This window comes from Oryza brachyantha, chromosome 10, assembly GCF_000231095.2.
Source record: "Oryza brachyantha chromosome 10, ObraRS2, whole genome shotgun sequence".
Lineage (NCBI taxonomy): Eukaryota > Viridiplantae > Streptophyta > Magnoliopsida > Poales > Poaceae > Oryza > Oryza brachyantha.
Window position 1 is genome coordinate 7,523,769 of NC_023172.2, and position 72,089 is coordinate 7,595,857.

Consider the following 72,089-nt stretch of genomic DNA (forward strand, 5'->3'; position numbering starts at 1 on the left):
CTGCCATTAGACTTAGGAGCATCAGAGCTAGCAGTACTTATTCTATTTGACAATTCCATTTCTGGTGCAATTCCATCCTCTTTGTGCAAAATACAGTCTCTACAGCTGTTGGATATCTCAGGAAACAAATTAACCGGGTCAATTCCTGATTGCATAGTCAATTCAAGCGCCAAGAACTCCACACAATTGAGGATTTCTAATTTAAGCCTAAGAAACAACAAACTATCAGGAAAATTTCCTTCATTTCTTCAGAAGTGCAAAAATCTTTTCTTTCTTGATCTTGCTCATAATCAATTTTCTGGGACACTACCGGCATGGATTGGGGAAGACTTGCCATTTTTGGTATTCTTACGGTTGCGGTCCAATTTGTTTTCTGGTCATATTCCAGTTGAGCTCACAAAACTAGTGGCTCTTCAGTATTTTGACGTTGCAGACAACAACCTATCAGGTGGCATACCAAAATCTATGGAGAGTTTTCATAGAATGAGGATCAAGCAGGATAACGAACAAAATTTTTCCATGGCTATTACTTTTGGCACAGGCCTTGAAGAGAATGAATTGAACAATTATATTGAGAATGTCACAGTAGTCACAAAAGGTCAGGAACGACTATATACGGGCGAAATTATATATATGGTGAATATTGATTTGTCCTGCAACCATCTTACTGGGGAGATTCCTGAAATGGTTAGCACTCTTGTTGCACTGACAAACCTAAACTTTTCATGGAACAGCTTGAGTGGAGAAATTCCTGAGAAAATTGGCTCATTGTCCCAATTGGAGTCCCTCGATCTGTCACACAACATGCTCTCTGGTATGATTCCCAATAGCATAACATCTCTTACCTACTTGAGCCACATGAACTTGTCCTACAACAATCTTTCTGGAAGAATACCAAAAGGAAATCAACTTGATGTTCTTGAAGACCCTGCCTCCATGTATATTGGGAACATAGGTCTTTGTGGGGATCCTCTACCAAATTGCTCTGTCAATGCTGACCCTGGAATTCGTCGAGATGATTTGGACAAGGTGTCCTTTCTGCTCGGCATGATCATTGGTTTTGTGGTTGGCCTCTTGCCAGTATTCTACTTGATGCTCTTCAGTAGTAGATGGAGAAATACTTACTTCGCCACTGTTGACGGCTTGTACGACAGAGTGTATGTTCAAGTAGCTGTAGCTTGCAGGAGGCTATGAACGGCAAGTTAGTTATGAATGGCCAGTATAAGTTAGTTATTTAATAGATCCTTGCAAAAAAAATTAGATAAGTACCCTGTCTGGCAATAAATATCTGGTGATTAGGATTGAAAATTGAACCACAGATTTTGTATAGGAATAAATTTATAAAATCTAGTAACTTTACAATATTACAATAATACTTTTGATAAATATACGCATATCATGTTTTAATTATTAAGCATTTGAGAAAAGATTGATGATGAAAGATTCAAAAGTATAAATGACTCTTAGTTTTGTGTGTAACAATATTATCCACCAGGTGCATTTTGATTTTGATAAAATACGACTAACTCTGCCCCAAAATACATGCATTCTAGGTTAAATAACAGTATGCGGTCAAAAGTGGAATGGTAGTTAAGGGTAGAATAGGAAAAAAATTTAAATTGAAGGTGATTGATGAGATAGCTAATACCCTCAGTAACAATCTTTTTTAAAAAATTATGAATTATAGTGACAAGTATTATGGGACGGATGAAGTAATGTTGGTGGCACTTGTTTATATAAACACTTAGGCCACGTTCGTTCCTCTGACCAGTAAGCCAAATTACCTTTTTTTTTCACGCTCACGTTTCCAAACTTGTTTTTTGCGAAAAAATTTTATAGGTAAATTGCTTTAAAAAATCATATTAATCTATATTTTAAAATTTTTATACCTAATAAATAATTAATCATATATGCCTAATGTGACGTTAACCCCACAGCAAACGCAATGCAAGAAGCTCGTTTTTGTGAATGCACCTAGTTTCTTTTTGACTTTAGAGCATTTCCGTTTAGGGAAATGCCACTTTTCTTCTTTTGGTTTCAAGGGCACGGGTTCTTGGGTCAAACCCCAGAGCCGACCTGCTGGGCAGTAGCAAGACAATAGACAATGTGTCATGTCGTAGCCCAAGTAGATATTTGTGTGTTTTTCCTTTTCTACAATTTGAATATTTCTACGTATATGTACAAAGCTTTTATATTTTATATATCTACATATAAAATTTATATCCCAAATGTTGTGTGCATAACGTTTATGCTTATAAATTCTCTTTTTATAAAGTTTCTACGTATTAAATTTTTGTCTACAAATTTTTAGTAGGGCAATAAGTTGCACACATGGGCTGAAAAACATGTGGGTTTGGCCCAAGCGAAATCGCGTAGGATTTGGAAAGCAGGCTGTGTCCGAGTTGGTTTATCCTGACGCAACTGGGCCTGAACTTATTTTGAGGATGCATCCACACAAACTGGGGCCGTGCGAGCTCATGTGCACTAGAAAGACCACCCATTGGCAAGGTCGTTCATGATCTGCTCTATAAAGCGTGGAAAGGAAACCAGCTCCTTGTTGCGATCTGATCTCCCACATAAGATTTTTTTTTAAAAAAATAACATTATTTTAATAAAAAATCGTAAAATTAAAAGCCATCCGTAAAAAATCGCAATTTTAGTGACCTGTCGAACTGCCGTAGTTCAATAGGCTCCCTATCGAACGGTGAGTGTGTTGGCCTTATCAAACAGGAGTTGTTCGACATGCCCTGGACAGGAGCCTATCGAACTGGTGGTGTTCGACGAGCCCTCCGCAGGCGCCTATTGAACACCGCCATCGTTCGACAGGGGTGGTGGGGGGCTTCTCGACCGTCAGCAGTTCGACAGGTCTCTCGGCACCAGGTGGTGGGCCCTAGGGTGGTTGTTTGATAGGATCCCCTGCCGAACAGCAGCAGTTCGATAGGGCCCAATCGAACACCCACCGTTCGACATGGTGCTAAAATTGTGATTTTCTACGGATGGCCTCTAATCTTGTGATTTTCTATTAAAATAATGATATTTCTCAAAAAATTCCCCACGTGATGCTGGAGTGGAGAGGAAGGGAGATTGAGAACATGTGAAGTGGAATGCGATCGCTGAGAGGTGGGCGGTCCTTGTGAGAGGAAATTTGGAGTGAGAACGAGCTTTTGTTTCTAGGTCATTCTTGTTTTTTTTTATTGAACTAGAGGATAAGTGTGTTGTGTGCTCCGCGTTCTGTGGCAACCGTCAAAAGATGGTAAAAAGACAGATGGTATTAAACATATCCATGGAGAGAAAAGAGACATTCTTGCATAGGTTGATTACTTTGGACAATAAGAACTGGAGTTTGTTTTACACGAATGCGCTGCAAACTAAGGTACGCATGGTAGATATGATATATGCGTTATTCTGCCAGGTTCCAGGGACCTGGGAGGTGAACTTGGCCCCTAGCCAAAGGCCGGGCGGCGGCCCTAGGTGGGGGAAACACGACCGAGGGGACCCTAGGCAGGAGGGCCACGGCCCGGGTGGAGGGCCCTGGCCCCAAGTGAGGGGACCCGGGCGGTGGAGTTGGCCCTACGTGGTGAACTTAGCCCCTGGGTGGGGGGACACGGGCGACGCGACCCGAGAGGGAGGCCTCGAGCGGGCAACCTAGGTGAGGGGACCTCGGGCAGGAGGAACCCAGCCCCCGCAACCCCCGGCCCCGCTCCTTCTTCTTACGCTCGCGGGCAGACCTGGGTGAAGGCTCCGCAAGGGGTGCACAGACCAGCGCGCATGTGTCTCTCCTTCTCTCTCCCGCTCGGCCTCGTCGACGACCAGTGGTGGCGGTTGGTAGTCCGTGCGCATCAGCGGCGGTGGCTGGCGGACTTTTCACGTGGCGTCGGCGACGATCAGCATTGGCAGGTAGAGGGCTTCCCACAAGTCGGCGAGTCGGTCGAGCAGCGAAGCACCGCAGGGGGTCGGCGAGCCAACGGCGCAACGCGGCAACCCGAGAGCGTGGCAGGACGGTAGGGCAGTGCAGCGACCCGACACGACGATGCGTCGGCCGACGTCCTCACCACCCCCTCGGTGATAGTGACTTAACAGTCAGTACTCCCTCCTCTCTGTTTGCACTATTTTTCGGAGTGTCAGGCCTCGTACGAGCCAAGGACCCACCGGTCATCGGGACCTGAGAAGAAATTAGCCCCGTTTTTGTTTTCGGGGCCAGAGTCGGGCCCGTCCAACTCGACCCTGACCCACCCCATGGTCAACTTTCACGCATAAAAATTTACACCAATTTTCGAACAATAGTATGTATTAAATCTCGGTCCAGGAATTAGCCCGAGTATACACAATGACAAATTAATACACAGTTCTCCGACTTAAAAACAAATAAAAACAATTGTCTATCGAATTTTTTTTCGAGTATTTGACTTCTAGATAATTTTTTATGTATGAGTACTATTGTTATGCTATTGTGAGTAAAGTTGGTTGAACTTGTACTCAAAATATGGTTTTTTTATTGTTGCATGTGTAGGTATGGCTTGAGGCCTCGGGAGAGTATTGCTAGTGATGGATCATAGTTGGCTAGGGAGTAGTTGACGTTCAGAGGTCACGAGATTATGCGGGAGGTTAGAGAATAATACATGTGGTGATGAAGTTTTTATATGGCATGCAAGGGGGATTGTCCGTCCATGTAATACGAAGTTGAATTTGGAAGGGAGTCCGGGTATGGCAAGAGTGATTGTGTTAGAAATCAAGGTATGTTGGATTCAGTTAAGAAAGGGTTTCACATGAAATTGGAAGTTCTAATTCGTGCCAGATACGTAAAATCTGCGTAGCCACGTTGAGGGTATAAATACATACCAAGGGGTATACCCCCAGTGTATTATTTTATGAGTATTAGATGAGAGAAAAAATTGGGGTTTAGCCTAGATTTCAATTTTATATTGAAATTTTTATGAGGAGTGTTGTAGGTACACTTTGTAAATACTGGTTGATCAATATAAGTCGAGACATTTCCGATCTATATCATTGAGTTTCATCAACCGGTGTTTTCCAGGATCTTGACAGTCTAGCCGGTGTCAGGTGTGTGGTCAGACCATCGGACAAGCGGTGTATAGTAAGCAGTCAGATCGGTCAAGCAACAATAGTTAGATTGGTGCAAGGGCATGGTCAGACCGGCGAGCCAGCGGGCAGTGCCAGATACGTAAGATCGGTCAAGCAACAATAGTTAGATCTCCGTCGAGTCTTCAATCTGGGGTAAATCTTTTAGCTTCACATAAGATTTAGATTTGGGATATGCCTATCATTCACTCCATTCTAGTAGGTTTATTAAACTATGTTTCAATCCTACAAGCTCAACGACATATTTACAAATAAAAAATAATTTATAAATAAAACTTTTATATAGGTGTTTTCAATGATCTAGAAACAAAGACTAAAAAAATAAAATATGACAAGAAACATTAACTTCAAAAAATTTAAATTTTGGCTTATAAGTGAATAAGAAAAGTGAAAAGATTTGGCTGATGTTTTTACCACATTAAAAATATTGTGGTAACTATCTCCATGAGACCATGATTCAAATTCTTGTGCAATGAGAACCGAGAAAGGTAAAGCAAACCGAGCAGCACTGCCCGATGGGGCTCACAGCAAGCTACGAAGCGAAGGAAAACTTTGGTACATCGGTTGATGCTGCGACTACGAGAGAGGTATAAAGGATCACCGAGAAACTTGGGTGAATACATGGGTTTCTTCATTGTTTAACCCACATTTGATCATTCATTTATTTTGAATGTATAATTACCATTTATTTTGTTGTGATTTGTATTATCATTATATGACATTAAGCATAACTTATATTGTTGTATTCTTACAAAAAATTTTAAATAAAATAAATATTCAAGCGTACGACGAAAAGTTAACGTGTCAGAAATTAAAAACCAGAGGGCGTATATATCAAAGCCAGTTTGCCCTCACAAATCACAAACATCTTCTGGTCCAAATATACCGGTAGAAATCTAACCGATATATTTGACCATATCACATGGTGCAACCGGTGGTCTAATGTTAAAATGGTCTGTGGCGCACATATGTTCATAGCAAACATTGTTTAGAAAGGCTATTGTAATTTTTCGAGTATTATTTAAAAGTTCAAGAACATTGTCTGTACAACATGCAGACCCCCTGGCCCAGAACCGAGTAATATTTTTCTCTTGCTCTCTACTCTCTAGGTTGCACTTTGGATATGGAGAGTATATATTAAAGATGGATATATATATATAGATATATATATATATATATGTAAAATTAGGTATGACTTGTGCTATATACACCCTAGCTAGCTAGCGGCATCCTCTAAAAGAATTTGTATATCTTCATCCTTTCATCTCGGCCAGTCCATCCAACTAAGACTGTGTTCTTTTATTAGATGGAGAAGAAAGATAAAAGATTATGTTATTTTTTATAGCTATTTTATAGTATAAAAAGTAGAAAAGTAGAATTAACAATAACAAAGTTGATAGTCTATTTTAGAAATTTGAGATGATCAAACTTCTATATAAAATCTTTTTTAAAATGTACCTTTAATAGTTTGAGAAGTGTGCACATAACAACGGGGAATAATCTGCCCCAAAGTATAGAAATCTAAAGTTGTGTTCTTTCTTGCTATAGATGGAAGATAGAAGAATAATTGTTGTGATAGCTATTTAATGTTATAAACAATACAATTAACTCTTACAACAGTTAAAATTTACTTTAGAAATATCTGATGATGAACTTTTATATCAAAAATATACTGTTTAGCAGTTTGGGAAGCGACGTATAAAAGCCGTGGGAAAATATGAGAAAAGAATGCATCCTAAGAGCCTCCTTGATAGAAAAAAAAATAAAGAATGAACTTTTAGCGGGTTTGGAGCATAGAGAAAAATTGTATAGCACTTTGGAACAAAACATTAATACTACGAATTCATTTGCAATCGAGTGTGAATGAGCTGCATCTGAATTAAGGGTGTAACAAGATCTTGCGGTTTTCCAGTGCGGTCATCCAGGCGATAGTTTCTTGTGTGTTCCAAAATCCTACAGAAATTTAATGAGAATGACCTTTTATTCATATGTTATTTCAAATTCGTGAGAAACCTTCAAACCTGAACAGAACCATTACATCCAACTACATGTCCACAGTCTAAGAAATAACGGGAGTATATCGCTTTGGACGCTCCACTCCACTCACAAGTCAAAGCCATGTACCTGCCACATATACCACGCGGCACTTCATTTCCACTTTTTCTCTTTCAGTAAGCATGACATGTGCAGTCAGGGGCCGCATCCGGGGGCTGGAGGGCGCCTGGCCTCCCCAAATGACAGCCCACCACGTACCCCCTCATCCAAAAACAAAAGGAGAATAATTACGTTGGTGCATTTTAATTTAATAATAAAATAATTATGTATATTGTCTATATAAGTTGGTGGCAAATATTTTAATTATGAAGTAAAACTCAACCATACGTATAATTTATCTATTTACTTTAATTTCAAATTTCAAAAATACTACTACGTCTATTCTAAAATATAACAATTTTATGTCTATGTATTTAGACAAATTGCTTAACTACATAGACAACTAAACTTTGCTATTTTTCAGACAAATGTAATAGTTAATAACTGAAAGATAGATAATTTTTTTCTTATTTTGTCTATGTCTAATTTGTGTATCTAATTATTTACCTAGACTTTAGTTTCGATAATATTATTACTGCTTATAATATGTATATTCCATATGTGGTATAGCTATTTATCTATTTCTTTTGTATTATCATGTGTTCTTTATTTACGTTACATTATGCATTACCTATAGAAAATCTTAAAATTATGGGCGTATTTGCAAGAGACTATAGCGCTAATCTCTCCGTGCGCACTTTTCTCGAACGGCTAAATAATGTGTTTTTGCTAAAAATGTTTATATGAAAATTGTTTAAAAAATCATATTAATCAATTTTTTAAGTTTACAATACCTAATACTTAATTAATTATATGCTAATGATTTATCTAGTTTTGCGTCGCTCATTAGACTCATTTGCATAGCAGCTGCGAACTAGCCCTATGTACATTTTACATCTTCTTTTAATAATTAGTCTCTCCATTTTTTTTATACGACGCTGTTGACTTTTAGGCATCCGTTTGACCATTCGTCTTAATCAAATATTTTATACAACATGCACTAAGTCATATTTAAAGTTACTAAATCGTAAATCAAATTATATCAAATTAATTAATAATTATATATTTTTTTAAATAAAACAAGTGATCAAACGTAAATATAAAATTCAACGGTATCGTATACAAAATGAGAGAGGACCAGTAAATATAACCCTCCTCGTATTAAGATCTGACTTCGCTCTTGTGTGCACAGTGCCGATTCTTGTCCAGAAGATAGCTAGAGAAAAACGATAGGCAGATCAGTGTACCAAAACGCAAAACATCGATACATGAGACAATCATTGGGGTGCTATTTTCGCTTCTGATTCGAGCAAATAATTTACAATGACATACTATAAAAACTTAAAAATATATAAAATTTTGTCTCGCTTTACATTAAAATATATAAAATTTTGTCTCGCTTTACATGTATATACAAGTTTTGAAATAATTTGAAAAATATATATGTGATGTGTCCCCATCACGCGGCACCGTTCCATGCTGCACCCCAACCTCGTGGCACCGAGCGGTGCTGCGTCCCTCACGAGGCACTGTTCCTGTGTACAGCCGTCAAATTTTTCTCATTGGTCATCAGACTCATCACGCTAGGCTATCCAATTATTTCTTAATTTGTCTATTGGTTCTTAAAAATAACTATAATACTACTATTTTAATTATAACTGTAAAGGTCGTCTGCAAAATACAGTTGTGAATTTAGTCCTAAAGGTCATCTGGTTCACATCGGTTTAGATATAGTCGTTTAGACGGTACTTATAACTCAATTAGTAATATTGTATTTTTAGATAAATTAATTAAGATAATTAAGTAGATAGACTAACGTGATAACCAATCATGCGACAGTTTAGTCCTGCGGAATGACCACGCAGGATCACGTGGTAGAGGCATAGTGCAATGGGCGGGGGCGCGGCATGACCCAGTGCCACACGACGGGACGCGGCACCACGTGGTGGGAGCATGGCATCGCACGGTGCCACGAACCTATTCCAAGGCACACACATATTTTTGAGATTTTTTACCATATATATACATGTAAAATAAGATAAAATATTATATATTTTCATATTTTTTAACATACTATAGCATTCTGCTTTTTACTCTCTCCGTTTTTATTATATAACTGTAAAATAAGATAAATATTATATATTTTCATATTTTTTACCATACAAAAGCATTCTGCCTTTCACTCTTCCTATTTTTACTATATAACTGTATTGACTATGTTTATGCATTGATCAACGTATATCGTATATGTTTTTCTATATTTTGTTAAACAAAAAATTAGATAAAACTATAAAGTCTTATATTGTAAAATAAAGAGAGTAAGATAATATCATTAATTTAAGACAAGTTTAACTATTTATCTCAATTCGAAAACTTGTGTAATTATCATTTATTGTTTTGGCTTTATTTATTATAAAGAATTTTAGCATAACATTATATTTGCACATTTTTTAAAAAAACTGATGAATGATCAACATGTAGCAAAAAATCAACTCAATCATCTCCTAAATACCCGCACAGATTGGAAGTATCATGGACCGGACGTAGGGATGGCAATGGGTAAATACCCATTGGGTATTGGTACCCCATACCCATACCCACCAGTAAAATTTTATACCATCAAAATACCCATACCCGTCACGGCTAGAAAAATTTCCCCATACCCATACCCGCTTGGGTAAACCTTACCCGTCGGGTCACCCATATATCCGTAACAGTTTAAACAATCTAAATTGCATAGTTTTCATATAGTATATTACACTAGATACGAGATACTTAAGATATTCATATAGTGTGGTGGAAAATGTATGGATGGTTTAAATACCTAGTATTTTGGTTAATTGGTCTAGGCTAATTTGATATTGGGCTATGATGTACATTTAAACTTGCAGGTATTTATTACCCATGGGTAAATAGGTATGAGGATCATAAGAACGTTTCCATACCCGTGTACCCATCGGATGAAGGTATTTTTTCGATTACATACCTACGGTAAATACATTTAGTTCATACTCGTACCCTAATAGAGTAAATACCATCGAATCTCAGGTCACGAGTCCCTATTGCCATCTCTAACCGGACGTTATGACGTTAAGCTACTGCACATGTTACCGTCCGTCCAATTTTACGATGACCGAGTAGACCTCTATACATGCTACAGTATCAAAATAGATTTTAGCCCTAGGGTTTAAATCCAACGGTTAAGAATAGACTGCATAAGTTACCGTAACACTGCCTACTATACATGATCCTAATCCATAGCGGCCGTAAGGAGATTATAGCGACCCAACCAACCCTTTTCCCAGTTCACTGCCATGCTACCCAGAAGCACAAGGTCTCCAGCAGCACGGAAGGCAGAATTCTATGCAGACAGTTTTCCAAACCCAGATCATAATACATTTACTGGTCATTATTTATTGCAATGGAACTCAGCTACATCACAAATGTGCAATTCACATTGTTGAAAAGTGTTTCGTGTGGCACCAGTTGCAAATTCGCCGATAGGTTTACTATTACATGGACCAGCAACAACACATTCATAAGCTAAAAACTCTATGGATACTTCTCAACCAAAAGCCTACAAATGTACACTTCCACAAATGGAGCTAACAGTGGTACGTATGGTGAAACTGCTCCAGATAAATTAGCAGGTGAATAACAGATTCAATGGACTTCAAGTATCAAGCCATATTCACCTCCACATTACTTCCGTATACCTGATATGCTTCTCAAACATCGCATTTCTGTTCGTGTCAATCTGTGGCCATGGGGGCCTGTCATTTGTTGGTGTGCACATCAAACTCTAATTAATGGTGTTCTTCGTCCTGTGTATGATTTGGCACCTCCCCTTGACTGTCAAGTGGCATGTACTGTGCCATGATAGCTCTGATCTCAGAGTCCATGTATGACTGAAAGAAACGGCACCAAGATTAATATTAGCATGCGTAAAGAGAGAAACATTGTGTTTGGGCAGATTTATAAAATTTCAGATAAATTGTTGGATTTTATAGCTGGTCGGTGAAAGTATAAGGTAAAATTTGATAGCTTATAGATTGGATAGAACTGGTAGAAAAATAGTTGTGGCAGCAGTTTGTACACGAAATATGAGACCAACTACAAGTCTGTGGCAACCCTTTAGTGACTACTGCAATTAGGATAACAGACTGACAGGCGAATGGAAATGAGTCAGAAGCGCACACAAATTGCCTCCATTTTACAGCATATGGTATAGTAATAAAATTATACAAAACCAAGATATATAGTTATTTGAGAAGGATAAAAGGTACCCCAATAAACCAAGCTGACAGATGATGAAAGCAACCACACACAACTGAGTAGCTATCATGAAACAAATGAGGAACTAATAATCAGGTAAGCATATGGTATGTAGAGTAATAATGGCTATCATCTTTTTTCCCCTCTCTTCACAAAAGACAAGTTTATTGGCTGACAGAACTCGACCAGTTTCAATCTATATATTCGAAATTCGAAAAGGTAAAAGAGATAATACCAATGCATGAAAACAGAAATGTATCACTAATGTACCACTAGGCTTTTCATCTAACCATGATCCAGGGAGTTTCTTATGACCCATGTGCAACCAAGGGATAATAAAATGCAACGGAGGAAAGGTGTTAGAATAGTTCACTTTAAAGTGGTTGAGAACACAAGTAATCAAAACATGATATAGTCACAACTACAAAAGTAACAAAAGAAATATATCTTTTCACTAACAATTCAGTTTTAGATCCATTATTACCAATGCTGATTAACAATGCAATAGCACATGTTTGGAAGCAAACTGATTAAAAATGTAACAATGTTTGCATCTGAATGAAATCCTAGTTTCATGTGTTACCACATAAACACAAAACTAAAGAGCTAGTATGATAAGGATAATACAGCACCATGGAAATCAAGGAACTTGAAAACAGCTAGTAAGAAATATATTACTTTCAGAATATCTAGTTAGTTCTAATCAATGAACCAACCATTAGACAGCAGAACAATTCATCACTTAACAATGAAAACTATGAGAATGGATATGATATTATTGGCCAGTTAGCTTACCCTTAGCCTGTATTTGTATACAACATAACTTCCTGCAGCCACGACTACCAAGACTATCAAGATTCCCCAGACTGCAGCCCACGCAGCTTTAGCCTGAACTGCTGTCTTACCTACAGAACAATCATCCAATTAAATATATTAAGTTAAATGAAATAGAAAAGATAGATGCAGAAAATATCACCAAAGATTTAGAAATTACTTATGCAAGTATCATGCTCTTTGATGTATAACAGGTCTCCACTGCAAGTACATTCATAGTCACCCCATGTATTTCTGCAGCTGCATTCTGGACACTGACAAGCTTTTCTCTGCTTGCACTCATCAATGTCTGGAAAAGCAAATGAAAATTAGTATTCACCACCAGAGCTACTGGTACAGTTTGCATTGCACAAAATTTATTCACATCGCTAACACAATAACAATGATTTATCGTAACATCTCTAAACAGTAAACACAATAAGCTTAATATATTGTATTATTCTTAAGATACCCTTGTCCTAGTTTTATGCATCAAAGTTGCAAAGGCAGTGCATTCTGCATTGCAACAGAGAATTCTTTTTCGATCAAAAAAATGTGCATTTGACCACACCACCACTTTTAGTGTGGTCGTTAATTGCTACAACATGGGTGTAGACATGGCAGCACTTGTATGGTAAGCAGCGGATTATCCCGGTGCTGAAACATTTTCCTGCAGTTAGCACTATAGTGGCATGGCTAAGATGTGGAAATAAGGTGTGACCGTGTGAGGTGGTTTATTTTTTTATATAAAAATGTTGGAAAAAATTCACAGGTAACAACGTAAAGGAGGAAACATATAGTTTTCATCAATCTGTAAGAGCACTGGTAAAACATCACTTGTTCAAAAACAGGTGTTGCAGAGTGCTTCTAGATTGTTTATCTTATAATGTTACTCGTGCCATCGAGGTAAGAACTTCCAACACCACAGATGTGTTTTCCTATTAGAATTCTAATAAGGGGGGAGCACTACTCATTGAGTACCTTCACATTTTTTAACACCATCCCCATGGAAACCAGCTGGACACTGGCATTTCCCATTTCCTGATTCCTGAAAAACAAATATTTAAGTAGGACGACTGATCAGTATTCAGGACAAGTTATAACATACACTGCTTAACAGGCCTAAGATACCTGGCAAGCAGAAAATGTTTTGCCATTGCGAGTTTCATGCCAACAACCACCATGATTTATCAAGCACTTTCCTGGTCCAGCAGCTGCAAACAAAATCATCTATGTAAGTTATCACCTACAGCAAACTTTTGAATTACATATTATGTTCAAAAAGTGATGCACAGCAGAAACAAATACATAGGACTATTAGTATCACAAGGAGAGCAAATTTATATTCATTTCAGATAAGTTCAAACCCAGAATCAACATTATAAATTGCAAGTTGCAATAATTTAGTTTTCAGTGCTTACTGGCTTCATTAAGCATCAGATAATAATAAGTACAAAATGATATTGACACTGCTGTATGTCTAGGCTTCTTCATACCAACTCCTAATAATGGACATCGTTATACAAATTTATTTGAACTGTCTGGATAAACTGAAGAAAATAAAACCAGCAAGTGTACTGAATAGTCAATACTCCTAACTGCAACCAGATGCAAGGGAAGCTAATTATTTCAATGCAATTTCTTGTGCATGTTGAAATTTGTAGATATAGCTGAGACAGGACTAATATTTCTGGGCCTATGGAAGGATACAAGCATGGGTACAGAAAGAATATTACGTTCACAGTTGCTGTAGCCATCGCCTTTAAACTGTACACCATTGAAAGTAGGGCATTCACACACTCTGCCACGGAACGTGTCCTGAACAATGTTAACAACATTGTGAGGAAATGAAGAAATTCTAAGACAGCAAATTTAAGTGAAACCATATCTCAACGTACCCTGCAAGCTGTTACATTAGCAGCTTTGTCTTGCCAGCAACCCCCGTTGTCATTCAGGCACTCATTAGTTTCTATTTCTGTGTTGAAACAACTCAAGTCTTAGTAGTCTGTATCTAACTAAATACAGCATATGGGAAAATGTAATTTATTGTATTACCATCACTAAGACAAACATTTGGCTCAGTAGTTTCCTCAAATCCAGCACAGATAGCTTTGAGGACAGCTTTCCTTTCAAGCTTACCTGTTAGTTTTCCGGGTTAAAATTAGCAAGAGCAAATGCATGTAGGTCGAAGCCTTAAAAGAAATCTTGTTGAACATCTACCTCGGTATTGACGGTTGTTCACAACAAGAGTAGGCAATATAGTAACATCTCCTCTCGAACCTTTCCCAATCTAAGCAACATTGTAGCTCATATTAGACACAAAAATATCAAAGCAGTATAAAGGGTGATATACATTCATTTATACTAGTTTTCAGTGCCTTGATTTACTGACAAACATCAACATCACAATAACCAACACATCACGAGGTTGATTCACCTGTGCATCCTGCTCCATTTTAAGCAAGGGGTGATCAGAATCAGCGTTTGGATCTCCCATGCATTTGTCTACCTTCTTTACATCAATACCTGTTTCAAGTGTAAAACAGTGTCAGCGCCACAGGTATATTGAATTAGTGTCGCCATTTTATAGAGATATCATGTGCCAGATGCCACACCATGCAATGGACTGTCAAAATAACCTACAGTAACTCAATGGTAACAAACAGGGACCAGCAAGCAGATGACCAGCACATTTCAAACATCCAATTTAAGTACATACAAGTAATCAACTAATCGGGCTTATCATTATCCAAAGAAAAGAACAAACCTAGTGATTTGATGACTGTTTCTGCACATTTCTTGTTATACTTTTTGTCCTTCATTGGGCATCTTATGTGAAAATCAGTCACATAATCCCACCAGATCCATGGTTTTTTGCTCTCATTTGCAACTTTAAATACACAAAGCTGTCTCAAATTCTCTACCACAACATCTTTTCCTTCGTAACCAGTGCTGAAATCCTGTTCTGGATCAGGTGCACAGTACCTTCCATGGTTTATACACTGGGACTTGCATTGCTTACTGACAACAAATGCTTGAGGACAGTACCAGGTGATATAATGAGGTGTGAACTGACTATAACCACCTTTCTCAAGTAGTTGAGCTGCTCCTTTAAATTCCTTGAGGAAATTCATCAACATATCACATTTAGGTCCGCATTCATCATTGCTGTTTGTCCACAACTCATATTCAACACGATCATCAGGGTGTGGAACAGCCTCCCTCCAGTCCAGATTCACATTTACCATTTCACCATCTTTAATAGACTTTTTCAATTGTTCACCGAATTTTTTATCAATTAGAGCAGAAGGAATGGTTATATTCTGTATATACTTTGCAGCCTCATCATCTTCCCGAGGTAAGTCCATAGTAATCAGTGGCTCATCCTTATCATCGACCACAAGGACCGCTGATGCACCAGCATTTTGTGCATTCCAAACCTTCTTAGCAAATAGGCAATCTGGCAAAGATAATGGGAAAACATTAGCATTTATGTCCCAGCTACGTGAGAAGCTACAACATACATGAAGGTTGCAATAAACCCGCATGGTGTCCAGTTTGGTTGTTACAATATAGAAAAGGAAGAGAAAAAACACAAGGGCCAACATCACTTGATCTCAAAAATGAACTGCAAGAGAAGAGGCATACAAATAGCAGGTAACAGAGCCTACCTCACCAATATTCTACAGAAAACTTGAAAATAAACTAATAGAGTGTGTTTTAAATAGAGAAAAGGATATGATCCATACAAAAGGAGAAAGCAGCAGTCAAATATGACAGGATTGGAGATAACAGCCAACTGAGCCAAGTACAACCTTTTGACCAATGAAGTAGGGCTGAAATGGAGCAGATAGTTTCCGTCCACTCCAGAAAAAAACGGATACGGAGGTAGCTCGGAGCGGATATTTCCCGGATAATTCGAATACGGATACGAATACGGATAATTTTCTTCAGATACAAATACAAATACGGTATGGCAGTTTCTGACGGATACGGATATTCCGACGGATATCCGAAGATTATAATGAGCGGATATCCGCGAACACCTGAAATCAGTTCAGCCCACTTGATTTCAGATCTAGCCCATCAACCTATTTACTACAAATTGCTTTTGTGTTATTAGGCTATCAATATTTGTTGAATTCATTATGTGCTATGTGGTAGACTTATGTCACTTATCTGTTACCCGTGAAATTAAATGTAACATGTTTAATCTATGATAAGGCCTAAAATGACATCTATCTCGATTAAGTTAGCTATATATATGTGGTGCTATTTGTCTTTATGAACGGTTTGAGTGGTTTGTATGTTCCGAGAAATATATATTTTCATATTCGTGTTCGACTACATCCGATCCTTATTCGTATCCGAGATAATTCATATTTGTTTCCATATCCGAGATATTCGTATATGTTTCCGTATCCGCCTAAAAATATGGAAACAAATACGGTGCGTGTGTTATCCGTCCGTATTCGCTCCGTTTTCAGCCCTACAATAAAGTGACCAAACAAAAAACAAGATATTAAAATACAAGGAATCGCCATGATCAGTTGCAACATCTGAAAATGGATGATGCCATCAGCCCATTGCCCATTTGATAACCATCAACAATGATCACAGATAACTACCAACCTATTCGTTTACCAAACAAATTAAAAGTAACACAATTCTAGCCAAGTGAATTCACACAAGCTTCTACGAGACAGAAATTCCAAATAATTCTCCGATAAAACCAGAAAGCATTTGTTGGTTCACATCTGCAGTGACTCTTACTACAGCTGTTCAGCAGTCAGTACATCCACCAATTTTATCGATAATAGAAAAAAAAAAGCACAAAAAAGAAACTGTTCAGAGCATTGCTTTACTTTTAAATGTGTGTATAGTATTCCAAAAAGAATATTCCTTCTTCACCAATTTACTAAAAATAGATAATCCCACATAATCCAAACAAATTAAACAAGCTACAATATAATAGAATGCTTCCAACAATTTCCCCAAACTGCTGACCTCCATAGCAGTGATAATTATTTTTATCACATCTGTGGCAGCGATTACCCCAAAGCCAATCACGCTTGGCAGTGTAGCCATGCTAAAAGAAACTGAATGTACTACTGATTATAGCACATGAGCCATCTCTATTCATTCCTTCACCCTGCCAACTAGGTGACTACTAGAATAAGTTAATACGCCACCTCTGCTTCACCACAAAAGTGTTGACTAAAACATAAACAAGGCAGCTCAAATCACCATTTCCCAACTTACAACCGCGCCAAATGCAAGAATAACCTACCAGCGCCAAATTCATCCATGAAACAGCGTAAACTCACGTTACACACGAAGCAGGAAAGGTATCAGGATCAGGAGGCAGACGCACTTCCGCAGTCAATGACTAGCAAGTTGGTGGCTGCAGTGGCACTTACCCGGTTTACCCCAGCAAGCAATTGTGAAATCCATTAATTTGATCAACAACCAAACACAAAAAAGTAACTGTTCACATAGTATTATTTAGGTTTAAATGTATCCGCAATATTTCAAAAGGGGACAAAACAATGCACTCCTTGTTCGCCAAACTACCTAAAAATAGATAATCCTATATTTACCAAACAAATTAAACAAGTAACGCTATAATAAAATGCTTCCACCAATTTCCCTCAAACAGCTGAAACCTCCAAAGTAGTGATAAGTTGTTTATCATATCTGTGCCAGCGCTTACCCTATAGCTAACTCGCTTGACGACAAAACCGTTCCAAAAGAAACTGAATCTACTACTGATTTATAGCACACAAAGACATATCCCCTTAGCCCTGACGACTAGACAACTGCTAGAATCAGCTAATATGCCACCTCTGCTTCACCACCGGCAAAACTGTTGAATAAACCCTACACAAGGCAGCTCGAATCGACATTTCCCATCTTACGAACGCGCCAAATGCTAGAACAACCTACCAACGCCAAATCCATCCACGAAATAGCGCGGATTCGCGGAGCGGGAAAGGGATCGGGATCGGGATCGAGATCGGGAGACGGCGGCACTCACTCCCGCGGTCGATGAGGAGGAAGTTGGGCAGCGCGCCGGGCTTGGCGCGGAAGTGGCGGTCCCCGTCGAAGGCGTCGCAGGCGTCGGCGTTTTCCTTGGGGTACACGACGGTGCCGGCCATGCTCCCGCCGTACTGCGGGACGCCGAAGTTGCCGATGGCGCTGTCGTGCCTCCCGCGCAGCGACGTCGGCGACGTCACCATCAGGCTGTTCTTCTCCACCACGAACCGCGCCTCCACCACCGCGGCGATGAGCGCCACAGCTGCCAGCAGCGGCAGCAGTACCCCCGCCCCCCGCATCGCGCCCAGCGAAGCGGCAGTGCTCGCTCGCTGCTCCGGCGGCGGCGCGGCGAGGGTTTAGATCGGAAGCGAAGCGAAGCAGAAGTGGAGAGATGGGAGCGGTTTATTTCTCTCTCCTCCCCCTCTCCCTAGCTCGAGTGGTGTTCGCGTGGAGCGCGAGCTACCTGGACCGGGTGTTGGAGACCTACCACACTGACAGGGTGGGGTCGTAGCGGTTTACGAGTGCAAGCGTGGTGAACCAGGTGTATGGAGAGATCGGACGAAGGGAGGAGAGAGTATCCGGATGAGAGAGGGAGGATGACACGTGGGTCCGCAGACCGTGGACCCACCTGTCAGTGTGGCTAGCCTAGCGTCCCGCGCCTCGTGGTCGCGTGTTCCGCGTGAGGAATTCGCGAGCCGTAGCCCGGTGGACTGCAGTGCCGGCTCGTTCCACTCGCGTGTGGACCGGGTGCAGGGAAGGCGGTGGCCGGTGGGCAGGCGTATCGTGGGGAGATCGTCGCTTGGGCCCACCGTCAGTGTGACGTACGGGTGATTCCGTGACGTGTACCGACCAATCGGACAACTTCTCGCGTGGCCGCTTGGTTTTGTTTGCAAAGCCGCATGGGGGATTTCACTTTTATATATACGCGTTACATTTGCAGGTGTTTCACAACAAAATTATATTTAACATTGAAATATGAAGGTTAAATCATAACTTTTATTTCCAGCATACCAACAAAAATAAGGTTTAAAATCACAGCATGGTAATTGCATTTTTTTTATTTTCTTTACCTTGGGCAGTTGTATAGCAGGCCAAACGGGCGACCCGGCCCAGCACAGCACGCCGACGGCACAGCCCACTAGAGCATGGCCCGTTAGGCACGGCTCCTCTAGCGAGTCGTGTCGTGCCGGCCCAGCCTAAGCACGGCCCAAGGAGGTGCTGGACCGTGACGGGCTAGCACGGCTACTGTAGCGGCACGTGGGCCAGTAGTCGGCCCAGTAGTACATCTGGCCCAAAAAATTAAAATTTGAGGTAAAAAGGAAAAAAAGGCAGAAAAAACAAAATATAAAGGAAAAAACGATAAATATAGGATAAATGTAAGGAAAATTTAGGAAATATATCATAAAATATATGGTACAAATAGGATAAACTGTGAAAAAAAATAAAAAAATGTGAGAAATATATGGGACAAATTAGAAAATCATACGAAAAATAAATGGGCTGGTGGGCCGTACCATGCCTAGGCCACGTCGTGACGGCATGCTACAGTAAATATGTCGTGTCGTGCCGGCCCATGGGCTGAGGTGTCGGCCCAAGCACGACACAGGATAACGAGCCGTGTCGGCACGGCCCACATGCTAGCGTGCCGTGCCGGGCATGGGCCAGCTATAGTATTGCCGTGCTCAGGCCGGCCTGGCCCATTTGGCCAGGTATAGGCAATTGTTGCGTTGGTATCTTTCTTGGGGATTTTTTTTTTGTTTTTCCTTTTCCATTGTGCACGTGCGTGCGTAGAAATAGCAATTGGATCTGTGGTCTGTGCCCCAATGGGTTTTGTACCTAGTGGGTGTGGGTATGAGTAGGTAGTTGCATCCATGTGTTTGCAAGTATGGAGCTCCGTGAAATTATAGATTGGATATAGGCTTTAGATTTAACCCGAGTATGCTCATTGGGCCTTGTCCTTTGGTTAACCGATCAGATCAGGCTAAGGTTGAACTGATTGGTATTCAATGATGTGGCTAACAAACCCCTTTAAAATGCATGGTATGTGACCGGTTTTGAATTTGGGGTGGATAGATCACCATCTGCGAAGAAAAAATTGTACTACTAGTGTCCAAACTCTTTACTTTAGGATTTTACAAAGTATAAGTTTTATGGTGCAGAGGAAGTGATCGGCAAGGAGGGAGATTGCTGCAATTAGCAGGTGTGTAACCAATTCCTGCAACAAGAGCCAAGATTTGAAAAGAACATAAAACTTTGGTTGCACGGTATTCAGGGGAGGTACTAGGCCTAGGCCTAGAGCAAGAGCTCGAGCCATAGGCCTATGTCCATAATATTTTTAAAATTATAAGAAATCACCTATATAATTTAAAAAATAGTTTAAGACTGTATTAACTTAGGCCTACTTTTGAATTTTTTTTCTGGATTTGTCCCTAACAGTATTTAAAATTGAATATCAAGAAGGTAATAACTATCCGTTGGACCTTCTGTTTGTTAGTTGACACTAAACTAACACTAGGATTATGATCGTACGATGATGATAATGTCCGATGATTTCCAGAACGGTGCCAACGATTGCTACATCGATAGTATAGTCAAGTTTTCATATGCTGAAATCAAAAGGTTACCTATAATTTAAACTATGCCGTAGAATTTCAGAGCTATGATGCTAATTGCTAACATTACATAGTGTGCAGGGGCAGATTATTCTTAATTGTGCTACCTTCTGACATTTACCTTTTAGTTTCAATATGATGTTAGCTTAGTATAAGTAGAGTTGATATTTTAGTTGGTAACTTTTCAGAGTGTGCAATAAGATGTATCATGCTAGCTACTAACTGATCGAGTCATTTCAGTTTCCATTATACAACATTTACTTTTTGTCCCTTTTCCCATCCACTTGCAGCTTATCTTAACCAGATTTTCCAATTTTACTACATGTTTTTCTTTGACACCACTAGAAAGGTCGTACGGATTTACCGTACATAATTATAGATTGGCAAGCTTAGTTTTTTTAGTGACTGTAATTATAAATGCATAATTCCAACTATTAGGTAGAATAATAGATATTAGCAAATTTATATTTTTTTTATAATTTCAGTAGGGTGAGAAAGTAAATGTAATGAAAATGTGTTTCATTTATTTAGCTATTTATATAAATGTGGAAAATGAGACACTAAAATTGAAATAGTAGTTTCCAAAGATTATTTCATGATTGGGTAGAAATATAGAAACGGTTTTGCAAAATAACCACGAGAAATTTTCTCTCTTGTTTTTTTAACTCCATTCACTGTCCCTTCTCTCTCTTTATCTCTTCCCTCTCTTGATATCTCTCTCTCCGGGCTGTCCAGCGGCCCATCACGGCAGCGGCGCTTCCCCTAAGCGACGGTCGCGCCCTCACGGCTGAGATCGGAGGTGGTCCGTCACCACGGCAGAGCCGGCGGAGGAGCTCAGGTGTAGTAGCTCGTCGCAGGTGGCAGAGCTCAGTGGTCACCTCGTCCCCGCGTCCCCGCGAAGATCTTGGGGCAGCGCTTTGGGGGCGGCGGACCTTGGCGGCGATGTGGGTAACCTTGGTGGCAGCGGGAGGGCCACGGTGGCAACGGTCGGGGGCGGCGACGACCGCATCCCCGCGGAGATCTCGGGGGGCGACACATCGGGGGCGCGGGCTGGGAAGGGGCGGCAGCGGCAGATCGAGGCTTGGGTAGTCCTCTCCTTGGGCCGGCTCCCGCCTTGCCTACCCCTTGATGAAGGGGGCGTGAGGTGGCTTCGTGGTTGAGCGTTGGAGTTGAGCTTGCCTCAATGGGGATTAGGAAACCGGCGAGTTTCGGAACCTCGGTGAAAAATTCCTTGTCTCTTTGTCTTCTTTACTTGTTGCATTTACATTTGTGCAATTTACATTTCTAGAGACATACTTGTGATCATTTCACCTTAGGCTTGCTAAACTAGAATTAAGAAGTATAATTTACTTTTCTAGTGATAATTGAGCCACTATCACCCTAGGGTTGCAAAACTTAACTTAGTTGCTTAGTTAGTTTTATCTTTCACCAAGCCTAGCAACTTAGGTTAGTTTTGATTAGGGGTAATTTAATTTCAAATCGCCTATTCACCCCCTCTAGTCGACATCTTAATCCTACATTATGGCAGGTGAAGAACCTAGAAAATGATGGTGATAGGAAGAGTTTTATACATGTTGAGGTCCTTGGCATAAGATAATATCCTACTATTATTTATAGATGAAATTATATCGTATATAGGATTATAAGTTCATCTCTTATAACCTAACAGTCCTTGGATAGGAGTTAGACTTCAATTTATATAGAGCATGGAAACCGAATCTCGTGATACTCAACTTAACATACTTAATGGGGTACTTGCTAAACAATCTTCCGAAGATATCAAGGATAGAAGTTTAGAGCATATCCAAGAGAATGCTAATACTTCACTCTCTAAAATTTTGTATTAGGTCTATTAAAAATAATGGATATAAAAATTACACCATTATCCAAAATAAACCAAAACTGAATAACTTGTATTTGGAACATATGTTTGCCCTAAATCTAGGATATGAGAAATTTGATTTTAGAAATGGATAAATATTGGGAATAGGCTTGTAACCTGTTGAAGATATATTTTCTAGCTTAATTCCCAAAATTTAGGTTTATGGATCAACTTTAAACACCTATTGGAGATGCTCTTACTTCCTTATCTCCAATCTCTTTCTTTATTGGATACATGAACATACCATCCCATTACAATACCAACCCATTCTTAATCTTAAATTTGGAGTTAACTTCAAGGTATTTTAATCATAGTTTATTTTTATTTTTGCTTTTAGATCGCTAAAATCATGTATATAATTTTTTTATTCACCAATTATTTTTTGTTTGCAAATATGTCAATTAGCCTTTTTTCAAGAAAAAACAAACGATGACCTACGATGGTCTAGGGTTAGGGGTTATGTGGATTTAATAGAATTAAAATTGCTACGTTTTCTAGTGAGTCAAATTAAAAATAGGTTTATAGAGAAATGTAGCACCAGTTTTAACCCAAAGCAAATATACTATGAAAATATTAAGAAAAGGGAGAATCTCTTGTATGTCTTTCGTGAAAAGTGAAGTATTTGTGCCCAAGATCTATATATTTCCTTCAGTAGGTGCACACATCTTGTATGGTAAATATACCATTGGACCAATGATGTCTTATAAGGTAAGATTGATTGGCGGAGTCAAGAGATGGAGATCTTGATTTAGCAGCGACTGCATGTCCTTTTTTTCGTGAAAGGTATGATCTCTTCACGAATCCCAGCATACCCCAGGTTAGGATGGGTAGGCTCACAACTTTACTTTTTCACTTTCACTTAGGCCCGAGCCAAGTCAGTGGGGGCACCCTATCAAGCTCCCCCTAAGAAAAATAACACATTGGGTTTATAGACCAGTTAGCAGACCCTGAGAAAAAAAAAGTTTAGTATGGGAACAAATTCTATAAGGGCTTGTTTAGTTTGTAAATTTTTTTAAAAAAACATCACATCAAATTTTTAAACACACATTTGAAGTATTAAACGTAGTCTAATTATACAACAAATTTCAGATTCCGCCTGGAGACCGCGAGTCGAATCTTTTGAGTCTAGTTAATCCGTTATTAACACATGTTAGTTACTGTAGCACTTATGGCTAATCACGTCCTAGTTAGGCTCAAAAGATTCGTCTCATGATTTTCCTCGTAACTGTGTAATTAGTTTTAATGCTCATGTATGTTTAATGTTTCATTTAGGTGTCTAAAGATTCGATGTGATGTTTTTAAAAAAAAATTTAGGAACTAAAATGACCTAAGAATTGGGATAAACTGCTAGTGCAGTACAACCAGTGCTACACTATACTAGGTCTTGCCAGTCAGAAGCGTGAAATGGTCAACTCCTTTTAAGTAGATTGGAAGAAAAGAAAACTTGGGTAGGAGCAAAACCTATACATCTATGCGGTGATGAGCACCATGAAAATGTAGGTGGTGTTTAGATTGAGAAAATTTTTTTAGAAGTATCACGTCAAATGTTTAACCGGATGTCGGAAGGGGTTTTTGAATACGAATGAAAAAACGAATTTCACGGCTAGCCTAGAAACCGCGAGACGAATCTTTTGAGCCTAATTAATCCGTTATTAGTACATGTTGGTTACTGTAGCACTTATGGCTAATCATGGACTACTTAGCCTCAAAAGATTCGTCTCGAGATTTCTTCCATAACTGTGCAATTAGTTTTTTTGGTTAATCTATATTTAATCCTTTATTTAGGTGTTTAAAATTTCGATGTGATGTTTTTGGAAAAAGAATTTGAGAACTAACAAGGCCGTAGATCCCACAGCCTATAAAGAGCCTATAAGCCTCTAATCCAACACCGCATTCTCCGATTTCAAAAAAAAAAAACACCGCTTTCTCCAAAAAGATTGAGGAACGAGAGGGAGTCAATTAAAATAAATCTTTCTAAGAGAGAAAATCTAAACAGTAACGTCAAATCACAAACTACAAGGATAAAGGTAGATGAATAGAAATTTGATCCCATTAAATTCTGCATGCTAAGGCCTTATTTAGTTCCAAAATTTTTTCCAAAAACATCACATTTGGATACCTAAATTAAACATTAAATATAAATGAACATTAAAACTAATACACAGTTACGGGAGAAATCGTGAGACGAATCTTTTGAGCCTAATTAGAACATGATTAACCATAAATGCTACAGTAACCAACATGTACTAATGACGGATTAATTAGACTTAAAAGATTCATCTCGCGGTTTCTAGGCGGAATCTGAAATTTGTTTTTCCATTATGTCCAAAAACCCCTTCGATATCCGGTCAAACGTTCGATGTGACCCCTTTAGTAAAAATTTTTGCCAACTAAACAAGCTAAAGTGGGTTGGAAAGCTTATATGCCTAATGTATGCGCAGGGTAGGTGGTTTATTCAACAGTACATGATGTCCCCTTATAACTTTTTGAAGTATTATTTCTCATACAATGGGGACTTTTTTCTTTTAGCAATCCTAACATTAGAAATAAAGTGTTTCGTGATTATACGCAGATTACAAATAGCTCAAAAAACCTTATTGCTATCAGGGGCATTAGATAACCATTTTTTATTTTTTAAATTTTTAATAAATAATTTTATTACTAAACTTCAGAGGAAAATATTTTCACCATATAAACCTTTTGGTCACAGCACCAACTTTGACGTGACAAGGTAACACTATCACACAAGTTTATTGTATATTTGTATGGCAGGCTTGCCACGCCATTATCGATGACGTGACAACATTGTCTTGCCACAGAAATAACACTGGTGTGGCAAGACTGACACGCCAACCAGTCTGCGTGGCAGCATTATCTTGTCACGCACCAACATTTTGTATATTTGTATGGCAGGCTTGCCACGCCATTGTCGATGATGTGGCAGCTGTGTCTTGCCACAGCACTAACACTGGTGTGGCAAGACTGACACGCCAACCAATCTGCGTGGCAGCATTATCTTGTCACGCACCAATATTGACGTGGCCAAAAGGTTCGCAGGGTAAAAATATTTATTAAAAATATTTAAAAAATAAAAAATCATAGATAACCCAAATGGTATAATAAGGAACTCGGAGTGGCCAAAATATATGTGAAATGCTATTTTTAGTGGCTGCTTGGATCCAGGGATTTTTTCCCTTATTACATCAGATGTTTGGATGTTAATTAGAAGTATTAAAGATAGACTGGTAACAAAACTAATTGCATAAATAAAGACTATTTCATTAGACAAATTTTTTAAGTCTAATTAGACCACGATTAGCAAATATTTACTGTAGCATCATGTTCACTAATCATGGACTAATTAGACTCAGTCATTCGTCTCGTAAAATAGTCCAGAGTATGAGGTGTGTTTTATTAATAGACTATATTTAATGTTTCTAATTATTGTCAAAATATTCAATATAACAGGAAATTAAAAAAAGTCAGGGAAAAACAATCAGGCCCTCAGCCTGTCCTCTAGTTTCATGCGAATCTGGTGATATCGGTCGTCAATTTTTGAAAAGACTGTAGCACCATATAACTCATTGAGTAGATCCTCAATTACAGGTACGAGGAATTTACGATGACTTGACTTTGCTTTCATTTCTTTTTGTTGGCTACTCCACTGATGTGCCTTAATGAAATCATAATCCTCATCTTCAGATAAGAGTGTAGAAGTGAGGAAGCCTTACTGAAATCCTAAACCTCATTTTCAGATAAGAGTGTAGAAGTGGGGGAAAGGCCTGCCCTCGATCACGGCTCAACAGATTTAATGAAACTAATTTAATGTTATCAAAATTGATATGCTGTTCTTCTATAAACTTATCAAAATAGGAGAATTTTAACTCAAAACAAACCTAAAAACATCATATAATACGATGGAACAGAGTGAGAACAGTCAGAATGGCCCAGCAAGCATGGTTAGCCATACCGCCTTGCATGCCTATACCATCGTCTTTTCGCTTATGCATATAAATCAAAATTTAAATTTTTAATCTTAAATTTAAAATTGATTTCAGGGTTTTTATCAAAATTTATATTTTAGGCTTTTAGATCACAAAAAATACGTATGTAAAAGTTTTATTCACATTGCAAATATACCATTTTGTTTTAAAATTAAAAAGCCAAACAATCAAACACCCCTAAGCCACGTTCGGCAAGAGACATAAGTTAACTTAATTCTCTCGTTTTTCGCACGTACACTTCCCGAACTACTAAATGGTGTATTTTTTTAAAAAATTTCTATACAAAAGTTGTTTTAAAACATCATATTAATCTATTTTATATTTTTTTTAATAATTAATAATTAATTAATCATATACTAATATATTACTATGTTTTCTGTACAGTCCTAGGTAAGTTAGCTTACCCACCCCATAAACAAACGCGGCCCTACTCTCCGACAACCGAGGAGACGTTTACACGAACTCGATCAAAGCATCCAACCAATGGATAATTCTCTCTTAGTGCAGTCTTCAAATCCAACCCAACACATGTTTGATTCAAATATTTTCTTTTTAAAACAAAGAAAACCTCAAAATAAACTGGACATAACATAAGCATGCAAGTTTCAAACGAAGTCTCCTTTTCTTCCATTACAGAATCATCCTGGCCGACAGCAAGATGCTGAGGACCCCAACCCCAGGACCTCAATGAACCATGCAGAGAAATTCTGCAACACTCAGTTAATCTGATTTGATCACTAACATATAGCGATCCTACAGCAACGCAGAGTCCTAACAGAGGACCTGGATGGGCAAAAAAGTGAGGCCTGATGCCATTGCAGGGTCATCAGGTGAGATCCAGATCTTCGGTTCACACAAGAACCTGCAAAACAGATTAGCATTTGTGAGATCAGTGCATACTATGACAAAGGGTCAGCAAAACAATGTCAAACTGGAGGATTGCAAATAAGCCAGCAAAGGCATGGAGCTCTTCCCCGTGAGAAAGGGGCAGTCTAACATTGGTTATTGCTTAAATGTTTAATTAAAGTGAGGATAGCAGGAGCAAGCACAAGTAGCTTCTGTAATGATCCCTACTCCCTAGTCCAAACTATCCATTCTAGTCATATAATAATTTGGTAATAACTAGAAACAATGCGCGGGCCGCGCTTACGTGCATATACATTTTGGCTCAAAAATATTGATTACACTGATTCCTTTGATATCTTATTACTTAAAGAGAACTTAATGTACTTTTTAATATCCATGTTTGTAATATATTCTCTCTGGTCAAAAATATTTGTCGTTTTAGAACAAAATTAGGTCAAAATTGTAAAATTCCGATAAGCAATTTTATATTAAAATAAATTTATAAAACCTAATGAAAGCATTTAAGGAATAATTGATGGTGGGAATTCTAGAAGTCATCAAATCTGGTCCTGAATGATAATTAATTTTGACCAGAGGGAGTATCTCCTCACCCCTATAAATAAATAAAATTAAATCCATATCTCCTAACAAAATAAAAATAATACAATATTTACAAAGCTTTTCAAATATATTTATTGAAATAATCCATTTAAAAACTTACAACAACCATACATATGTCTATGGAATATTAATTCTAATACTTAAAAAATCCATGCCTATGTCAATGGCAGAGTAAAATTTTCTACATTTTGTATACCTATGTCAATTAAATATTTTAAGGAAATATAGGAGAACTTTGCTGATTCCACAAAAAAATCCACATATTAAATAGTTACCTTATATATTGATAAGATTGCAAAATGCATTTCGAAGAGTTACAAAGTCATTTACACGTACTCTTTGCAAGCTCTAAAATCTTATATTTTGATCCTTGAACATGTAAATCTTACATTTAGATCCTCTGGTCTCTTCCACTCTTTAACCACATAAAATTATTTATTTATTACATATATATTAAAATAGAAAATTTTAATCAAAGATGAATTTTGGAAACCGTGTCATTGTTGAAAAGGATAAGTATTATAAGACTATAATACCTCACAAATGATTGTGTGATGGTGTCCGGAAGCTAGGTTGTGTACAAGTTAAATGAGTTGTGGTTGGTAAGAAACTAAATACTGTAGAAAAGATTTATATCTATATATGGATAAGTTTTGAGTATTAAAAAGCATTATGTTATAATGGTATATTTGGATTTTTGTTGGACGTTTTTAAAATTTGTAAGTGACCTATTTAGGTAAAAAGCATTCATATAAAATGGCATCTAAACTTCTTTAGTTTTTTTTTACTTTGAACATATATATATATATATATTATATATATATATATAAGTTTTATTCGTAAATTATTTTCTGTTTTGAAAATATATTGTTTGGTTTAATTTTCTTAAAGACCCCAAAGATCTATTACAAATATGTCACGGCGGCGGCAACGTCAGAGGGGTGACGACGGCGGGGCTCGGGCCGGGGCGACGTAGATCGGGGCACCACACGGCTTTGACACATGTAATTATAGATTGGCAAATTTAGTTTTTTTAGTGACTATAATTATGAAATGTACAATTCGCAGAATAATAATAACAACAAATTTATATATTTTTAAATTTCAGTGAGGTGAGAAAGTAAGAAAATGTGTTTTGTTTATTTAACTATTTATTGAAATGTGGAAAATGAGACATTAATAATAGTCTCCAAAGACTTTTTTTTGGGTAGAAATATAGAAATTGTTTTGCAAAATAATCTCTCTCATCGTCTCTCTGACCCCGAGCATCTCACGGTCCAAGTGTCCTCGAGTTATCAGAGCCGTTGGATACAGCTCATCTCACCAGCTGTAGTACTTCCCTCTCGATTCACAAAAATTCTGATGATGCCACGTGAAACAGAGCTTCAAGCGGTGCCGTGCCCTGTGAGCTCATCGGAGCCCTGCCGCCTCCATTGTGAGCTCCTCGCCTCCTCCACATTCCGCTGCCTCCCTGTGCCACCTCCGTCTGCTCCCACCAAGCAACGCCTAGCCCGGCCGAGGCGGGTAGCCCAACCTGTCTCTCTCACCCCGGCAACAGTGACCTTCTCTCTACCATCCCTTCTACCGGAGGCGGCGCTCCTTCCCATCCTCCTCAGGGAGCCAGCGGCCGATGGCGGCAACTGGCAGCGTTCTTTTCCCTCTCTGTCCCTCTCTCTTCCGGCTATCGGGCGGCAGTGGCGGGCGAGCCTCGGTGGCCGCCACGTCCCCGCGGAGATCTTGGCGGCGACGCGTCCCTCTCTCTTTCTCTTCCGGCTGTCGGGCGGCAGCGGCAGGCGGGCCTTGGCGGCGACAGGTCGAGAGCAGCAGCGGCCGCCGCGTCTCCGCGGAGATCTCGGCGTTTGCGCGTCAAGGGCGCTCACCGGGGCAGCGGTGGTGGATTGATCGACGGGGGCAGAGCTCCGGCCGAGACAAGCGGCAGAGATCGGGCGGCCGGGCCTCGGCGGGCGCCAGGTGACCTCGGTGGCGACGGGTCGGGGGCCGGCCACGGCAGATCTCAAGGGAAGCGGGCGAGCTTGGCGACGGCAGGCGCCAGGCGACTTCGGCGGTGATGGGTCGGGGGCTGCAGCGAGGTGGGCAGCGGCCGTGACGCGGAGGGCGGCGGAGCCGACAGCATGAAGACTCGGTGGCAGCAGCGGTGCAAAGGGGCGGCAGGCGACGACGGGGCGACCCGGCAGCGGCGGCCGGCGTCCTCGCGAGCACGACAAAGGAAAGAAGAGAGGCCAGCGCTCCATTTCCTGATCGCCCGGCCGTGCCATGTGGCACAATCATGGCCAATCAATCTTTGTACTAGATGTCACGAAACAAATGGGTCAAGTTGGATGAAAATGGGTGTTGCATACTAAGAGCATGGCTAATAATATAGCCAATAAGCTAGCTATAAGACTTCTTGTAGTCTTCTTATAGCCCACTCATATAATAGTTAGCTCTTTATCTTTAATGCAAGACCCACATGTCTGTCGAACATGCGGCTTCTCCTCTCTCTCCTCTCTTCTCTCTTCCACATTAGCATTTAGCTAGCTTATAGTGTCACACCCGGAGTTTCGTCCTAAGCCTAAGTCGTAAAAAGAAATCCGTAAATAACAATTGGCTTAATTAACTCAGGAAAAATCCCTCTAAAAGGATTAATTCACTTAAATCGAGGCTCGCAAATCGACTAACAGGATTTAAATTCAAATTGCAGAAGTATAAAATTTGGCCAAACAAATTAATTTAAAACTCGGCAAAAGTGGGGTTTTCCTTTTTCCCTCCTTTTTCCTTTCTTTTTCCCTTCCTTCTCAAATTGGGCGGAAGTCCAATTTTCCTCCCTCTCTCTTTTTCCTTTTTCTTTCTCTTTTTCTTTTCCTTCCCGGGCCGGCCCAGCCGAGCCGGCCCATCCTCCTCCTCGGCCGGCCCAGCCGACCGGCCTCCCTCCGCCCGCCACCGCGCGCTCCGCCTGGGCCGCCGCTCGGCCCAGCTAGCCGCTCGCCCGCGCCGCGAGTCCGCGTCGCCTCCCTCCTCTCTCCCGCGCCACTGACAGGTGGGGCCCACCCGTCAGTGACTGTTCCGCGCCCGCGCCCGCGACGCGCCGCGTCCGAGCCGAACTCCGCCGCCGCGCCGCAACCACCGCCGCCGCATCTGCCGCCGCCGGGACCGCGTCGTCGCCGACTCGGTCTCCAACCTCCGCCCGCCCTAGCCGGTCGCCGCCACCCTATAAATCCCGAGTCGCCGCGCGCCGTCGCTCGCTTTCCATCGTCGCTCGAGTCGCCGCCGCGCTGCCGCCGTTCGTCGCCACCGCGCAATCTCGTCGCCCGTCGCCGGTCGTCGCCGCTCTGTTGCGTCACCACCTCCGTCCCTCTGTCGTCGACTTGTTGCCGCTCTCGCCGTCACCAGGGAGCCTCCTCGGCGCCGCGCGTTCCCTTGTCGCCCGGCCGCCGCCGCGTCTCGCCCGTCGCTGCCGCCGATCGATCTCCACCGCCACCACCGATCTCCCGCACCCGCCCGCGTCGCCACCTTCGCCTCGGTCTCGCCGACCCGTCCGCGCCCTCGCCGTCGCCGGTGAGCCACCGCACCCTCCTCCCCTCTTTCTCCCCCTTTCCGGCCGACCGCCGCCGAGTCGCGTGCCGTCGCCGGACGAGGCCGAAGCCCGCCGCTCCCGTCGGCCACCGTGGTCGTCGTCGCCTCCGCGTCGCCGACGTCTGGCCGCCGTCTCTTGCGCCCGCGCGTGCCGCGCTGCCGCCGCTCGCCAGCCGCCGTCTCTTGCGCCCGTGCGTCGCCGCCCCGGCCGTCGTTGCCGTCGCGCCGTCACCGCTCGCCGGTCGTCGCCGTCGCCGTCGCCGTGCGCCGCCGCCGCCGCGTCGCCCGCCGCTCCCGCCGGTCGCCGCCGTCCGCCGAGCCGCGCGTTCGGTCCCCAGCTCTCTGTTCCCTCTCGCTGACGAGTGGGTCCCACTCGTCAGTCACTCCCCGCGCCCGCTCTCTCTCTCTCCTCCCGGGTCCCGCATGTCAGTCTCTCCCTTCCCCCTCTCTCTCACCGACAGGTGGTCCCCACCTGTCAGCCGTCAGCTTCCTCTCTCCTCGCTGACGTCAGCAGCCCCATTAATTGCGCAATAATTGATTTAGGACTTTTCTGTTTAGTTAAAAAACCGAGAAAACTTCTAAAATTCATAAGTAATTCATCTAGTCTCCGTTTAGGTCCATTCAAATTTCATTAAATTCATAAAATTATCAAGAATCCATTAAAAATAGTTTCTTTTGCTGTTTCAGTAGAGTTTGTGCCTGTTTTATTTATTTTTGTGCTTTGTCGCTTAGATTCGGACCCCGCCGAAGAGCCGGTTTACTTCGAGATCGTCGCCGAAGTTGCCCAAGGGCCAGAGCAAGGCAAGTGACACTCATCCTTGAACATATTGAACCCATTATTGCAAATTCCCCGCTTTATTATTTCAAATATGCATTGTTTTAATTAAAGTACTTACTTTATGCTATTTTCGGGTAAACCTTATTATTATGCCGTTGTTTATCCAACTTTGTTCATTGCTGGACCAGGGGTAACTTGATTAGAGTCAGGCCTAGGTTAATGCTTAGCCATGCTTAGAACAAGTAGCTCATGGGATCACATTTAATTGTGCTTAGTTCTGAATAGCCGAGATAATGATTCACTACCCGGTTCGGGTTAATGTCAACTAAAATATTGATAATGGTGGGCTGTGGGTGCATGGTTTTGAGAGTCGCACCCATGGCGATTAAGGACCGGTTCACGGGAAACCCTGGAAGTCGATAAGTGCTAACCACATGCCGAAATGGGTAAGGTGGGATTTGGAGCATGACTTCGAACTATTTGACGTACCCAGGCAAGGGTAGGCGTGATGGAGTATGGACGGGCAATCGTGGTGTAACGAAAGCTTCTCCTGCTTCCGGATCTACCGAGGCGCAAGAGGGGACTGCCCGACTTGGTGTAAAGGAGGGGGTGAAACCTGAAGTGTGGTACGATTAAATAGGGAGGGTTGTGTAACGGGTCCTATCACGGTCTCCTTTCCGGTATGCCGTGGTGGTATGTCGGCGCACGTTCAAGTGTAGTGGAGTCGTGTCTTGTGGGTACAGTAGTACACCTCTGATCAGAGTATAAACTATTCGAATAGCCGTGCCCACGGTTACGGGCGAACTCCCAGCTTCACTGTGATTAGTGAACCCTAATAACTTGAGTAAAATCTGTTGTCACTTGGGACTACTGCAGCGTGGGGTAACGTTGAGTAGTGGTTGGGCCTGTTGCAACGTGGTGTAACGTTGGACAGTGTTGTGGTATTTTACAACTGCTTATTTTATTTATGCTTTACTGTATTTAAATTACCTTTATTTCTTTCAGTCTCTGTTATTTATTTAAATTGCTGCTTTGTCGCAACTAACCCGAGCCTGTCCTTGTTAATCCCATTGCATCATTTGTTTCCCCCTTGTCCGTGTTACTTGTTGAGTACGGTGGTTTGTACTCAGCCTTGCTTACCTTTCCCAACCCAGAGCTAGAAGCAGAGTCCGATGGAGGTGCCTCTCAGGAGTGAGCTGTTCCGCCGTCGAAGTGTTGCCTGTGGACTGGAGCCGTACCCGCTGGAGCTAGTCTGCCCCTTTGTTTTTCTTTCCGCTGCATTTCCGCTAGAATAAGTGTAATTTTTGCAGTTGTTTATAAGAACGATGGTTATGTAATCAACATTGTCTTTTTGTGTACCCTGGCTGGTCCTGGACAGGGATTCAATACACAATTAAGTTCAGAAATTCGTGTGAGTAATTTCTGGGCGTGACAAGTTGGTATCAGAGCCTCCTTTGACCGTAGGATCAGCCCAATGGAAACCCTAAGAGCCCTCTGCTTTTCATGTTTGTGCATAGTTTGCGAAAGTGGGAGTGTTTTTCAAAAGCGTGAGTGATTTAAAAAGACAAAACCCCTTTTGTTGAAAAGCGTGAGTAAATCGATTTACGGGTAAAACTTTATTTACTTTTTTTTTCTTTTATGATTTATTTATCTTGAAATAAAATTTTGCATCTATTGATTCCAAATCCCTGTGCTCTTTAGATGGCTGACCACCCCTTGTACCATCGTGGAAACGGAATGGCTGGATTCGTGGCAGAGTTGGCAAGAGTCTCATTCACCGCAGGATACCCCTATGAGCCGGAGTACACCACGATCCATCCTCTTGAAGGCGAGTTTCCCCACCGAGTAAGATTGGAGCTACATGGAATCCCCGGTTTCCTCCCTAACTTGGAAGCAGAAGGAGCTGGAGGTTCGCATGAGCATGCCTGCCAGGAAGCTGCCTACAGTCTGATGACAACGCTCAGGGCCAGGCATGACCTGACGTTTCGGCATTCGGCTTATCGGTATCACCCTGGTCGTGGATCCAATTCCATGGTCAGTAGGTTTCGGTCTGCCCGAAGTGAGCAAGACCCTACCTTCGGTAGGATGTGCACGGTGCTGCAGGGCCTCGACCAGATGCATCACGACCTCCACGAAGCGTCCAAGGCTCTAAACGACGCCAAGCTCACTCAGATCGCTCGTCTGCAAGATGAGGTCGACCGCTTGAAGAAGGAGAATGCCAGGCTCAAAGGACTCCCAGAGCCCGAAGGTGCAAGGTGTCGCACGACGGCAAGGAAGCGAACCCGTGGACCGCCCAGAGTTCAGTCCTACCCCGGTGCCCCGGATGGATCAGGACCCCTGATGCAGATAGTGCCAACCTCTCCGACCCCAGTGCCCGAGGAAGGTGTCTCCCCGTTCAACGCAACAAGGAACCGCAACAGGGTCGTCACGGTCTCGAGCAGCAGCGAGTCCGCTTCTGGTGAAGATGAAGATGGCCTCCCCAGCAACTCAAGAAGCCGCTCTGAAGACGAGGAAGAAGATCCGTCCCCTGTCGTCGATCGTCGCTCTCCTTCCGTGCCCTAGACGCCGCCCTTAGCTTCGTTTTAGTCGTTGTGTGCTAGTTTTGGTGTGTTAGGTTTGCTTCGCTTGGGGCTAGTGGTGAACCATAGCAGTAGTGGGGTTATGGTTGTGCCGCCAGGAGTTGTGTGGTTTTTAAGTGTGTTTCTTAAGCAAGACAATTACAGTTCACTAATTAAATAAAGCCCCTGTTTGCTTAGTCGTTTCTTTTTCTTCTTTCTCTTTCTGTCCTCCCGCCCCGCAGATGGTGAACACCCGCCACGGCAACCGCGACACCGACCAGTCCAGCACCGGAGGACCGCCCCCGCCGCCCCCGCCGCCCCCACCAGAGAACCCGTCGCTTGCCCAGGTTCTTGCTAACCAGACGCAGATGCTCTCTTGGATGATGCAGCAGATGCAACAGCAACAGCAGCAACACCAACAACTGCTACAACAGCTTCTAAATCAAAGTCAGAATAACCAGCAACAGCAGGGACCACCCCCAGTGCAGTCCAAGTTGCCGGAGTTCCTCCGCGTCCGTCCCCCAACTTTCTCAAGCACCACCAACCCCATGGAGGCAAGTGATTGGCTCCATGCTATCGAGAAGAAGCTCAACTTATTGCAGTGCACTGACCAAGAGAAGGTTTCCTTCGCCGCACATCAACTGATGGGTCCCGCCTCCGCTTGGTGGGATAATTTCCTGGCTACCCGCACTGCTACCACAGAAGTGACTTGGGCGGAGTTCTGTCTTAACTTCCGCAAGGCCCATATCCCTGACGGGATAGTCACCCAGAAGAAGCGTGAGTTCCGCGCTCTGCAGCAAGGTACCAAGACAGTGACAGAGTACCTTCATGAGTTCAATCGCCTAGCGCGATACGCTCCCGAGGATGTCCGCACCGACGCCGAAAGGCAAGAAAAGTTCCTCGGAGGCTTGGATGATGAACTGAAGAAGCAGTTGCTTTCGGGCGACTATGCTGATTTTGAGAAACTAGTGGACAAGGCCATCCGTCAAGAGGACCAGCACCTCCAGATGGACAAGAAGAGGAAGGCTTCGCAGTTCAGGTCTAACCAGCCGCCTCCTCAGAAGCCCCGATTCCACACCGGTCCCTATCCTCAGAATCAACAACACGGGCAATCAACCTTCATTGTCCGCCAACATCGTCCTTACAACCCCAACAACTTCTCCAGTGCTTCGTCCCAGCGTGCTCCACCTCAACGCGCTCTTCCTGCCCTAGCTCCCCGGCAACAGAATGCTCCTCCACCGACAGCTCAACCTCCTCCAGCCAGGAAGGATGCGGGTGCAAAGCCTGGGGTGTGCTACAACTGTGGCGACCCAGGTCACTTTGCTGACAAGTGCCCGAAGCCGAAGCGCAGTGGGCAAAGGTTTGTGCAAGCTCGCGTGAATCACGTCACCGCCGAAGAAGCACAGGCTGCGCCAGAAGTAATACTGGGTACGTTTCCTGTCAACTCCGTACCTGCTACAATACTTTTTGATTCTGGTGCTACACACTCTTTTATTTCAAGGAAGTTTGTGGGAATGCTTGGGTTAAAAAGGGAAAAGTTAAGAGATCCGATGCGGGTTAACACTCCAGGGCATAGTATGTTTTCGGACCTTTATAGCCCTGTTGTGCCCATAGAAATCCAAGGGACACCCTTTCTAGCCAATCTCATCCTTCTCGAATCTAAAGACCTAGATGTCATTTTGGGAATGGACTGGCTTACCAAGCATCAAGGAGTGATTGATTGTGCCAAGCGTACAGTCACCTTGACCAGTGAAGAAGGTAAAGTGGTGACTTATCAGTCGCTGGAGTCAGTGTCAACCAGGACTTGTTTGAATCAGATGGAAGCCGAAGAGCAGCCCTCGGAAAAAGACAAAGACCCAAAGAAGTTGGAAGACATACCAGTGGTTTGTGAGTATCCGGAGGTGTTTCCAGATGATCTCACAACGATGCCGCCAGAAAGAGAGATCGAGTTCCGTATCGACTTGGTACCCGGAACCGCACCGATCTATAAGAGACCCTACAGGATGGCCGCCAATGAGATGGCAGAAGTGAAGAAGCAAGTGGATGAACAGCTTCAGAAAGGTTACATCCGCCCGAGTACCTCGCCTTGGGGTGCCCCGGTTATTTTTGTTGAGAAGAAGGACAAAACTAAGAGAATGTGTGTGGACTATCGTGCTTTGAACGATGTCACTATCAAGAATAAGTATCCTCTGCCAAGGATTGATGACCTATTTGATCAGTTGAAGGGAGCCAGAGTTTTCTCCAAGATCGATTTGAGATCAGGGTATCACCAGTTGAGAATTCGGGAAGAAGATATCCCTAAGACGGCATTCATTACTCGCTATGGCTTGTATGAGTGTACGGTAATGTCGTTTGGACTTACCAATGCCCCGGCATTCTTCATGAATCTCATGAATAAGGTGTTCATGGAATACCTGGATAAGTTTGTGGTTGTCTTCATCGACGACATTCTTGTCTACTCCAAGTCAGAAGAAGAGCACGAGCAACATTTGCGGATTGTGCTAGAAAAGCTAAGGGAACACCAGTTGTACGCCAAGTTCAGCAAGTGTGATTTTTGGCTGCATGAAGTGAAGTTCCTTGGCCATGTGATCAATGCCCAAGGTGTAGCCGTAGACCCCAGTAATGTGGAGTCAGTGATCAAGTGGACCCCGCCTAAGACGGTTTCCCAAATCAGGAGTTTCTTAGGACTTGCGGGCTATTACCGCCGGTTCATTGAGAATTTCTCAAAGATAGCCAAGCCAATGACACAGTTGTTGAAAAAGGAAGAGAAGTTCAAGTGGTCAAGAGAGTGCGATAGGAGTTTTGAAGAGCTCAAGCAAAGGTTGGTTTCGGCACCCGTGTTGGTTTTGCCGGATCAAACGAAGGACTTCCAGGTTTACTGTGACGCATCCAGATCAGGACTGGGATGTGTGCTAATGCAAGAAGGAAAGGTGGTTGCTTACGCCTCTCGTCAGTTGAGACCACATGAGGGTAACTACCCGACTCACGACTTGGAATTAGCAGCTGTGGTGCATGCCCTAAAGATTTGGCGACACTACTTGATCGGTAACAAGTGTGAAGTGTATACGGATCATAAGAGTTTAAAGTATATCTTTACACAACCGGATTTGAATCTCCGTCAGCGAAGATGGTTGGAATTGATCAAGGATTATGATCTAAGTATCCACTACCATCCAGGCAAAGCGAATGTAGTTGCAGATGCCTTGAGCCGGAAGAATTACCGCAACGCTGCGATGTCAACAGAAGTTTGTGAGCAGTTGCAACAGGAGTTTGAACGACTAAATTTGGGTTTAGTCGACGAAGGTTTTGTGGCAGCCCTAGAAGCGCAGCCCACTTTGGTGGATCAAGTACGCCAATCCCAAGCAAATGATCCGGAGATAGCCGAACTAAAGAAAAATATGCGAGTTGGTAAGGCTCGAGATTTTTCAGAAGATGAACATGGAACAATCTGGATGGGAAACAGGTTGTGCGTACCAGATAACAAGGAGTTGAAGGAGTTGATACTCCAAGAAGCTCATCAAACCCAGTACTCTATTCACCCCGGGAGTACTAAGATGTATCAGGACCTCAAAGAAAAGTTTTGGTGGGTTAGTATGAAGAGAGAGATTGCAGAATACGTCGCCTTGTGCGATGTTTGTCAACGAGTCAAAGCAGAACACCAAAGGCCAGCAGGACTATTGCAACCTCTCCAGATTCCAGAATGGAAATGGGAAGAAATCGGGATGGATTTCATCACTGGTTTACCAAGGACTGCTGCTGGTCATGACTCGATTTGGGTAATTGTTGATCGATTGACAAAGGTCGCTCATTTCATACCAGTTCACACTACCTACTCAGGGAAAAGATTAGCCGAGATTTACTTGGCTAGGATCATGTGTCTACATGGAGTACCGAAGAAGATCGTTTCTGACCGTGGGAGTCAGTTTACTTCAAAGTTTTGGCAGAAGCTACAGGAAGAATTGGGAACCCGACTGAACTTCAGTACGGCTTATCATCCCCAGACAGATGGTCAGACAGAGAGGGTAAATCAGATTCTTGAAGATATGCTCAGAGCTTGCGCTCTCGACTTTGGTGGAACTTGGGATAAGAATCTACCGTATGCAGAGTTCTCATACAACAACAGTTATCAAGCCAGTCTGCAGATGGCACCTTTTGAAGCATTGTATGGGCGAAAGTGTCGTACACCCCTCTTCTGGGATCAAACAGGAGAACGTCAAGTTTTTGGGACTGAAGTTTTAAGCCAAGCGGAAGAAAAGGTCAGAATAATCCGTGAAAGGTTGAAAACGGCCCAAACCAGACAGAAGAGTTATGCGGATAATCGTCGAAGGGACTTAGCCTTCGAAGCAGGAGACTATGTGTACCTCCGCGTCACACCTTTGCGAGGAGCGCACCGGTTTCAGACCAAAGGAAAATTGGCACCACGTTTCGTGGGACCATACCGGATAGTGGAACGCAGGGGAGAGGTTGCGTATCAGTTGGAACTCCCCGCTAACATGGCCGGAATCCATGACGTGTTCCATGTGTCGCAGCTCAAGAAGTGTCTCCGTGTGCCTGAGGAACAGGCCAACTCCGAGCACATCGATCTGCAGGAAGATCTAACTTATGTGGAGAAGCCAGCACGGATTCTAGAAACCAGTGAAAGGAAAACTCGGAACCGTGTGATCAGATTCTGCAGGGTTCAGTGGAGTCACCACTCAGAAGAAGAAGCAACATGGGAAAGAGAAGATGAGCTCAAGGCCGCCCATCCGCACCTCTTCGCCAGTGCCTCCGAATCTCGGGGTCGAGATTCCGTTTAAGGGGGGTAGGTTTGTCACACCCGGAGTTTCGTCCTAAGCCTAAGTCGTAAAAAGAAATCCGTAAATAACAATTGGCTTAATTAACTCAGGAAAAATCCCTCTAAAAGGATTAATTCACTTAAATCGAGGCTCGCAAATCGACTAACAGGATTTAAATTCAAATTGCAGAAGTATAAAATTTGGCCAAACAAATTAATTTAAAACTCGGCAAAAGTGGGGTTTTCCTTTTTCCCTCCTTTTTCCTTTCTTTTTCCCTTCCTTCTCAAATTGGGCGGAAGTCCAATTTTCCTCCCTCTCTCTTTTTCCTTTTTCTTTCTCTTTTTCTTTTCCTTCCCGGGCCGGCCCAGCCGAGCCGGCCCATCCTCCTCCTCGGCCGGCCCAGCCGACCGGCCTCCCTCCGCCCGCCACCGCGCGCTCCGCCTGGGCCGCCGCTCGGCCCAGCTAGCCGCTCGCCCGCGCCGCGAGTCCGCGTCGCCTCCCTCCTCTCTCCCGCGCCACTGACAGGTGGGGCCCACCCGTCAGTGACTGTTCCGCGCCCGCGCCCGCGACGCGCCGCGTCCGAGCCGAACTCCGCCGCCGCGCCGCAACCACCGCCGCCGCATCTGCCGCCGCCGGGACCGCGTCGTCGCCGACTCGGTCTCCAACCTCCGCCCGCCCTAGCCGGTCGCCGCCACCCTATAAATCCCGAGTCGCCGCGCGCCGTCGCTCGCTTTCCATCGTCGCTCGAGTCGCCGCCGCGCTGCCGCCGTTCGTCGCCACCGCGCAATCTCGTCGCCCGTCGCCGGTCGTCGCCGCTCTGTTGCGTCACCACCTCCGTCCCTCTGTCGTCGACTTGTTGCCGCTCTCGCCGTCACCAGGGAGCCTCCTCGGCGCCGCGCGTTCCCTCGTCGCCCGGCCGCCGCCGCGTCTCGCCCGTCGCTGCCGCCGATCGATCTCCACCGCCACCACCGATCTCCCGCACCCGCCCGCGTCGCCACCTTCGCCTCGGTCTCGCCGACCCGTCCGCGCCCTCGCCGTCGCCGGTGAGCCACCGCACCCTCCTCCCCTCTTTCTCCCCCTTTCCGGCCGACCGCCGCCGAGTCGCGTGCCGTCGCCGGACGAGGCCGAAGCCCGCCGCTCCCGTCGGCCACCGTGGTCGTCGTCGCCTCCGCGTCGCCGACGTCTGGCCGCCGTCTCTTGCGCCCGCGCGTGCCGCGCTGCCGCCGCTCGCCAGCCGCCGTCTCTTGCGCCCGTGCGTCGCCGCCCCGGCCGTCGTTGCCGTCGCGCCGTCACCGCTCGCCGGTCGTCGCCGTCGCCGTCGCCGTGCGCCGCCGCCGCCGCGTCGCCCGCCGCTCCCGCCGGTCGCCGCCGTCCGCCGAGCCGCGCGTTCGGTCCCCAGCTCTCTGTTCCCTCTCGCTGACGAGTGGGTCCCACTCGTCAGTCACTCCCCGCGCCCGCTCTCTCTCTCTCCTCCCGGGTCCCGCATGTCAGTCTCTCCCTTCCCCCTCTCTCTCACCGACAGGTGGTCCCCACCTGTCAGCCGTCAGCTTCCTCTCTCCTCGCTGACGTCAGCAGCCCCATTAATTGCGCAATAATTGATTTAGGACTTTTCTGTTTAGTTAAAAAACCGAGAAAACTTCTAAAATTCATAAGTAATTCATCTAGTCTCCGTTTAGGTCCATTCAAATTTCATTAAATTCATAAAATTATCAAGAATCCATTAAAAATAGTTTCTTTTGCTGTTTCAGTAGAGTTTGTGCCTGTTTTATTTATTTTTGTGCTTTGTCGCTTAGATTCGGACCCCGCCGAAGAGCCGGTTTACTTCGAGATCGTCGCCGAAGTTGCCCAAGGGCCAGAGCAAGGCAAGTGACACTCATCCTTGAACATATTGAACCCATTATTGCAAATTCCCCGCTTTATTATTTCAAATATGCATTGTTTTAATTAAAGTACTTACTTTATGCTATTTTCGGGTAAACCTTATTATTATGCCGTTGTTTATCCAACTTTGTTCATTGCTGGACCAGGGGTAACTTGATTAGAGTCAGGCCTAGGTTAATGCTTAGCCATGCTTAGAACAAGTAGCTCATGGGATCACATTTAATTGTGCTTAGTTCTGAATAGCCGAGATAATGATTCACTACCCGGTTCGGGTTAATGTCAACTAAAATATTGATAATGGTGGGCTGTGGGTGCATGGTTTTGAGAGTCGCACCCATGGCGATTAAGGACCGGTTCACGGGAAACCCTGGAAGTCGATAAGTGCTAACCACATGCCGAAATGGGTAAGGTGGGATTTGGAGCATGACTTCGAACTATTTGACGTACCCAGGCAAGGGTAGGCGTGATGGAGTATGGACGGGCAATCGTGGTGTAACGAAAGCTTCTCCTGCTTCCGGATCTACCGAGGCGCAAGAGGGGACTGCCCGACTTGGTGTAAAGGAGGGGGTGAAACCTGAAGTGTGGTACGATTAAATAGGGAGGGTTGTGTAACGGGTCCTATCACGGTCTCCTTTCCGGTATGCCGTGGTGGTATGTCGGCGCACGTTCAAGTGTAGTGGAGTCGTGTCTTGTGGGTACAGTAGTACACCTCTGATCAGAGTATAAACTATTCGAATAGCCGTGCCCACGGTTACGGGCGAACTCCCAGCTTCACTGTGATTAGTGAACCCTAATAACTTGAGTAAAATCTGTTGTCACTTGGGACTACTGCAGCGTGGGGTAACGTTGAGTAGTGGTTGGGCCTGTTGCAACGTGGTGTAACGTTGGACAGTGTTGTGGTATTTTACAACTGCTTATTTTATTTATGCTTTACTGTATTTAAATTACCTTTATTTCTTTCAGTCTCTGTTATTTATTTAAATTGCTGCTTTGTCGCAACTAACCCGAGCCTGTCCTTGTTAATCCCATTGCATCATTTGTTTCCCCCTTGTCCGTGTTACTTGTTGAGTACGGTGGTTTGTACTCAGCCTTGCTTACCTTTCCCAACCCAGAGCTAGAAGCAGAGTCCGATGGAGGTGCCTCTCAGGAGTGAGCTGTTCCGCCGTCGAAGTGTTGCCTGTGGACTGGAGCCGTACCCGCTGGAGCTAGTCTGCCCCTTTGTTTTTCTTTCCGCTGCATTTCCGCTAGAATAAGTGTAATTTTTTCAGTTGTTTATAAGAACGATGGTTATGTAATCAACATTGTCTTTTTGTGTACCCTGGCTGGTCCTGGACAGGGATTCAATACACAATTAAGTTCAGAAATTCGTGTGAGTAATTTCTGGGCGTGACAAGTTGGTATCAGAGCCTCCTTTGACCGTAGGATCAGCCCAATGGAAACCCTAAGAGCCCTCTGCTTTTCATGTTTGTGCATAGTTTGCGAAAGTGGGAGTGTTTTTCAAAAGCGTGAGTGATTTAAAAAGACAAAACCCCTTTTGTTGAAAAGCGTGAGTAAATCGATTTACGGGTAAAACTTTATTTACTTTTTTTTTCTTTTATGATTTATTTATCTTGAAATAAAATTTTGCATCTATTGATTCCAAATCCCTGTGCTCTTTAGATGGCTGACCACCCCTTGTACCATCGTGGAAACGGAATGGCTGGATTCGTGGCAGAGTTGGCAAGAGTCTCATTCACCGCAGGATACCCCTATGAGCCGGAGTACACCACGATCCATCCTCTTGAAGGCGAGTTTCCCCACCGAGTAAGATTGGAGCTACATGGAATCCCCGGTTTCCTCCCTAACTTGGAAGCAGAAGGAGCTGGAGGTTCGCATGAGCATGCCTGCCAGGAAGCTGCCTACAGTCTGATGACAACGCTCAGGGCCAGGCATGACCTGACGTTTCGGCATTCGGCTTATCGGTATCACCCTGGTCGTGGATCCAATTCCATGGTCAGTAGGTTTCGGTCTGCCCGAAGTGAGCAAGACCCTACCTTCGGTAGGATGTGCACGGTGCTGCAGGGCCTCGACCAGATGCATCACGACCTCCACGAAGCGTCCAAGGCTCTAAACGACGCCAAGCTCACTCAGATCGCTCGTCTGCAAGATGAGGTCGACCGCTTGAAGAAGGAGAATGCCAGGCTCAAAGGACTCCCAGAGCCCGAAGGTGCAAGGTGTCGCACGACGGCAAGGAAGCGAACCCGTGGACCGCCCAGAGTTCAGTCCTACCCCGGTGCCCCGGATGGATCAGGACCCCTGATGCAGATAGTGCCAACCTCTCCGACCCCAGTGCCCGAGGAAGGTGTCTCCCCGTTCAACGCAACAAGGAACCGCAACAGGGTCGTCACGGTCTCGAGCAGCAGCGAGTCCGCTTCTGGTGAAGATGAAGATGGCCTCCCCAGCAACTCAAGAAGCCGCTCTGAAGACGAGGAAGAAGATCCGTCCCCTGTCGTCGATCGTCGCTCTCCTTCCGTGCCCTAGACGCCGCCCTTAGCTTCGTTTTAGTCGTTGTGTGCTAGTTTTGGTGTGTTAGGTTTGCTTCGCTTGGGGCTAGTGGTGAACCATAGCAGTAGTGGGGTTATGGTTGTGCCGCCAGGAGTTGTGTGGTTTTTAAGTGTGTTTCTTAAGCAAGACAATTACAGTTCACTAATTAAATAAAGCCCCTGTTTGCTTAGTCGTTTCTTTTTCTTCTTTCTCTTTCTGTCCTCCCGCCCCGCAGATGGTGAACACCCGCCACGGCAACCGCGACACCGACCAGTCCAGCACCGGAGGACCGCCCCCGCCGCCCCCGCCGCCCCCACCAGAGAACCCGTCGCTTGCCCAGGTTCTTGCTAACCAGACGCAGATGCTCTCTTGGATGATGCAGCAGATGCAACAGCAACAGCAGCAACACCAACAACTGCTACAACAGCTTCTAAATCAAAGTCAGAATAACCAGCAACAGCAGGGACCACCCCCAGTGCAGTCCAAGTTGCCGGAGTTCCTCCGCGTCCGTCCCCCAACTTTCTCAAGCACCACCAACCCCATGGAGGCAAGTGATTGGCTCCATGCTATCGAGAAGAAGCTCAACTTATTGCAGTGCACTGACCAAGAGAAGGTTTCCTTCGCCGCACATCAACTGATGGGTCCCGCCTCCGCTTGGTGGGATAATTTCCTGGCTACCCGCACTGCTACCACAGAAGTGACTTGGGCGGAGTTCTGTCTTAACTTCCGCAAGGCCCATATCCCTGACGGGATAGTCACCCAGAAGAAGCGTGAGTTCCGCGCTCTGCAGCAAGGTACCAAGACAGTGACAGAGTACCTTCATGAGTTCAATCGCCTAGCGCGATACGCTCCCGAGGATGTCCGCACCGACGCCGAAAGGCAAGAAAAGTTCCTCGGAGGCTTGGATGATGAACTGAAGAAGCAGTTGCTTTCGGGCGACTATGCTGATTTTGAGAAACTAGTGGACAAGGCCATCCGTCAAGAGGACCAGCACCTCCAGATGGACAAGAAGAGGAAGGCTTCGCAGTTCAGGTCTAACCAGCCGCCTCCTCAGAAGCCCCGATTCCACACCGGTCCCTATCCTCAGAATCAACAACACGGGCAATCAACCTTCATTGTCCGCCAACATCGTCCTTACAACCCCAACAACTTCTCCAGTGCTTCGTCCCAGCGTGCTCCACCTCAACGCGCTCTTCCTGCCCTAGCTCCCCGGCAACAGAATGCTCCTCCACCGACAGCTCAACCTCCTCCAGCCAGGAAGGATGCGGGTGCAAAGCCTGGGGTGTGCTACAACTGTGGCGACCCAGGTCACTTTGCTGACAAGTGCCCGAAGCCGAAGCGCAGTGGGCAAAGGTTTGTGCAAGCTCGCGTGAATCACGTCACCGCCGAAGAAGCACAGGCTGCGCCAGAAGTAATACTGGGTACGTTTCCTGTCAACTCCGTACCTGCTACAATACTTTTTGATTCTGGTGCTACACACTCTTTTATTTCAAGGAAGTTTGTGGGAATGCTTGGGTTAAAAAGGGAAAAGTTAAGAGATCCGATGCGGGTTAACACTCCAGGGCATAGTATGTTTTCGGACCTTTATAGCCCTGTTGTGCCCATAGAAATCCAAGGGACACCCTTTCTAGCCAATCTCATCCTTCTCGAATCTAAAGACCTAGATGTCATTTTGGGAATGGACTGGCTTACCAAGCATCAAGGAGTGATTGATTGTGCCAAGCGTACAGTCACCTTGACCAGTGAAGAAGGTAAAGTGGTGACTTATCAGTCGCTGGAGTCAGTGTCAACCAGGACTTGTTTGAATCAGATGGAAGCCGAAGAGCAGCCCTCGGAAAAAGACAAAGACCCAAAGAAGTTGGAAGACATACCAGTGGTTTGTGAGTATCCGGAGGTGTTTCCAGATGATCTCACAACGATGCCGCCAGAAAGAGAGATCGAGTTCCGTATCGACTTGGTACCCGGAACCGCACCGATCTATAAGAGACCCTACAGGATGGCCGCCAATGAGATGGCAGAAGTGAAGAAGCAAGTGGATGAACAGCTTCAGAAAGGTTACATCCGCCCGAGTACCTCGCCTTGGGGTGCCCCGGTTATTTTTGTTGAGAAGAAGGACAAAACTAAGAGAATGTGTGTGGACTATCGTGCTTTGAACGATGTCACTATCAAGAATAAGTATCCTCTGCCAAGGATTGATGACCTATTTGATCAGTTGAAGGGAGCCAGAGTTTTCTCCAAGATCGATTTGAGATCAGGGTATCACCAGTTGAGAATTCGGGAAGAAGATATCCCTAAGACGGCATTCATTACTCGCTATGGCTTGTATGAGTGTACGGTAATGTCGTTTGGACTTACCAATGCCCCGGCATTCTTCATGAATCTCATGAATAAGGTGTTCATGGAATACCTGGATAAGTTTGTGGTTGTCTTCATCGACGACATTCTTGTCTACTCCAAGTCAGAAGAAGAGCACGAGCAACATTTGCGGATTGTGCTAGAAAAGCTAAGGGAACACCAGTTGTACGCCAAGTTCAGCAAGTGTGATTTTTGGCTGCATGAAGTGAAGTTCCTTGGCCATGTGATCAATGCCCAAGGTGTAGCCGTAGACCCCAGTAATGTGGAGTCAGTGATCAAGTGGACCCCGCCTAAGACGGTTTCCCAAATCAGGAGTTTCTTAGGACTTGCGGGCTATTACCGCCGGTTCATTGAGAATTTCTCAAAGATAGCCAAGCCAATGACACAGTTGTTGAAAAAGGAAGAGAAGTTCAAGTGGTCAAGAGAGTGCGATAGGAGTTTTGAAGAGCTCAAGCAAAGGTTGGTTTCGGCACCCGTGTTGGTTTTGCCGGATCAAACGAAGGACTTCCAGGTTTACTGTGACGCATCCAGATCAGGACTGGGATGTGTGCTAATGCAAGAAGGAAAGGTGGTTGCTTACGCCTCTCGTCAGTTGAGACCACATGAGGGTAACTACCCGACTCACGACTTGGAATTAGCAGCTGTGGTGCATGCCCTAAAGATTTGGCGACACTACTTGATCGGTAACAAGTGTGAAGTGTATACGGATCATAAGAGTTTAAAGTATATCTTTACACAACCGGATTTGAATCTCCGTCAGCGAAGATGGTTGGAATTGATCAAGGATTATGATCTAAGTATCCACTACCATCCAGGCAAAGCGAATGTAGTTGCAGATGCCTTGAGCCGGAAGAATTACCGCAACGCTGCGATGTCAACAGAAGTTTGTGAGCAGTTGCAACAGGAGTTTGAACGACTAAATTTGGGTTTAGTCGACGAAGGTTTTGTGGCAGCCCTAGAAGCGCAGCCCACTTTGGTGGATCAAGTACGCCAATCCCAAGCAAATGATCCGGAGATAGCCGAACTAAAGAAAAATATGCGAGTTGGTAAGGCTCGAGATTTTTCAGAAGATGAACATGGAACAATCTGGATGGGAAACAGGTTGTGCGTACCAGATAACAAGGAGTTGAAGGAGTTGATACTCCAAGAAGCTCATCAAACCCAGTACTCTATTCACCCCGGGAGTACTAAGATGTATCAGGACCTCAAAGAAAAGTTTTGGTGGGTTAGTATGAAGAGAGAGATTGCAGAATACGTCGCCTTGTGCGATGTTTGTCAACGAGTCAAAGCAGAACACCAAAGGCCAGCAGGACTATTGCAACCTCTCCAGATTCCAGAATGGAAATGGGAAGAAATCGGGATGGATTTCATCACTGGTTTACCAAGGACTGCTGCTGGTCATGACTCGATTTGGGTAATTGTTGATCGATTGACAAAGGTCGCTCATTTCATACCAGTTCACACTACCTACTCAGGGAAAAGATTAGCCGAGATTTACTTGGCTAGGATCATGTGTCTACATGGAGTACCGAAGAAGATCGTTTCTGACCGTGGGAGTCAGTTTACTTCAAAGTTTTGGCAGAAGCTACAGGAAGAATTGGGAACCCGACTGAACTTCAGTACGGCTTATCATCCCCAGACAGATGGTCAGACAGAGAGGGTAAATCAGATTCTTGAAGATATGCTCAGAGCTTGCGCTCTCGACTTTGGTGGAACTTGGGATAAGAATCTACCGTATGCAGAGTTCTCATACAACAACAGTTATCAAGCCAGTCTGCAGATGGCACCTTTTGAAGCATTGTATGGGCGAAAGTGTCGTACACCCCTCTTCTGGGATCAAACAGGAGAACGTCAAGTTTTTGGGACTGAAGTTTTAAGCCAAGCGGAAGAAAAGGTCAGAATAATCCGTGAAAGGTTGAAAACGGCCCAAACCAGACAGAAGAGTTATGCGGATAATCGTCGAAGGGACTTAGCCTTCGAAGCAGGAGACTATGTGTACCTCCGCGTCACACCTTTGCGAGGAGCGCACCGGTTTCAGACCAAAGGAAAATTGGCACCACGTTTCGTGGGACCATACCGGATAGTGGAACGCAGGGGAGAGGTTGCGTATCAGTTGGAACTCCCCGCTAACATGGCCGGAATCCATGACGTGTTCCATGTGTCGCAGCTCAAGAAGTGTCTCCGTGTGCCTGAGGAACAGGCCAACTCCGAGCACATCGATCTGCAGGAAGATCTAACTTATGTGGAGAAGCCAGCACGGATTCTAGAAACCAGTGAAAGGAAAACTCGGAACCGTGTGATCAGATTCTGCAGGGTTCAGTGGAGTCACCACTCAGAAGAAGAAGCAACATGGGAAAGAGAAGATGAGCTCAAGGCCGCCCATCCGCACCTCTTCGCCAGTTCCTCCGAATCTCGGGGTCGAGATTCCGTTTAAGGGGGGTAGGTTTGTCACACCCGGAGTTTCGTCCTAAGCCTAAGTCGTAAAAAGAAATCCGTAAATAACAATTGGCTTAATTAACTCAGGAAAAATCCCTCTAAAAGGATTAATTCACTTAAATCGAGGCTCGCAAATCGACTAACAGGATTTAAATTCAAATTGCAGAAGTATAAAATTTGGCCAAACAAATTAATTTAAAACTCGGCAAAAGTGGGGTTTTCCTTTTTCCCTCCTTTTTCCTTTCTTTTTCCCTTCCTTCTCAAATTGGGCGGAAGTCCAATTTTCCTCCCTCTCTCTTTTTCCTTTTTCTTTCTCTTTTTCTTTTCCTTCCCGGGCCGGCCCAGCCGAGCCGGCCCATCCTCCTCCTCGGCCGGCCCAGCCGACCGGCCTCCCTCCGCCCGCCACCGCGCGCTCCGCCTGGGCCGCCGCTCGGCCCAGCTAGCCGCTCGCCCGCGCCGCGAGTCCGCGTCGCCTCCCTCCTCTCTCCCGCGCCACTGACAGGTGGGGCCCACCCGTCAGTGACTGTTCCGCGCCCGCGCCCGCGACGCGCCGCGTCCGAGCCGAACTCCGCCGCCGCGCCGCAACCACCGCCGCCGCATCTGCCGCCGCCGGGACCGCGTCGTCGCCGACTCGGTCTCCAACCTCCGCCCGCCCTAGCCGGTCGCCGCCACCCTATAAATCCCGAGTCGCCGCGCGCCGTCGCTCGCTTTCCATCGTCGCTCGAGTCGCCGCCGCGCTGCCGCCGTTCGTCGCCACCGCGCAATCTCGTCGCCCGTCGCCGGTCGTCGCCGCTCTGTTGCGTCACCACCTCCGTCCCTCTGTCGTCGACTTGTTGCCGCTCTCGCCGTCACCAGGGAGCCTCCTCGGCGCCGCGCGTTCCCTCGTCGCCCGGCCGCCGCCGCGTCTCGCCCGTCGCTGCCGCCGATCGATCTCCACCGCCACCACCGATCTCCCGCACCCGCCCGCGTCGCCACCTTCGCCTCGGTCTCGCCGACCCGTCCGCGCCCTCGCCGTCGCCGGTGAGCCACCGCACCCTCCTCCCCTCTTTCTCCCCCTTTCCGGCCGACCGCCGCCGAGTCGCGTGCCGTCGCCGGACGAGGCCGAAGCCCGCCGCTCCCGTCGGCCACCGTGGTCGTCGTCGCCTCCGCGTCGCCGACGTCTGGCCGCCGTCTCTTGCGCCCGCGCGTGCCGCGCTGCCGCCGCTCGCCAGCCGCCGTCTCTTGCGCCCGTGCGTCGCCGCCCCGGCCGTCGTTGCCGTCGCGCCGTCACCGCTCGCCGGTCGTCGCCGTCGCCGTCGCCGTGCGCCGCCGCCGCCGCGTCGCCCGCCGCTCCCGCCGGTCGCCGCCGTCCGCCGAGCCGCGCGTTCGGTCCCCAGCTCTCTGTTCCCTCTCGCTGACGAGTGGGTCCCACTCGTCAGTCACTCCCCGCGCCCGCTCTCTCTCTCTCCTCCCGGGTCCCGCATGTCAGTCTCTCCCTTCCCCCTCTCTCTCACCGACAGGTGGTCCCCACCTGTCAGCCGTCAGCTTCCTCTCTCCTCGCTGACGTCAGCAGCCCCATTAATTGCGCAATAATTGATTTAGGACTTTTCTGTTTAGTTAAAAAACCGAGAAAACTTCTAAAATTCATAAGTAATTCATCTAGTCTCCGTTTAGGTCCATTCAAATTTCATTAAATTCATAAAATTATCAAGAATCCATTAAAAATAGTTTCTTTTGCTGTTTCAGTAGAGTTTGTGCCTGTTTTATTTATTTTTGTGCTTTGTCGCTTAGATTCGGACCCCGCCGAAGAGCCGGTTTACTTCGAGATCGTCGCCGAAGTTGCCCAAGGGCCAGAGCAAGGCAAGTGACACTCATCCTTGAACATATTGAACCCATTATTGCAAATTCCCCGCTTTATTATTTCAAATATGCATTGTTTTAATTAAAGTACTTACTTTATGCTATTTTCGGGTAAACCTTATTATTATGCCGTTGTTTATCCAACTTTGTTCATTGCTGGACCAGGGGTAACTTGATTAGAGTCAGGCCTAGGTTAATGCTTAGCCATGCTTAGAACAAGTAGCTCATGGGATCACATTTAATTGTGCTTAGTTCTGAATAGCCGAGATAATGATTCACTACCCGGTTCGGGTTAATGTCAACTAAAATATTGATAATGGTGGGCTGTGGGTGCATGGTTTTGAGAGTCGCACCCATGGCGATTAAGGACCGGTTCACGGGAAACCCTGGAAGTCGATAAGTGCTAACCACATGCCGAAATGGGTAAGGTGGGATTTGGAGCATGACTTCGAACTATTTGACGTACCCAGGCAAGGGTAGGCGTGATGGAGTATGGACGGGCAATCGTGGTGTAACGAAAGCTTCTCCTGCTTCCGGATCTACCGAGGCGCAAGAGGGGACTGCCCGACTTGGTGTAAAGGAGGGGGTGAAACCTGAAGTGTGGTACGATTAAATAGGGAGGGTTGTGTAACGGGTCCTATCACGGTCTCCTTTCCGGTATGCCGTGGTGGTATGTCGGCGCACGTTCAAGTGTAGTGGAGTCGTGTCTTGTGGGTACAGTAGTACACCTCTGATCAGAGTATAAACTATTCGAATAGCCGTGCCCACGGTTACGGGCGAACTCCCAGCTTCACTGTGATTAGTGAACCCTAATAACTTGAGTAAAATCTGTTGTCACTTGGGACTACTGCAGCGTGGGGTAACGTTGAGTAGTGGTTGGGCCTGTTGCAACGTGGTGTAACGTTGGACAGTGTTGTGGTATTTTACAACTGCTTATTTTATTTATGCTTTACTGTATTTAAATTACCTTTATTTCTTTCAGTCTCTGTTATTTATTTAAATTGCTGCTTTGTCGCAACTAACCCGAGCCTGTCCTTGTTAATCCCATTGCATCATTTGTTTCCCCCTTGTCCGTGTTACTTGTTGAGTACGGTGGTTTGTACTCAGCCTTGCTTACCTTTCCCAACCCAGAGCTAGAAGCAGAGTCCGATGGAGGTGCCTCTCAGGAGTGAGCTGTTCCGCCGTCGAAGTGTTGCCTGTGGACTGGAGCCGTACCCGCTGGAGCTAGTCTGCCCCTTTGTTTTTCTTTCCGCTGCATTTCCGCTAGAATAAGTGTAATTTTTTCAGTTGTTTATAAGAACGATGGTTATGTAATCAACATTGTCTTTTTGTGTACCCTGGCTGGTCCTGGACAGGGATTCAATACACAATTAAGTTCAGAAATTCGTGTGAGTAATTTCTGGGCGTGACATATAGTCTGCTATTATACTTGCTCTAAGATGATGTTTAGTTTGCAAAAAAGATTTGCAAAAACATCACATCAAGTTTTCGAATAAATATTTGAAGTATTATACGTAGTCTAATTACAAAACAAATTTCAGATTCCGGCTGGAAACCGCGAGACGAATTTTTTGAGCCTAATTAATCCGTCATTAGCACATATTGGTTACTGTAGCACTTATGGCTAATCACTTTTCTAATTAGGCTCAAAAGATTCGTCTTAAGATTTCTTTCGTAACTGTGCAATTAGTTTTTTGGTTTATCTATGTTTAATACTTTATTTAGGTGTCTAAAGATTTGATGTGATGTTTTTGTAAAAAAATTTGGGAACTAAACAAGGCCTAAAAAGAGAATTTCGCACCAAGATATTTGGATTTGATTTCATCATTCATGGTGATCAGATTATTTTCCTTATCTCACATTTTTACAGAAGTAACCAGATTAGGAACATTATTTGATCAGAAGGTTTGTGTGCAATTGATATGGTAGATGGTGCAGGTAAGAAATGAAAAAGAAACCATCAAAGGGCGGTGTAGAACAACAGAAAGATTAAATGCCAGTACTCAGATACATATGGCGAGCCGAGCCAATTGTGTTATAACAACAAAATTACATAGTAATTTGATAATGGAAGCTGGTAACCAGCACAACATAAATTTTGTAAAAAAAAATTAAGCCCTTAACCGTGCTGGCTATCAAGCATCCAAAGATAAGTAAAATATTTTAAGGAACTGAAGATAGCGTAACAGATTGTTCTTGAGTTATTCAGTTCCAGAGCTACATACTATTGGATGGATTCGGCCCCTCCCCAAGTGAGCCGTAGTGAAATACTACTAAACACCAAGTACTATTTACTCAAAGTTGCATTATAAGAGAAAATGTTCAATCAGAGTATTAAGACCACTTCATTAGAATAATACTGACCACAACAGAAGATCCAATTTCAGCCTTTTTCAACTCAACATGAAGCGACATTGCAGATAACCTGCACATACAAAAGATCACGTTAGAGGTATGTGCTTTAATGATGAAACTCCTGAAATGAAAAACAGTGTAATTTAGTGATGAAACTGAGCACAGATCAAAGTGCTCTACCAACAGAGTCAATATGTGCTAAACAACATATGTGTAAAAGAAGACAGGTTACTAATGCTACTGCATATTTATTATGTACTCCCTAGACAAAACTTGACCCTGAATTAGAACTTCCACAACGCAAAATGTCGCAAAATAATGTACCGCTAATCTTATCATGCTTCAAGCAGGCTATTCAGTTGGATAGTAAAAATCAGCAACACAGCCAGATTAACCACATTGAGCTATCAGACAATATGCACAGTCAATAAAAAAAAAACACCACAAGTCATCACCCTGCAGAAGAACTGAATACAAAATGTAAACATAGCCAGTTAACCAATGAACATTCATCCCAAAACACAGCTTAATGAAGCCATACTTGGGTCAGAATTGATGAGCACAGCAGCACCACCGAAGCCGCAGCTCCCACCAATTCGCTTCATCTTCTGCCAATAGCTGTTGAACGCATACGACGCATGCGCCGCAATGGTGTCCGGGTAGAAGCAGCTTCCCCCGGCCGAGACCTCCTGGCAGTCCACTCCGTCCTGGCTGCACGCGTAGTCCATCGCCTCCTGCAACCTGTCCAAGGGCACGGTCGGCTTCGCCACGCACCACAGCCCGCCACCGCCATTGCCTCCCTCGCCGGACAACGGTGGCGGCGACATTGCCGCCACCGCCGGTGGAGCCGCCAAGCACGGTGCCGGCATTACAGACGGCGCCATGCCGCCAGCCGCGTCGGGCGGGGTCGCCGGCATCGCCATGGGTGGTGGGCTTGCTGGCGCAGGCGCAACCACCGGCGTGCTCGGCGGCGCAGCGCCTGCGGGTGGAACCGATGGGACAACTTCCGGAGGCGAGTTGGGCGCGAAGGACAACGGCACGCCGGGCGGCGGCGGACTCGTCACCGACGGCGGCGGCAGGTGGTGCATGCCGTACAGCCTCCTCTTCAGCGCCCCTCCCTCCTCCACGCACGAGGCAGAGGAAGCGTCGATCTTGATGTCCCCGACGAGGCCCCAGCGCACGAGGGCGTGGTGCAGGTTCTTGGCGGCGCGCGCGACGCGGAGCTGCTCTTGGCCATAGCCGCCGCAGGAGACGCCACGGCCGACGGCGATGGCGGTGATGTGGTTGGAGGGGTAGCGCGCCAGGACATGCGCCCTGAGCCACGACTCCGCCCCAAGAACCGAGGAGGCCACCATGGCGAGCTCCGCTTGAGCGACCGATACACGCGCACCTGCCGGAGATGGCCGCTCATGGAGGCGAGCCACCCCATGTGCTTCTTGACCTGAAACTGTGCAAGAATCATAGAGAAATGGATCAGTTCATCCGCGAAGAAAAAATCTGGAAGAGAAACGCAATGGAAGATGTGGCGCAAGCAAGGCCAAAATAATTGGAGAAATTTGCTGAAACGAAGTGAGCAAAATCTGAAAGTTTCGAACTTTTCGGTGCTAAAGAAACAGAAAAGAGCTGCTGTAACCACGAAAAAATATGAGACAAGAAAAGAAAACAGTACAACACCAGTTACATAATCAAAGTATTATCTCCAGGCAATATTGTGTAAAAAAAAACCAAATAATGGTCCCAACCACTGGCATTAGTACAACATTGTTCGTAGAGGAAACAACCAACCAATCATGAGAAAATCAACAGAACTGGCTCTCAACTAGACCAACATTACGTACATCAACAAAAGATGAAAGAAAAAAAGCAAGAACTTCATGGTATTTCTGGATGGAAACAAGAAGCCTATTCCACGAGCAAACCAACGGGATCACCAAGAAACGTTCTTGGCAGAAACCATTACCAGCAAGACCCAAGGAAGGGAGCAAGAGAGAGTTGGAGACGAGGAGGAGCAGCGCCAAGAACTCCATCGCCCGGTCGCCCCTCACTCTCACTCTCCCTCTCCCTCTCCCTCTCTCTCTCTCTTCTCAAGTCACCACGCTGCAAATGCAACAAGTAAAAAGCTCAGCTCAGCGACAGCTGCAGCAGCAGAGGCAGAGGCAGAGGCAGAGCAGCGGCTTCAAGTTCGTGGATGAGGTGACCAGACACTGGACGGCCACAACAGCTCACACGCGAGAGAGGGTTGGTTTCTGGGTTCTTTTGCAGGGTCAAAGCAAAAAGAAGAAGGCTGGGAATGCCATTAATGGCGGTAGGATTCTTTTGAGATGCCTCCTCTCCTATGCGGTTGTGCTTCGGTGTAGTAGGACTGCTCTCGGGAGTTGTGTGTGTGAGCATGGCAGGAGACAGGTATGGGTGTAGCGCGTGTACTCTACTGCGGTACGGGTAGAGTATTTGTGCAAAACTGAAAAGTTTTGTTTCTTTTCAGACGCTGATTTGAATTTTGGTGTGGTCGTGCACAGTTCACCTTGCACAGCACCACGCAAAAATTCGGTACAGTATTTGCGCCTTGATCATCGTCAATGTAAATTTTATCGGCACAATAACACATGTTATTAAAAAAGTTTTAAACTAAGATAAAACATTTATCCTAGGTTACGTGTAAGATATAAACTGTCTAGGTAACAGTATATACAAGGTTTCATCTTCATAAAACTTATTTTATTTCTCTTCATTAATATTTTGTCATATCATCAAAGCCTACGCAACTCCCATTGAGATTGTCGTAACACCATGTTTATTTCTCATAAACTTTTTCTAAAAACATTTTGTACACCTAAATAAAGCATTAAATATACATGAACAATAAAACTAATTAACAGTTATAGTAACCAATATGTACTAGTGATAGATTAATTAGACTCAAAAAATCCGTCTCGCTGTTTTCAGGCGGAATTTGAAATTTATTTTGTAATTAAACTACGTTTGATACTTTACATCTATGACCGTACGTATTGATGGGACATCTCTTCTAAAAATTTTTTCCAACTCAACGTTGGCTTAGTTTAGTTGGCAAAAAGGTCACGTCGAACATTTAACCGGATGTCGAAAAGGGTTTTCGAACATGAATGAAAAAACGAATTTCAGATTTCACCTGAAAACCGCGAGACGAATCTTTTGAGTCTAATTAATCCGGCATTAACACATATTGGTTACTGTATCACTTATGGCTAATCACGTACTAATTAGGCTCCAAAGATTCGTCTCACGATTTACCCGTAATTGTGTAATTAGTTTTAATGTTCATACATATTTAATGCTTATTTAAGTGTCCAAAAATTTGATGTGATGTTTTCGAGAAAAATTTTTGGAACTAAACAGGGCCTTAGTTCAAAGATTTAAATTTTTAACCTTAAATTTAAAGGTTAATTAGATTCATGTCATTATAAATTTGTCACTTTTGAAATATGTTATTACTATTTAACTAATTATGAGGATGTCATTATAATTTTAGAACTATTTCAGATATGTCATTTTTGAACCAAATTACCCTTTGCACATAACAAGGATGCAGTGAACAGCAGGGGGTAATATGGTCCATTTTTTTAAAAAAATACATCGAAAGTATATGGAGTGGTATCTTTTGAATAATTCTAAAATTATAATGACATCCTAACAATTAGTCGAATAGTAATGACATATTTTAAAACTAGCAAATTTATAATGGCATGATCTAATTAACCCTAAATTTAGGGCCTATTCGTTTTGAAGGAAAAACAATGGATCCAATTTCTAAGTATTGAATTCCTTTGAAAACCATTCGTTTGTAGGAAGGAACCATAGGAAAATAAAAGGAAATTTTCCTTCCTATAAGATATTAAGAGAAAACATAGAAAAATTTTCATCCACTCAAACCTCTTGAAAAAATTTCTGTGGATTGTTGTTGCCATACATCTCTATTCCTTCGCTTCTCCTATTCCTTTGGATTAAAATTCCTCCGAACCGAATAAGCCCTTAATGTAGATTTGTAAATTATTTTTTATCATAGTTTATTTCTAAGAGTTGATTTTTAGATCGGTAATAATACATATATAAATTTTTATTATAAATATATCATTTGGTTTTTTCTAAATAAGTCAAGGGATAATTCCTTGTATACCCCTGAAACTTTTGCTAATATCTTCAATACCCTTGAATTTTGCTTACTTCTTGTATACTCCCAAAATTTGATTTTAATCCCTTCCATGTCCCTCCCGTCAGTTGACCTTTAGTTAGTTTCTATAAAATTAACCATTTTACCCATTGGATGAACATAGAGATTTATGAATCACATCATTAAAAATGTAAAAATTTATCGCAGGAGACTATTAATAGTGAAGAGTTTGTTAAGCGATACATTATTTATGACAAATTTATTTTTAGATAACATAATAAAAACTATTTATTTATTTTATTTTTTAGAAGTCATGAAAATGAGGAGCATTCATATAAATATAGGACTACCAATGCCCACGATATTTTTTTAAGAGTGCTCACAATAAAAAAATCTATTATCCTATTAACTTATTGTATTGTTTTATTTTTAAAATTTTCGTCAAAATTTTACACTAATTATTTAGTCCGATTAGTTATATAAAATAAACATACTATGCACTTGTTGACGTCAAAATGTGAACGTTGAAGTATCACACACGAAGGCCTGTGAGTCGATCTTAGACAGTTTCAGTGCAGAACCTAAATTCTTAGAAGGTGCGCGGGCGTGCCAGTCGGTTTGATCCTGCAACTAACAAGATAAACAGTAAAACAAGCCGATCGGCTATCGAGCCAGTAGGTAACAACAAATCCTGCCGATCGGATATTGATGTAGCACCACTTAGCCGATAGACCGAGCAATCGGCTGTAAAAAGCTTGGACCGGCTAGAAACTTGATAGAAATAGACTAGAATCAAATATTAGACCAACGTAATCCACCAAGTTACTTATTAATCTTAGTCGATCGGACGAGCTCCTATAATGAAATCGAACCAAACATACATAAATCAGAATTAACCAAAACAACATGATATAATTACAGGAAACATGAACATCGGTAAGGCTAATAAATGAACCTACGAATTACTTGGAATAAACAATGAATCATGTGCTGCGATCGGCTAAACCCAACTTGCATGTAATTCTCATAAGCCGATGCAACATAAATAACTACCGATCTAACTAAATCAAGTTGATTGGTATAAAAATAACATAGTAAAACAATCGACTACTCTATTGATGTAAACATATGAATATGTAGATCAGCAAATATCATCGGCTATAAACGACTGACAAACGATCAAGATTTATGAAATATCTAACCTAGATTACTAAGAATAATCATAGAAGATCGGACCCAACTGAGACAGTTCAAGATTACGTCTAGCAATGTCAAGATAGATACTAAACAGATCTAGATCGCTATCAAGCCGATGACTGATAACTTATCGGCTGGTACTCCGATAAAACTATGAGCAAGATATATCAATCTGATATAAACCATCTGACAAACGCAATCTACTAGATCAGACCTAACCGAGACAGTACAAGATTGAATATGTCAAACAACCAATATCAAATCGACATACATTACCCAAAGCAGTCGACCAAATCAACTCAAGATACAGAAGTAACTCAAGCTGAAACTGATACGATAGCTAGCAATCGCACAACTAGATTAGAAGATCAGACTGAACCGAGACAGTCCTAATCTAGTCGATGCGATTATTGTGGCTCGGTGGAACGTAAGACTTACCCCTCCACCAGAGATTGAAGCGATGCAGCCCCGCATCAGGTGCCAAGTTCCGCCAAAGTTGAAACCTCGGTTAGGAGGGTGGCGATGCGCCAAAAGTAGTTGATCTAATTGATGTGTAGATAGATAACAATGACCCCGGACGTACATATTTATACTCTCGGGTAGAGGCTAGTCCGTGTTGGACACGACATACAACTCCTAATAGATAAAAAGAAATAACAAACTCCTATTTAGATTCTATCCCTAACACACAAGTCCCGATCGGACTCTAATAACCTTAGAGATAAAATAAAATACTAACTAACTCTAATTAATAGATAAATTTACGCCGCCAACCCTTGGTCCTCACGATTCCTTCTCGAATCCGGTCTCTTCTTGATAAGATTTTCATCTGCTAGTCGCGTCTTTCCTTAACCGAATCCACTAAGGAAATTACCAAATTTTGGTGTTAACAGCACTCAAACAAAATTTTCAATCGTTTTGTCAAACTTTATATTCAAACCTAAATCATCAAGGGCATTAAATATATTTGTCATAAACTTAACAATGAAATGATGAAAAATATAACGGCAGGGGCATGGAAGGGATCAAGTTAAAATTTTAGGGGTACAGAAGGGATTGGGAAAATTTTAATGGTATAAAAGAGATGGGGTAGGTTTTCAGGGTACACAGAAAATTTACCGATAAGTCAAACAATTATCCTTACATCTCTCTTTATTAATAACATTTGATATTTCTTCGATATTTCGTAGGTGTCTAGGTGCAAACTACTCCCCACATATCATGGACTCGATGAACATGTATCAAGGTTCACTTGGATTGGTTTGAACTTATAGGGGCTGTTTGGATATTATACTGAGAATTGCTACTATTTGTTATATTACTTATCTAGGTTATGACCAACAAAAAATAAGTCACGCTTTACCTAGCAAAACAAGAATATTGTACCACCTTTTTTTTAGTTGAAGGCGTGGAGTCATAAAAATTGAGAGAGATCATTGCCATAAAGCCATTTATATGGTGAGTGCTCTCAACTCACCACGTAATCAGACTGCTCACATAGAGGAGAAATGAGGTGAGGACCAATGGCTTCACCCGACCATGCTCACCTCCTCAAGCCATAGTGGCTTCGTTAGAAAAATCGTGAAGCTCTGCACACTTCATGCTAGATCTATAAAGAGAGGTAGGGACAATGACAGCACCAAGTCACCGACAAGGACCACCACCGGCAGGAGGACCATGGTCAGCGGAGACAACCACGGTCAACCATCACCTCAATAGGGGGCTCCCTGCCATTGAGCCCCACAAGCTCCTCCATGTCGCACCCTGAGCTCCACATCTCTCAATTTACTCGAGGTTGGGAGGGGTGGTGAGCTCATGACTAGATTCGGCGTTGTCGCCAAGATTTAGTGTCGATCTACATTGTCAAGGAGCTCCACCTATCGCATCATGCCTAGGGATGGCAATCGGGCACAGCGGGTACGGGTACTGCCTACCCATACCCGTACCTGTGAGAGAAATCATGCCCGCGGGTATACCCGTTATTACATCACAAGCAACAACCTCTACCCATACTCAATACCCGCAGGTGCCGTATACCCGCGAAAATACCTATTTACCCGCCAATCACAAGGCAATGTAGCAGCCACAAACCTGGACAGAGAAGATGGAGGCTGAAGTCCCAGAGAGACAACCTAGAGAGGGGGTAAATAGGTGTCCTGAAAATTCTTCCAAATCGCAGCGGTTAGTACAGGGGCCGGATTGTTCGGGCCTATGGCCGGACCGTCCGGGCCTATGGCTAGACAGTCCGATCGGCACTCTCGGGTTGCGCCGAGAGCTCTGGCCGGACCTTCCTGGTTAGAACACCGGACCGTCCGGTCAGTGAAAAATACAAACTCTACAACCTCCTTTTTCGGTGATGTTCCTGAGAACGTGATGTGATCGTGTGTGGAATATAAAAGCAGAAAGATCGCAGGAACAAACAGAACACAGAAATCACAAGAACAATGACACGAGAGATTTATCACGAAGTTCGGATCTTTCGATCCTACTCTCCGTTGAAGCGCTCCTGCGAGTGGGATCTCTCTCGATCCTTTCCATCTCTTAGCTTCCTCCCACAAGGCCAACACGGGTCTTCGGATTCACACCTAAGGACTAGCAACCTCTTCGATCAACCACCAAGGTCAAGATCAAGGTGGCTTGCTTAGCCCTAGGTTGTAATCCGCTCTACCCTGCAGCCTTCTACGAAGAAGCACAAGAATCGACGATCAAACTTACCTAATTCCTTGCGGGGGTTAGGCAACAACCTTCACAAAATTGCTCCCGGGTGATCCACACGAATCGGAGGCTCGCGGGCGACGCCTATCTATCTAGGAGATCAATCTCCAAGAGTAATAGGCCACCTTGACTCCGCATGCATCCATCAACGCCCAAGAACGAACACTCTATTACTCACTAACCTAAATACTCTCCCTAAGACATGATCCAGCGATTAATCTCTCTAAAAAGTGTTTTTGTTAGTGGGGAGGCTTGAGAGGTGCTAAACTTGCCCTAGCAACCAAAGAATTCGAACAGAAAGCCTCACCAACGGCTAGATCTCAAGGGGGCCTTATATAGGCTGGCAGACGTCACTTAACCGTTGGAAAAGAAACCTAACCGGACTGTCCGGCTAGGGGGCCGGACCATCCGGCCGACACTTAACTCACTCACTCCGAGCAGGGGCCGGACCAAGGTCCGGACCGTCCTGCCACCGGACTGTCTGGCCAGGAGCCCGGACCGTCCGGTCCCTGCTGCTTGTGAAAACCGCAGCGAGCCTTCGCTCGACTTAGACTCAACCCTAACTACTCTTGGGTGCATGCTGAGCTTTTAGTGATCCCTCTTAATAGTACGGAGTTCGTATAACTCAAAACAAAAAATAAAATCTTCTTCGAGTCCCTTCGTCTTCATAGTACCGTCGCTCCGGGTCGCCCAAGCATCAAGTAAGTCGCGTAATCCTTCAATCGAATTGATCCCTTAAACTTCTCTGCAATCACAACTCCTTAGCGCATAGATGCTTGGCTAGCATTGTCATTAATCATCCAAAACTTCGTTTAGGGGCTAGATGCACTTTCAGAGGCGACAAGCCAACAACGGATGAGGCACCGGACTAAGGCGGTGGCGGCATCGTAGGATGCGTGCGCCAGACCGGGATGGGGGCGATGGCGATGGCGGGGACGAGGGTGGTGTTCTTGGTCGGCGTCGAATCCTCGGTAGCGTCGGCATCGTCGTCGTCGGATGCGGGCGCCAGACCGGGATGGGGGCGGCTGCCTCAGGCGCCAGCGCTGGCGTCGGCAAGGAAAGGGATGGGGGGCTGTCGGGCACCGGCGGCGGCAGGGACAGGGGTGACAGCCTTGGCTGGCGTCGGATCCTTGACAGCGGTGTTGTCATCGTCGAGTGGATGGGGGCACCGGTGGCCCGGCGCTGGCGGCGAGAGGGCGAGGGAGGGTATCGGCGAGGGGGAGGATGAGAGCGGTGGCGGCCGGGTGGGAGATTGGGAGGATTTGGCTAGGGATGGAAACCTAAAATTCCCTATATATATATATGGATAGTTGGGCCCATTTGTCAGTCTCCTATAAACGGGTAAACGGGCAAGACGAGTATGGGTAGGGCACTACCCATACCCATTTACCCGTTGCGTACTAATCTTGACCCAATAAAATTCCCGTGGGTATTAAATAGAGAACAAACCCAATCCTATTAGGGTTTTTACCCATGGGTAAACGGGCGTAATATCCATCCCTAGTCATGCCAAGGATAAGGAAGTAGGTCTGAGAAGGAGCTCGTTGGGCCATGTTGCCTTGATTGGCGGGAGTTGTTGCCTTGCTTGGTTAGTGGAATATTGAAAGAGGCAACCCGATGGTTCATCTGATCGGCAACTGGCACTTGGTAGTAGGAAGGGGGGAGGGGAGAGCCAATGGTGGTGAAGCCTAGAAGGGGAGAGCGGGAGCTGGCGACAGTGGAGGCCAGATTGGGAGAGTTGTAATCGGCAGCAGCGGGCTGTATTGGTGATTGGCAAAGAAAGTGAGAAGGACTAGATCTTATAATGTTTTCTTGGTTTAGGGTGCTAACCAAATTTAGATAGTACGAGGACTAAAATAGAAAATGATTGGGACTAATATAAAAATGAAAGCCACTACTCGAAGCTACTTTGTATCATGGGAGACGAGGTGTGGTCCCAGCCTATATGGATGCCACTCATATCTCTAAGACAACATACGAGGATCTTGCATTGTAAGAACGTCTCCAACCCAAGGAGCTTTCGAGCTTTAACTAGTAGTATCAGCCCTTGAGACCACTAGTAGGACATACACATTCTAACTCAGTATTTCCTAACAAGGTCATATGATCGTTATATCTCATATAAAGTATGGTCCCCATTTAAGGGGCGCTTGAAATACTAGTTTCATAGAGCTCTGCGGAGCCTCACAAGACCATGGCTGCGTTTGAAACATGAAGTCACAAAAGCTAATTAACTGCATAGAAAACGATAAGCGTAATTAGCACATGATTAATTAAGTATTACTTACTAAAAATTTGAAAAAATAGAGTTATTTGATCTTTTAGAACAATTTCTATATAGAAAATTTTTGCACAAAATACATCATTTAGTAGTTTGAAAAACGTGCTAACGGAAAACGAGGAGAATTTTAGCCTAACGGGCTGAATCGAATGCAGCCCATGTTCCCCGTAACCACGACAACCCTTGACAAGCTATGGCCACTAGTCATGTCATTGCACCGGACATGGCCTGGCCTAAGGTGTTGTTTAGATGGGGCTAAACTTTTTAGCCCCATGTAACATCAGATATTTAGACACTAATTTGTATTAAACATAGACTAATTAAAAAACTAATTTCATAAATGAGAGCTAATCTACGAGACAAAATTTTTAAGCCTAATTAATCCATAATTAGAGCATGTTTACTGTAGCATCACGTAGGCTAATCATGGATTAATTAGACTCAATAGATTCGTCTCGCAAATTAGTCCAAGATTATAGGTGGGTTTTATTAATAGTCTACGTTTACTATGTACAATAAAATGTATAATAAGTGTCCAAACATTCGATGGGACAACGGGTTAAAGTTTAGCCCCATGTCCCAAACACCCCCTAAGTGTGGCTACGAAGCAAAATGATACTAAAGGGTTGTTTAGATGGGGCTAAACTTTTTAGCCCCATGTCATATCGGATGTATGGACACTAATTTGAAGTATTAAATATAGACTAATAAAAAAACTAATTTCATAAATGAGTGGTACTCCGCGAGACGAATTTTTTAAGCTTAATTAATCCATAATTAGAGCATGTTTACTGTATCATCACATAGGCTAATTATGGATTAATTAGGCTTAATAGATTCGTCTCGCAAATTAGTCCAAGATTATGGATGAGTTTTATTAATAGTCTACGTTTACAATTTATAATAATCGTCTAAACATTCGATGGGATATGAGACTAAAAATAAGTCCCTTGTCCTAGATACCACCTAACTCTTGACTAACATAAGATTTGATAATCATAGGAAATGTCAATCAATGTTTGAACCAAAGAACACCACAGTCTTAGTGAGTCTACCCGAGGAGAGCTTTTAGCTTGTGAGACATGTGCTTAACAAGCCAGCTCACGAGTTAGCCAAAATTTCAATTAGAAAACTTAAATTTGAATTGATCTGAGGGGTTTTTTTCATTGTCACTTATTTTTCACCCAATACTTTTAGATAGCTAAAAACACATGTATAAAAATTTTAATCACAAATTAGTTTTAATCATTAATAAGCAATTTCACTTATGCTTATAACTGATGATGATGTAGCTTATTAGCATAAAAGATCACTTATCTTTATATACATATAGTTTCTTAACTAGTACTTAGTCTTATAATTATATCCAAATTATTCGTATTTAGTGAGTTTTTATTTAGTTAGTCTCTGCCATTAAGAGATATAGCTTGTTACCGAGACTAATTAATGAGCTAGCTCGTGAGCCAAACGGATGTAGGGTTTTAGCTAATTAAGGTTAATGCGCTCAATCGATCTTGCTCATCAAGATACTTAGCCAAAACAATGTGAGGATTAATGAGCTGGGTTGGCTTATTATCCATCCTTAGACGTGTTCGTTTCTGCCCATTACTTACAAGAGATTCCAAAATATTTTTACTAAAATTTTCTATATAGAAATAATATTTCAAAAAATTATATTAATTATTTTTTTTAATTTATTATAGCTAGTAATTAATTAATAATATATCAATCCACTACTATATTTTTCCGCGTCGGTTACTAATTCCAACAAAGAACCGGGCCAGTCATAAGTATTGGACATCTCGCTACCTCGAGAGAAATCAAATGTTAAATATTTTTGATCTAATGTATATTCTCATCAACTCATATGTACGGACTATTCCTATCGATATTATACATATTAGATATGAAAAACAAACTAGATTTGCTTTAAATAAAGTGCTTAATACGTTAAGAATCAATGCTTGGTTATTACTGGCTCGTTTCCCAAATGTACATATTTATAGTAGGTTGGTTAGCAAATATTAAAGTTTTGTAAAAAAAAACTCTTTTGGGCTGCATTAATTTTAGCTATTCGGTTGAGTTTTTCTAATTTTTCTGTGGACATGTTTTCGGAACAAATAAACGAGAATTTTTAATGCAAAAGTTTTATGAATAGAAGTTTCTTTAAGAAATCAAATAACTACAATTTTTGAAGCTTGTAATGATTAATATTTATTTAACAATTATCTCATTTTTCGTGTCTCCCTACCATGTTAACCAATCCTTCCTTACATAACACTAGTAATTTTAGTGATCAAATTTTAAATGGTTAAGATTTCATTTTTGAGCATCTCATTATCTCTTCATTCATTGAAATGGCCGTAACCACATAGTAAAAAAATGTACCTAAATACTTAGGCTACGTTCGGTAGCATGTATCTAACTCCTACCATTTTCCATACGCACACTTTTCGAATATTTTACAAAATTTTCTATAGGAAAGTTATTTTAAAAAATCATATTAGTCTATTTTATATTTTTTAATAATTAATAATTAATAAATTATGTATTAACCTTTTCCGCGCCAGATAACTAATCCAGTGTCTCCCCCAGCCGAACGCGGCCTTACTCTATATGATATTATAAATTGATTATATTTCGAAATGGGTGAGTATTGCATGCCGGTATACCTCCACCACAAAAGAGTATTTCCAGCCTCTTTTGTTTCTTCTATAGAAGACTTTATTTTTTATAATTATTTATTAAAGTTTGAAAAAAATGAAAGATAAATATATTAAGATTTTAAAATAATAAATAAATAAATTTAAGATTTGAAAAAGTGAAGAACATCCTATCTATTTTTTTTGGGATGGATGGAGACAGTACGCTGTGGCCTGGCTCCCGGTCGCTGCTGATGATATACGGACGCAGGCAGGGGCTGACTCGTCGTCTACTTACTATTTTCGGTTTTGTTTGGTTTGGTTGGCTTTGGAGCGGGAGGCCCAAGGAGGAGGAGAGCGTGGCACGCACCGGCGCTGCGCACATCTTGGGGCGCGCCGCGCCCCATCGCCAAAACTCACGGGGCGCCCCCACCGAACGAGACGCGCGGCGGCCGGCGAACAGACGCGCGTTTCGGTGTGTTTTTGGAACTGCAAGCCACGGTGGGGTGGGGGCGCACCTGGCGACAGCCGGCCACTGGAGTAGGCGATCAGACCAGCGAATGGCATGCGCGCATGCCACCGGTAGTAGTCCAGTCCGTGATGGATGAGACTCTTGCAACAGCAGCTGCTGCCCTGCTGTGGTGGGTCTCCCTACAACCAGCGGTGGCTTGTGTAGGTCAGATCATTTTCAACTGCTCATTTATTCCATTCTTTATCCGGAAAATACTATAAATTAAGCTCCAGTAGAACGGCTATCATATTATTTATTTTTAGATGTCATCCATATTAGTAGAGAGAACATTCATATTTAGATAAACTCTCTCCATTCTCCAAAGAGATACAGAAAATGTTATATATGAATGATCTAGTGGGGTACAAAGAGATATGAAGGATGAAACTAGTTTAGATGATCATCCAAATAAAGATATGGATGACCAAATTTATATGAGTTGTTGGGGATTGTCGACGATTTGGATGTCGGCAATATATATGGGGTGGCTAGCGAGGCGTAAAGATCAATGGTTAGGATGAAGACACTGGATTACCTAGATTCAGGCTCTCAACTAGCGAGATAATACCCTACTCCTGCTTGATGATTATATTGGATTGTGGGCAGATCAACTAGAAGATAGTCGATCTGAATATGCCATTTGTCTGGCCCCCTCATGAGGGGTGCCCCTATCCCCCTTATATAGTGGGGGATAGGGCTTACAGATAGAGTCCTAATCTGATGAGACTAAGATCTATCTTAATTCGGTTATAACTCGGATCCGGTATATGCGGCATGCAATCCAGCCGCAACCAAACTCCGGTTGATACCATACAGATATAATCTCCTTTCTATTCGGTACCCCTACGACCGTATGTATACATGTAGTCTACGGATACCCCTAGTACAGGTATTCCACAGGGATGGTCTCACCGTTTGCTCGGGGTGAGGCTTCCGGTGTTTTCAGGTTTGAACGTGATGCATTCTCTTACTGTTACTAAGGGCATTTTTCTAAAAAAGTTTTAAGGCTAGATATGTTATTAGGTGTTAGTTCGATTAAATATGTTTTAATATTTAGATTTACATAGCTTGGACTAAGGTAAGACTCACTTGAATAAAAAGATCATCTCTTTCTCACATTTACTCATCCTACCATATTAAATATTTTAGCTAAAATGTTTTCTAATCTAAGTACCATTTGCCTAATTAAGGCATAAGCGCTTAAAAATTCTAGCTTACACCATCTTAAATAGAATAACTGAAATTTGACTCTCCAAATCTTACTTTAGTCATTCATATTAAAATATTACATCTCCAACATACTATTCATATCCACTCTTCAAATCCTAACGGCCGAGAGAATAACTTGTGGGCCCAACCGATTTGGTTATTAAGAAGACATGCTTAGCCACTAAAATGACATGACAAATCAAATATGTAGTTTTTTAGAGAATATTTTTTAGCATAATTGCCAAAATTCGGTATGACAGTCAAATGGATAGTCTCTTGGGATGTGTTTGGTTCGAGGGATGAGATGAGTTGGAATAGAGCCAACCTATTTCTAACTCTGTTTGGTTTGTGGATGGGTGGATGAGTTGGAGCCGGATCAGAGAGGAATATTTCTCTGGGATCCGGGTCCAACCCATCCCTCCAAATCGGAGGGATCAACTTATCCCAGGGCTGCGCTGGAGGAGCACGTGCTACTAGGTAATATAATTTTTTATTGGGAATACGTAAAAGATTTACGCGTCTATATTTAATGGTGAATTGGCTATTCTATTTATTAATTGTGAAATATCCATTCCATTTATTAAATTTGTTTTAAATATATTACTGGTATAAATTGACATAAAAAGTATATTACTTGTATAAATATACATAAACATTACTTGTATAAATATACCACGTAATTTTATTTGAGAGATGTGAGGTAACCTCATCAAGTCATTGTAGAAAGATAATCACATCTAGCAATCTCACAACCAAACATGCGACAGGTTCGCTCCATCTCATCTCATCCCTCCAACCAAACAGAAAACATGGTCCAACTCATCTCTCTATCCAAACAGAAAAATAGGATCAACCCATCCCATAATCCAAAGATGGATCAAACTCATCCCATCTCGTTTATGAACCAAACACATCTTTAAAGATGCTCTTAGCACGTTACTCCAATTTATTAAATCTATCCCAAATGTTTGTCTCTTCCACATGTACCTCCTTGGAATACACATTAAAGCTGCCTTTAGGGTTAGGGACAATTGTTTCCTTAATCCATTGGTTCTAGAAAAATATTAGTTTAGAGCTAGACATAAGGACTAAAAAAAAAGGTGATAATGATTGGAAAAATTATGAGCCATTAAGAATAAGAGTTAATTTGATCCATACCACTGTAAATTTGTTATTACTAAAAAAATAATATTACTATTTATGATATCGGTTATGTGCCACTGAACTTTTATAAAATTGAATCCATATCATTGCTGTCTAAGTTTTTGGTCACCCGGCATGGTCGGCGGTAAGGAGAACGGTCACGCAGCGTGGTTGGTTGTGCAAAAATGCGGTTTCTTGGATGGGGAGCGGCGAGGCACGGGGAACTCGGAGTAGCGGAATTAGGGCATTCCCAACCCATAACACTAGATGTAGTTTCCATAAACTCTACATCATCAAGAAACTAGTACTAGACACTATTCTTCCAATGCAAACACTACTATTCCATACTTCAATTTAATGCTACTTATCTCACATGATATCTTGATTATGTGCCACTGAACTTTTATAAAATTGAATCCATGTCATTGCTGTCAAGTTTTCGGTCACCCGGCATGGTCGGCGGTAAGGAGAATGTTCACGCAGCGTGGTCGGTTGTGCAAAAATGCGGTTTCTTGGTTGGGGAGCGGCGAGGCACGGGGAACTCGGGGTAGCGGAATTAGGGCATTCCCAACCCATAACACTAGATGTAGTTTGCATAAACTCCACATCATCAAGAAACTAGTACTAAACACTACTCTTTCAATGTAAATATTACTATTCCATACTTCAATTTAATGCTACTTATCTCACATAATATCTTAAATGTTGTGTAGAAACCATGTCTCATGCAAGACATGATTTTATTCTCTTTCCTTATTTATTCACTTGCCATGTCATTTTTTATTCTAGATGGTAACTTATTTAATATTATGGATACTATCTTAGTCATTTGATTGAGAATGGCCCAAGCGACGCATCGAAGGGACCGAAGGAGATGCCTGATGGACCGACGACAACGGAGCGGCCCTCCGCAGCGTCTCGGGTCGGCAATGAGGAGCGCGGCATGGTCGGCGGCGCGAAGGGTAGCAACGCGGGCTCCCGGATGGCAAGCGGCGGGGCGCGGGGAGACTCGGTCGGCGGAGAGGATCGCCTCCCTTCCCCCGAGGCCACCACGAAAGCCTTCTGGTAGGCGATGCGGAGGTTGCTGGGGAGGCGACGGTGAGACGGGAGAGTCCCCGGCGTGGTCGACGACGTGCTGCTCGACGGCGCCACCGTTGCCGTGGACGCGGCGACTGGCGGTGGCTCATGCGCTCGAGAACCTTCACAACGTGCTGCTCGACGACGCCATGTGCACCAGGCTGAACGACTTCAACTCGGCGCGCACAGGGATCTTGACAGTCATTCACTGCCCACGCCGGTGCCCATCCGTGCTAGCTGTGCTCGGCTCCCCTGGTTACGTTGACCCATAGCTCCAGCGTGGTCACCATTCACCAAGAAGAGCAGCGTCTACGTGCTGCTACTCGAGCTCCTCACCGGCACACAAGAAGAAGACATAACTAACTTGTGGGTCCCATGTTTAAGATGGAAAATGTGACGGCAATGATATTGATTTAACTTTTACAGATTTGCAGTGACATGTAACCGATATCGCAAATAGTAGTGGTATTTTTTTAAAATGGCAAATTTGCAGTGACATAGATCAAATTAACTCTAAGAAAAAATGCATGTAAGACAATTAAATGAGGAATGATTATGATTGGTTAAAATGATGAGCACCACCATCTTTTCGTTTATAAGCTAATATTTGAAGTTTCAACCATAAGTGGAGTTGATTTTGGGGTTTTTCTCACCGAAGTTTATTTTCTAACCTTGGCTTTTAGATTGCTAAAAATATGTATATGAAAGTTTTATTTAAAAATATTTTTCATTTGTAAATATATCGTTGGCTTTTTCCAAACAATCACCCTTGAGTGGGTGGAGAAATAACTTCATTTTGAGATAAATTGTGGGTAGTAGAAATATTTTTATTATTAGATGTAGGGAGTATGGCTGCGTTCAGCCTCCCTGCTAAGTTAACTAATCTCCCTCGTTTTCCACGCACATGCTTCCCGAACTGGTAAATGGTGTATATTGTGCAAAATAATTTTTATAGGAAAGTTGTTTTAAAAATCATATTAACCTCTTTAATTTTTTTAATAATTAATTAATCATGTACTAAGCTATTACTACGTTTTTCGTGCTGGGTAAGTTAACTTACCACCCCTCAAAAGAACGCGGCCTAAGTAGCTTAACTACTCGATATTCGTTACTACATCTTCGAAGCCGCTAAACCGTATATTTTGTATGAAAATTTTCTTTATAGGAGTTGCTTTAAAAAAGTTGAAATAAACTCAATTTTAAATTTTATTAATTAATACTTAATTAACCATATACTAATCATGTTTCTCATTTTGCATTTACCTAATCAACCAAAATCATCCCCTAAAAGAACACGATGTTAGGGCAAAGACTATTAGAGTAAGTATAAATAATAGTTATAAGCCAACTATATACACATGTGGAGGAGAACAACTAAAAAATAGGTAATGTTGGTTCTCATGTAAGTATTAGATCAACACATGGTTCGAGCTATATGTATTACATGCACAAGTGAGAGAAAGATATAGTAGAGAAATAATGTTGATAACCTTTTACCTAATAGATTACACATGTTAGTTCTAAGCAGGGTTTACAAAACCGCTGAGACCTCTGAAGCCGCCGCCTGGTGGAGCGCGATTATTTCGTGGTTTTTTTGCGGTTTTACACTGTGATAATTGTGATAACCATGACTTCTTCGCCTGGTTGCTGAACCCTGGTTCTAAGATGAGATTAGAGCTAGTAGTTTGCTCTACTATTAAACTTGCTCTAAACTTCCAAACACTCACTCAAGAGATACCATGTGAGTTTAAATGATGAGTGGAGAAGGGATGCGAGAGGATGAGCCACCCCTCGTGCAAGTGACAACCTTT

General features: G+C 43.6%; 3 protein-coding genes across 4 annotated transcripts in view; 1 reads left to right on the plus strand and 2 right to left on the minus strand.

Annotated features, from left to right (window-relative positions):
• LOC102709314 (receptor-like protein EIX2) overlaps positions 1–1,307 on the plus strand; it is a 3,318-nt gene extending 2,011 nt beyond the window's left edge. Inside the window, 1 exon segment of the mRNA XM_040528288.1 lies at positions 1–1,307. This exon segment is cut by the window's left edge and continues 1,387 nt beyond it. Coding sequence (XP_040384222.1) covers positions 1–1,194 — 1,194 coding nt within the window. The 3' untranslated portion in view covers positions 1,195–1,307.
• A 9,320-nt stretch (positions 1,308–10,627) lies between these two features.
• Positions 10,628–18,679, minus strand: LOC102720461 (vacuolar-sorting receptor 3-like). Its single transcript, XM_006661645.2, has 12 exons — positions 18,320–18,679; positions 15,050–15,742; positions 14,720–14,808; positions 14,503–14,572; positions 14,338–14,421; positions 14,181–14,257; positions 14,019–14,100; positions 13,414–13,496; positions 13,264–13,330; positions 12,464–12,592; positions 12,265–12,374; positions 10,628–11,102 (listed from the first exon to the last, which is right to left on the minus strand). The coding sequence occupies exons 1-12, from the start codon at positions 18,615–18,617 to the stop codon at positions 11,001–11,003; spliced, it is 1,884 nt and encodes a 627-aa protein (XP_006661708.1). The 5' UTR covers positions 18,618–18,679; the 3' UTR covers positions 10,628–11,000.
• Positions 18,680–27,419: 8,740 nt separating this feature from the next.
• LOC102709598 (translation initiation factor IF-2) lies at positions 27,420–55,556 on the minus strand. 2 transcript variants are annotated; one of them, XM_040528388.1, is made up of 4 exons: positions 55,317–55,556; positions 53,898–54,803; positions 53,366–53,426; positions 27,420–27,678 (listed from the first exon to the last, which is right to left on the minus strand). In XM_040528388.1, the coding sequence occupies exons 1-3, from the start codon at positions 55,381–55,383 to the stop codon at positions 53,395–53,397; spliced, it is 1,005 nt and encodes a 334-aa protein (XP_040384322.1). In that variant the 5' UTR covers positions 55,384–55,556; the 3' UTR covers positions 27,420–27,678; positions 53,366–53,394. The 2 variants fall into 2 exon arrangements, with proteins under 2 accessions (XP_040384322.1, XP_040384321.1); XM_040528387.1 differs by lacking the exon at positions 27,420–27,678 and having other exon boundaries at positions 53,002–53,426.
• Between the last annotated feature and the right edge of the window lie 16,533 nt (positions 55,557–72,089).

Bases quoted from the DNA above. Each gene is read 5' to 3' on its own strand.
- LOC102720461 (XM_006661645.2), bottom strand. From the start codon at position 18,617: ATGCGGGGGGCGGGGGTACTGCTGCCGCTGCTGGCAGCTGTGGCGCTC. The intron at 14,809-15,049 runs GTTTGTTCTTTT...CACTTGAAACAG, and splicing joins AACAGTCATCAAATCACTAG to GTATTGATGTAAAGAAGGTA. The intron at 14,422-14,502 runs GTAGATGTTCAA...GAAAACTAACAG, and splicing joins GAACAACCGTCAATACCGAG to GTAAGCTTGAAAGGAAAGCT.
- LOC102709598 (XM_040528388.1), bottom strand. From the start codon at position 55,383: ATGGAGTTCTTGGCGCTGCTCCTCCTCGTCTCCAACTCTCTCTTGCTC. The intron at 54,804-55,316 runs GTAATGGTTTCT...ATTCTTGCACAG, and splicing joins CCCTTCCTTGGGTCTTGCTG to TTTCAGGTCAAGAAGCACAT. The intron at 53,427-53,897 runs GTATGGCTTCAT...TTGTATGTGCAG, and splicing joins GCTCATCAATTCTGACCCAA to GTTATCTGCAATGTCGCTTC.